The 72,089-nt window shown below is 42.4% G+C and overlaps 1 protein-coding gene across 2 annotated transcripts; it reads right to left on the bottom strand.

Annotated features, from left to right (window-relative positions):
* Positions 1-31,133: 31,133 nt before the first annotated feature.
* On the bottom strand, positions 31,134-56,635 carry p2ry1 (purinergic receptor P2Y1). 2 transcript variants are annotated; one of them, XM_072572082.1, is made up of 3 exons: positions 56,371-56,635; positions 46,518-46,706; positions 31,134-35,561 (listed from the first exon to the last, which is right to left on the bottom strand). In XM_072572082.1, exon 3 carries the CDS (start codon positions 35,514-35,516, stop codon positions 34,431-34,433), a length of 1,086 nt encoding a protein of 361 aa, XP_072428183.1. In that variant the 5' UTR covers positions 35,517-35,561; positions 46,518-46,706; positions 56,371-56,635; the 3' UTR covers positions 31,134-34,430. The 2 variants fall into 2 exon arrangements, with proteins under 2 accessions (XP_072428183.1, XP_072428182.1); XM_072572081.1 differs by lacking the exon at positions 46,518-46,706.
* Between the last annotated feature and the right edge of the window lie 15,454 nt (positions 56,636-72,089).

Here is a 72,089-nt window from a genome sequence, read left to right as displayed (position 1 = left end):
ACAAAATTATGAGGGACATGGATAGGATAAATAGACAAAGTCTTTTCCCTGGGGTTGGGGAGTCCAGAACTAGAGGGCATAGGTTTAGGGTGAGAGATGAAAGATATAAAAGACACCTACGAGGCAACTTTTTCACACAGAGGGTGGTACGGGTATGGAATGAGCTGCCAGAGGATGTGGTAGAGGCTGGTACAATTGCGACATTTAAGAGGCATTTGGATGGGAAGGGTTTGGAGGGATATGGGCTGGGTGCTGGCAGGTGGGACTAGAATGGCTTGGGATATGTGGTCGGCATGGATGGGTTGGACCGAAGGGTCTGTTTCCATGCTGTACATCTCTATGACTCTATGACTATGACATGCCTGGGGAGTCTGGTGTTGGTCATTCAGATAACAGGCCCAACCCATCATAGCCAATCAGGCAGAGGGTCAGTGCCTTGATGTTGGCCTGGTTGAGGATATTAGTGAATTCACAGGATCTTGCACAGACAGCATTGGTGGTACTGCTCCAGTACCTTGAGGTATCTACTGTAAATTGTCCACGTCTCAGAGCCATATGTAAAGGTGGGAACCACCACAGCTCTGTAAACCATGAGATTGGTGTCAGGTCTGAAGTTATTGTCATCAAACATGCTTTTCCCCAGGCGGTCGAAGGCTGCTGTAGATATTGATGTGTTTTGCTGACCAGCTTCTCAATTTTCATTCAGGTAGAAAGACTCTCCATCATTATGCTCAAAGGCAGGAAAGGCATAAGCTCAGAAGTTGCAGCCCCCAAAACACAACTCAATATTTTTATTGTTAACTGGGGAGATCAAATGAAGGGCAGGTTCTAGGATGGCACGGTGGCTCAGTGGTTAGCACTGCTGCCTCACAGCACCAGGATCCCAGGTTCAATTCCAGCCTGAGGCGACTGCCAGTGTGGAGTTTGCACATTCTCCCCGTGTCTGCGTGGGTTTCCTCCGGGTGCTCTGGTTTCCTCCCACAGTCCAAAGATGTGCAGGTCAGGTGAATTGGTCATGCTAAAATTGCCTATAGTGTTAGGTGTATTATTCAGAGGGAAATGGGTCTGGGTGGGTTCCTGTTTGGAGGGCTGGCAGTGGACTGGTTGGGCTGAAGGGCCTGCTTCCACACTGTAGGGAATCTAATCTAATTTGCATATCCATGGCTCACTGAGGCAACTGTATATGTTAAAGGGTAACTTACAAGCAGAGAGAGTGGTGCTGGAAAAGCAGTCGGTCAGTAGTATCTGAGGAGCAGGAGAATCGATGTTTTGGGCATAAGCCGTTCATCAGGCCTCCAGCATTGCAGTCCTCACTTTCTCCTAAAGGGTAGCTGACCTCAAACTGTTTTGATTTTCACATGTGGCACATCCAGAACATGAGGTGTGTACATTAAGCCTGGCACAAAAAGTTCTACAGTGTGTAAAGTAGGTCATGCTTTTGGATATGATCCTGGGAACCTTCAACAGAAGTGAGTTGCCCTTTCCAACTCGCTACACTTTGGGAAAGGTAATTTGACATTGTTAAACATAGTCATGAACATGCATAAGTAGTGCAAAAACTGATGGAAACTGTCAAGCTCATTGGGACTGTCAAGAAAGCTGATGATCAAACTGTCAAAAAAACTGTCAAAATAGCTCTCCGACCTGCGAAAAGAACTGTGAGATGACAAGCAGTTGCCATCTCCTGCCCTTTAGATACTTGAAATAAACTGTCTGCAGCACTTGAAACAAAATAACTTGCTTTCCCACTCTGTTGGAGTATACCATTATAGGGTTAGAGCTACATGACTGGTTTCGCAACCTTATATTATGACAGTGGGGTGCTTGTCAATCCACAGTTTGATTGTCAGCTCTAAGTGGTTATAAACTCTTTGAAGTGGGAAAAAGGATTTAACACATAATTTCTTTGAAATGGCAAATCCCAAAAATATTAAGCAGTAGATTATCTGCTGTTCACTGGGAAAACAATATTTTGGGCAATGTACCTGATGAGTTTTTAAGAAAGATAAGACCTGAATTTCTTCTGAGATTGAGAAAAAAAAATCTTTGGGTTGAAGTTGCTATGTTTTCTCACAGACTGAAATGTGGTCAGGTTAGTTGAAGAAGCTTTTGGTAAAAACACATAAAATAAACCTAACTGAAAAATCTCTCAGTGAAGTGCTTGAAAAATGTGATACAATTTCAAAAATCAGAATACTTAATTGTTTCCTCCCTGTGCATGCTACATTATCTGAAGAGCTTACATCATTCTGTGAATGTCAGTTTTTGGATCTCTTTAGAAAGAACTGTCAGAAGTAAACCGATCTTTTCTTCTGAATTCAAACATTTGACCCACAAGAATGTGTTCCTTTTTGCTTAGAGTCATAGAGTCATAGAGATATACAGCATGGAAACAGACCCTTCGGTCCAACCCGTCCACGCCGACCAGATATCCCAACCCAATCTAGTCCCACCTGCCAGCACCTGGCCCATATCCCTCCAAACCCTTCCTATTCATATACCCATCCAAATGCCTCTTAAATGTTGCAATTGTACCAGCCTCCACCACATCCTCTGGCAGCTCATTCCACACACGTCTCACCCTCTGTGTGAAAAAGTTGCCCCTTAGGTCTCTTTTCTATCGTTCCTCTCTCACCCTAAACCTATGCCCTCTTGTTTTGGACTCCCTGACCCCAGGAAAACACTTTGTCTATTTATCCTATCCATGCCCCTCATAATTTTGTAAACATCTATAAGGTCACCCCTCAGCCTCCGACGCTCAAGGGAAAACAGCCCCAGTCTGTTCAGCCTCTCCCTGTAGCTCAGATCATCCAACCCTGACAACATCCTTGTACATCTTTTCTGAACCCTTTCAAGCTTCACAACATCTTTCTGACAGGAAGGAGACCAGAATTGCACATAATATTCCAACAGTGGCCTAACCAATGTCCTGTACTGCCGCAACATGACCTCCCAATTCCTGTACTCAATACTCTGACCAATAAAGGAAAGCATACCAAACGCCTTCTACACTATCTTATCTACCTGCGACTCCACTTTCAAGGAGCTATGAACCTGCACTCCAAGGTCTCTTTGTTCAGCAACACTCGCTAGGACCTTACCATTAAGTGTATAAATCCTTCTAAGATTTGCTTTCCCAAAATGCAGCACCTTGCATTTATCTGAATTAAACTCCATCTGCCACTTCTCAGCCCATTGGCCCATCTGGGCCAGATCCTGTAGTAATCTGAGGTAACCCTCTTCGTTGTCTACTACACCTCCAATTTTGGTGTCATCTGCAAACTTACTAACTGTACCTCTTATGCTCATATCCAAATCATTTATGTAAATAATAAAAAGTAGAGGACCCAGCACCAATCCTTGTGGCACTCCACTGGTCACAGGCCTCCAGTCTGAAAAACAACCCTCCACCACCATCCTCTGTCTTCTACCTTTGAGCCAGGTCTCTATCCAAATGGCTAGTTCTCCCTGTATTCAATGAGATCTAACCTTGCTAATCAGTGTCCCATGGGGAAACTTGTCGAACGCCTTACTGAAATCCATACAAATCACATCTATTGCTCTGCCCTCATCAATCTTCTTTGTTACTTCTTCAAAAAACTCAATCAAGTTTGTGAGACATGATTTCCCATGCACAAAGCCATGTTGACGATCCCTAATCAGTCCTTGCCTTTCCAAATACATGTACATCCTGTCCCACAGGATTCCCTCCAACAACTTGCCCACCACTAAAAACCCATTGTATCTCTGCAAAACTGTTATTGTGTCTTGTCTGTCTATAGATGTGTGTGTGTTTGGCCTGAAGGGGATATGGGCTTATCAAAGTAAGTTAGTTGTTAACCATTTTAGGTAAAAACAAGCTCTATTCCTGATGAAGGGCTTTTGCCCGAAACGTCGATTTTCCTGCTCCTCGGATGCTGCCTGAACTGCTGTGCTTTTCCAGCACCATTCTAATCTAGAATCTGTTAACCATTTTATGCAACCTGTTGAAAGGATAACTTATAACTTATTTGCTTAAAGTAAATTAGTTATTTTTGAGTTCATTAAAGACGACTGATGGAAATTTCTTTCACTCTGGATAGTAGTACAAAAGAGACACTGATCGATCATTTTGGTGATTTATTCAAATATTTACACTTTAGTGAGGCTTGAATACCTGTGCATTCCTTCAGTTACACTCATAACAAGACCCTTACAAACTTTATTTAATCTCAGCATCTGTTCTGAGATCTGCCTATGATGGGTCCTGGGTGAGCTGGCATGGTAGGTGCATTGGGGGATGGATTGGCACCAAGTTGGCATAAGGGTTAGAAAAGGCCTTGGATATGGGTCGTGGGGCATTGGTGGGGAGAGAGGATATACAGAATCCCCAAGGTATAGGTAGATTGCATGAGGTGGAATGAGCTGGCATGGATATGGCAGGGAGAGTGTCAGCAGGGCATGAGACGTGAGGACTGCAGGGCTGTCCTTGGTTGATTCCTGTTTTCATTGCGTCAATGAAACGCCAGTGCACTAAGGCCTTCCTCTTCACCAACCAGCCTCTGAATTCACTCAGGAGCTGGCTGAAATGACTCCAATTAAATTCTAACCGGTCGATCAACGCCACTTTGAAAGGAAAATCAGAGCTTTCTCTTTCCCAGTAAGAATTCGCCAAGCCAGGAATATCCTGACTCTCTATGTTTCTGACCCAGGAGCACAAAACTCAAGACAATATGGCTTGCCAACTTCAAAGATCTCTGGATATGAATCCCCAAACCCTTTGTGTCTACATCTAGTTCTTTAGAACTGTGCTGAAATGTTTATTTTGTTATGCCCTATCCCTGCTGTCAAAGCATTTTACCACACAAATCTTTTGGGTATTTGTGACAACTTCCTCTACAGTAATAATATTACATGAAAACTTTAGGCTATAGTTGGAAGAGTTCTCCATCGTCGTAGTCTCGATTTTACCCAACATTTTATTACAGTGAGTTCTAAAGTATGCTTTCCTGTTGTTTGTTGATGTGTTGAAATGGAATCCAGCTTCTATACTCATTTGTCGATGCTTAAGCCTTCATTTCTGATCTAAACATTTTCGGGGAGGACAAAATATGATGATCAAAATATAATCTTCAATGTTAGATTCTGACTCAAAATCACAAATATCTAGATAAGTGAGTGGCTGGAGAGAGCAGCCCCTAGCAAGTATACACAGTGGAATGGCAGAGTGTACTGAGACTAGATTAGAGTGGTGTTGGAAAAGCACAGCAGGTCAGGCAGCATCCAAGCAGCAGGAAAATTGATGTTTCAGGCAGGAATCCTTCATCAGGAATGAGGGCTCCTGCCTGGAACGTTGATTTTCCTGCTCCTCGGATGCTGCCTGACCTGCTGTGCATTTCCAGCACCACTCTAATTTTGACTCTTATCTCCAGCATCTGCAGTCCTCACTTTCGCCTACGGTACATAAAGAGTTCATTCGTCCTTCATGCCTGTGATGGATCCATGAAACACACATATATCTAGCCCCAGTCCTTGATTATTTTTGACAGAAAAATGTTACCTTTTCAAGTTTGTATCCACTCGCCTTTTGAAATTTCGCATCGAATCTGCTTCCACTATGCTTTCAAGCAGTGAATTGTAAATCACACCAGCTTGCCGTGTAAGAATGAAGTTCCTAAAACAAAAATAAGTTAAATCAAGCTCTTTGGATACATTGCATCATGCCACCAGGACAGATGAGATTTGGACCTAGAACTATGAGACCAGGTTAAGGATAGCCACAAGCACTCTGTAAGTTGCTTCCCCTGTCAACTCCAGTACTTCGAACAATTTGTGTCCTCTTGTTACTGACCTTCGTACCATCGGATAAAGCTTCTTCTGACATTACTGAACCATTCATGATTGTGAACAACTCTACCAAGTACTTTTCTAGCGACACCAGCTCTAGCTTTTTCAATGTTTCCTAATGGAAATCCTTCAGCTCTGAGTTGGGTTTGATCTATAGGAAGAGGCCGAATAGGCTGGGTCTAAATTCCCCGGAGCATTGGAGGCTGAGGGGTGACCGAATAGAGGAAGAGTTGGAAGAGTTCTAAAATCATTAGGGACACGGGTATGGTGAACAGTCAGGGTCTTGCTCCCAGGGTAGGAGAGTCCAAATCAGAGGCAATAGGTTTAAGGTGAGAGGAGAAAGAATTAAAAAAGACCTAAGGGGCAAATGTTTCACACTGAGGGTGATGTGTATATGGAATGAGCTGCCAGAGGAAGCGGTGGAGGCTAGTACAATTAAACATGATCTGAATGGGTATATGAATAGGGAGGATTTAGAGGGATATGGGCCAAATGCTGGCAATTGGGACTAGATTAAGTTTGGATATCTGGTCAGCATGGACCAAAGGGTCTGTTTCTGTGCTGTACATCCCTATGACTCTATGGATCCATTCTAGAAAGACTCAAAAATCATGAATTAAATTTTTTTTTTGATGTTTCAGAGCCAGGTAGTCCAGTCGATTAAGTGCCAGACTTTTAAGCTGAGAGTCCGGGACACAAGTTGCAACTGTGGTAAAATCAGCTCATTTTCTGCCTTCCAAAAAACATTGAAGTTATCCCTACCCTCTCCCATGGACTGCAACAGTTTAAGGAGGTGGATCACCAGCAACTTCACAAGAACAATGAAGGGTGGACAGCGTTACCCACATCCTATGAATGAACAAAGAAGCCAAGAGAGGAAGCAATAAGTGTGGGGATAATGTGTGCATATGACGCCAAAGAGGAAGGTCAATCATGGCCTTGCAGAACAACAACAAGTATTGAAATAACGTGATGGCCTCTTCCTGTTTCTTTTCAGCCCTCTACAGCCTTTATATGAACAGAAGAATTAGATCAAGACCAATCTGATCACTTCACATAGGGTAACGTTTCACTCTCTTGTTTATATAGAATCTGTCCACCTGTTTCAAAAATATTCAAAGGCTCTGCTTCTAAAGCCTTTAAAGGAAGAAACTTCCAAAGACTCACAACCTGCAGAGGGGAAAGCGATCTCCTAACACTGTCTCAGATAGTCATCCCTTATTTTTAAATTGTAACCCCTAGTTCTTCCACAAGAGAAAATATCTTTTCCATATGTACCCTGTAAAGACTCCTCAGGATCTCATGTTTCATGGGGGAATAGGGTTAAGCAGCAGGAATAGGCAACTCAGCACTTTGAGCCCACTCTGCATTTAACATGAACATGGTTGACCTTATCCCGGTCTCAACTCCACTTTCCCACCTGTTCTTCATCAGAAACACATCGCTTTCTTTCTTGAATCTATTGATTGATTCTGCCTTCTATGCACTCCGGGGCAGTGAGCCCCACAGAATCACAATCCTCGGAGACAAGCAGTTTCTTCTCATCTCAGCTTTGAACCTATCGCCTCTCACTATTGCTCGAGACTGTCCCAAAAGGGGGAGCATCTGATCAACGTCCACCTTATCAATCCCCTTTAGCATTTTATACATCTCAATCACTTTCAGCCAAGTCATCTCATGCTCTTGTAAACTCCAGGAGATATGAAATATCATCCTCGTATGATGGCCTGTCTGTTCCCGGTCCATTCTACTGAACATTCTCTGAACTGCTTCAAGTGCAGTTCCATCCTTCCTTAAATAAGGAAGCCATTATTATACAGTGTCATATACAGTCAAAGTTAAAAATCGCACAACAACAGGTTTTAGTCCAACAGGTTTATTTGGAAGCACTAGCTTTCTGAGGATTGCTCCTTCATCAGGCGGTTGTGGAGGATAAGATCGTAAGACACAAAATTTATACTGAAAGTTTACAGTGTGATGCATCTGAAATGGTAGATTGAAAAAGACCTGGATTGTTTATTAATTCACTCATCTTTTAGACTCAACAAACAATCCAGGTCCTTTTCAATATATAATTTTAGTTGCATCATACTAAACCTTTGCAATAAATTCTGTGTCTTACGATCTTATTCTCCACAACCACCTAATGAAGGAGCAGCGCTCCGAAAGCTAGTGCTTCCAAATAAATCTTATGCTGAAAATGTGTTGCTGGAAAAGCGCAGCAGGTCAGGCAGCATCCAAGGAACAGGAGAATTGACGATTCGGGCATCAGCCCTTCTTCAGGAATCTTCCTGAAGAAGGGCTGATGCCCGAAACGTCGATTCTCCTGTTCCTTGGATGCTGCCTGACCTGCTGCGCTTTTCCAGCAACACATTTTCAGCTCTGATCTCCAGCAACTGCAGTCCTCACTTTTTCCTCGAATAAATCTTATGGACTATAACATGCTGTTGTGTGATTTTTAATTTTGTACACCCCAATCCAATACCAGCACCTCCAAATCATGTACACTGTCAATTGTCTTAAGTGTGTGCCCTTTGATTACTGAGACTCCTGCAAGTGGATATAATTCCTTTCCATTAACTTCACAAAAATCTTCAGTATTAATGAGCACACAATTAAATTCGCTCTTAAACAATCCTGATCATGTTAGGAATCCAATACACACAGCTGGTATGCTTCCTTCAACAGATTCAGGGGATTCAATGAAGCTGTTTCCCATGGATCAAATTTGGGATCATGTCTTAGGGAAAAGAGTCAACTGTTTGGTATTGGGTTGAAAAGAAATTTGGTAATTTGGGGTTTGTGAATCAGTGGAATTCTCTCCCTAAAACAGCTGTGAATGATCAACAGTCAAAGATCAGTCACTCTTATGAACATATGGCCATGTTGTGGTAAGGTCCAGGACTATTAATCCAGGATCTTCTGGAGATAGTGGTTCCAATCACACCATGGCAGCTGGGTGGAATTAAACTCAAGCTAAAGGGGGAGGTGCTGGCACAGTGATGACATCACTGGATTAATAACCAATGTTCCCTCCAAACTGCACAGCTGCACTCTCACATAGTCACTCTGAAGTTCCGCACACGGAAATCACAGCATGATCTTCCACTTCCAGAAGTCACTGATGTGCACAGGCCCCAGAAGCCCATGTAGGCAGTGAGGAAATTCGAAGGCAAGCTGCTACAAATCCAGGTTGGTGTTCTGGATACTTGGTTCACACCCGACTGGTGAAATTTGAATTCAATAAAATCTCAGATTAAAAAGCTAGCCGAATGGCAACCATTAGATGGCATTACACTGTTGGTTGTCATAAAAACTAATTCACTAATGCCCTTTATGGAAGGAATTCTGCCATCCTGACTTGGTCTGGTTTACTTGTGACTCCAGACCCACAGCAATACGGCCGATTCCTAACTGCCCTCTGAAAGGCTGAACAAGCCACACATTTCATAGGAAATTAGGGATGGGCAATAAATGCTGGCCCAGCCAGAGATTCCTACATCCCATGAATAAATGAAAAAAAAGGAAAATCTGGTATAAGCTAGTCTCCCAGCAATAGTGACTGTGAAGTTATCATCAAAAATTATCAAAATTCATCAGACTAATGCCTTCTGGATGTAGGTTTGCTCACTGAGCTGGAAAATACATTTTCAGACATTTCATCACCATATGAGGTAACATCTTCAGTGAACCTCCGGATGAAGCATTGCTGATGTTTCTTGCTTTCTGTGGGTTGGTGATGTCATTTCCAGTGGTGATGTTATTTCCTGTCCCTTTTCTCCCCTACATCAAAGACATCTCGGAAATGACTGCCAGACTACTCAGACCCCTTGGCATCATGGTAGCCCACAAACCCACCAACACACTAAAACAGCAGCTAATGAACTTGAAAGACCCTATACAGACAACAAGCAAAACTAATGTCATTTACAAAATACCGTGCAAGGACTGTAACAAACACTACATTGGACAAACAGGCAGAAAACTAGCCATCAGGATGCATGAACATCAACTAGCCACAAAATGATATGACCTTCTCTCACTAGTATCCTTACATACAGATAAGGAAGAATATCACTTTGACTGCCAAAGAGAGAGACACGCACAAGAATTCCTAGAAACATAGCATTCCAACTGGAACTCTATCAACAAACACATTGACTTGGACCCCATTTACCAGCAGTGCTTCGCCTGGAGGCCCACTGAAGATGTTACCTAATATGGTGACGAAACGTCTGAAAATGTACCTTCCAGCTCAGTGAGCCAACCTGCATCCAGAACCCCAACCTGAGCTACAAATCTCAAAACTCGCTTACTCTTGCCTTTCAGGGAATAAATCTGCTGTTCTTGTTTGGCCCACCCTATGTGACATCTGATCCACAGTAACATTGTGAACTCATAAATACTTTTAATGGCAAAGTGAGCTGTAAGGCTGAAATGTCAAAGCAGGGAGGGGTGGTTTGGGGTGGATCCGGTGTCAGAACCCAGGATAAGAATGGTGTTGGAAAAGCACAGCAGTTCCGGCAGCATCCGAGGAGCAGGAAAATTGATGTTTCAGGAAAAAGCTCTTCATCAGGAATGCCTTTCAACAGGATATCATTCCTGATGAAGGTCTTTTGCCAGAAACGTCGATTTTCCTGCTCCTCGGATGCTGCCGGAACTGCTGTGCTTTTCCAGCACCACTCTAATCTTGACTCTAATCTCCAGCATCTGCAGTTCCTACCTCCGCCTAACTGTGGGAACCCACCCACTCTGGTTTACTTGACCATTTCCGGCCATCTCCCCCTGTCAACACATCTCTGGTCCTTAAGGGATTGCTTCCTAGAAATGTTTCCGATGCCTGAAATTTTTCAAAGGACAGAAGATTCTGCATATGAAGACTTTAATGGCATGAAGGATGTTCTTGATTTCCAAGCAGTCCAGAACCAAAGGTCACAGTCTAAGGATAGAGGGCATATCATTTAGGATTGAGGTGACAAGGAATGTCTTCACTGAGAGATAGGTGAGCTTGTGGAATTCTCTGCCACCCAAAGTAGTGAAGGATAAAATATTGAATGCTTTCCAAAGAGAGTCAGATATAGTTCTTAGGGATAAAGAGATCAAAAGAGTGTGGAGTGAAAGCAGGAACAGGTTACTGAGTTGGATGATCAGCCATGATCATATTGAATTGTGGAACTGGCTTAAAGAGCTGGATGGCTTACTCCTGCTCCCATGTTCAATGTTTCTCTGAAGGGATATGAGGGTAAGACAGGAAGGTGATGTTGAGGTTGTAAGATCAACCATTGTACTGAATAATGGAATGGGTTTGATAGGCCAAATAGCCTCTGTAATCCTTATGATCTTTTATATAGGACCATATGGGGTAAATTTTGCAATTTGTCAATTCAGGACAGAGTTTCACATGCACCAGGAAGCACCTTAGGGAAATTCTGGTATAGACATCAACATGTAGTTTAATCAAATGCTAAACAGGAAAGCTCCTTGTGGCTTCATGTTAAAACTGCTACCAAGCAGCAATGTCCTTCTCCTCCCTCCCCCCTACCATTATCTACCGTACCACCACCAAATTCCAGGTACACTGAGCACCTCTCTCCTGGCATCTCACTCAATCAAATTCATTCTCAGCCCTGATTGTCCACTCCCTACCATCCCTCTACTGAATGTAAACAGTCCAAAAACTAACCATTCTAATTAGGAAGCGGGCTTGCAATTCCAGGGGTCCCGTGAACAGCCTCATCTGGTCATCCAACTTCTAGTCTTACATCTGAAAGGAAAGAACAATAACAAATGTAGCCCTTCCTTTACTGAGGCCACTGTGGGTTAAACCCTGTGACTAATGTTTCCACAAGTGGGAGAGAGTCTCGAACCAGGGATACAATAATCTTATTGACACATATAAGATTCTGAAGGAGCCTAATAGGGCAGATGTTGAGAAGATGTTTCCTCTAATGTTGGGGGGGGGGGGGCATTCTCAAACTTGGCAAAATAGTTACAGAAAATGGGGTTATTCATTTAAATTGAGATAGAAAGGATTTTTTTCCCTCCCAGAGGGTAGAGAGTGAGCTGGGATTCTAAAGGAGGCTAGACCACTGAAAGTATTTAAAGAGGAAGTGATTTGATTTTTTAAAATAATGATGTGTTGAGGGTTATGAGGAGCTGGTGTGAAAAGGAAGTTGGAATCTTGGGTAGATCAGCCATAATCTTACAGAATAGCAGGGCGGGATTATGCGGCTAAATGTTCTAACGTTCCAATTTCTAATGTTCTTATATTCTTATGAATCCCACTCTCCCCAATGCACTACCCTCAATCCATTCTCCTTTTTACTAGCAGGTTCCCCATGCTGCAGAAGAATGTACCATAGGACAAATAATGATAGCAAATAAATGCTTGTCTCGGCAGTGATGCGCACAAATAACAAAACAAACAATCCCGCTTTCACAACTTGCAGAACTGGCCCATTGTGTAAAGAACTTGTTGCAAATCATCAATGTTGAAACTGGTTCCCATGACCTATCTTTGCAGGTTGTCATATACCACTATGGTGGAGGTTGCCTCCAAACCATTCCCTGTGTAGAGTTTCTTCTGAATGAGTTTGTTACTAACTATCTGAGGTTTACAGCGCTAAGTTTTGAATTTGGACAATGGAAGCATCTTCACTGTTTGTAACCCACTGACCTCACAAAACGTGAAAGATCTTCCATCAGGTCAGCCCCTGAGCCATCGCTGTTCTATAGAGAAGAGCCCAAGCCTGTTTGATGGTTCATAGTTGGTTTCTGTTTGACTGGTACTGTAGGTGACACAACGCCCGACTGTAACAATGAAGACCACATCAATGAACATTGGCAAATCTTACATTTCCCCGTTATAGGTCTACTATAGACTTAAATTCATATTGTAGCCTCTTGGCCTTTGATGGCATTGTGTGAATACATGTGCATCCTTACTTTTACAGGGTCGATATGGGCTAAAGTCATAGGATTATTACAGCTAGTGCCTAAACTTAAAAGATGGGCCGTCACAATTCTATTAAATTGCAAAATCCACAAAAAAGCAACAATTTGCATTTATATAATGCCTCTAACACTAAAAATATGGTCCCAAGGCATTTCAGTGTATAAAACAATAATGAAACACACAGAGAAAATGTTGGAAAAATTCAGCCTCTCTGGTGACAGACACAGAGTTATTGTTTCCATATGACCATAAGATGTAGGAGCAGAATTAGGCTATTTGGCCCACTGAATCTGCTCTGCCGTCCAAACATGGCTTATATGTTCCTCAACCTCTTTCTCCTGCCTTCTCCCCATAACTCTGGATCCTCTTACTAATCAAGAACCTATCTATTTCTGTCTTAAATACACTCAATGTCTTGACCTCCACAGTCTTCTGTAACAATGATATCGACAGACTAACCACCCCCTGGCTGAAGAAATTCCTCCTCATCTCAGTTCTGAAGGGTCATGCCTCCATTCTGAGGCTGTGTCCTCATCCTCTCCTATGATTGGAAACATCTTCTCCACATCCACTATATCCAGGTCTCTCAGTATTCTGTACATTTCAATTAGATTCCCCCTCATCCTTCAAAACTCCATTGAGTACAGACCCAGAGTCCTCAACCACTCCTCATGTGACAAGCCCTTCATCCCAGGATCATTTGTGTAAATCTCCTCTGGACCCTCTCAAGGTCAGCTTTGAGCATATTGGATCTGGTCTTCAGAACATAAGAGAACACAGAGTTTTGAAGAAGAGTCAATCTAGATGTGAAACATTAACTCTGTAAATGCTGGTGAAACTCAGTAGGTCTGGCACCATCTGTGGAGAGAGAAACAATGTTTGTTTCAGCTTTCCAGCACTCGCAGTACTTAGCTATTATAAAAATCATTACAAGTCTGGGATAAAGTGATCGCCCCTCTCTCAGAGAACATCGAACAGTACAGCACAGAACAGGCCCTTCAGCCCACGATGTTGTGCCGACCACCAATCCTCATGTATACACTCTCAAATTTCTCTCCTGTTTCTTAACATTAAAAATTAACCATGGAACAGAGCAGAATTTTGTGCAAGGTTTCGACCTTGGTCAATGTTCATACTGGGTGCCACTTGGACAAACCCAGGGGCTGTCAGTCTGTGTGCAGCAGATCTCGCGTCATAGGTTTTGAACTCCAAGTGTGAGACACTGCAAAACCACTGGCTAACTGCTGTGGAGGAAATGAACTGACTCAGGAACACCCTGGACTTTAAAATAGTACTTCTATTCATATCAAAGAAAGCTTGGAGGGCTCTTGGGATATTAGAGATAATCAACTCTGGCTAAATATAATGTCATGGTCAAACATAAAGGATTGTCAGCCCACTAATGCACTGGATAATGCATTTTTGACTTCTCGAATAATATAGAGGGCAGCATTATTCAGCAACAAGGTAAATAGGGAGGAGAATCATTCAAAGACATCATCTCAGAATGGGAAAACGACAAATCTCACAAAAGTTTCAACTCTGCAGAATAGACAACGGAGAGTTAATTGGAATTAAATCATTTAAATAAGGACAGGATGGTGGATTCATAAAGTATGACAGGCCTGTGTATGAGAATGAAATGTAGCTCTTCATGGTGAAATCTTTCCAGCAAGACTCAGCTCAGGATGTGGGATTTAATCATGTAAGCGGTTTCCCTGAAATTTTAAGGACTGCATGATTTTCAGGCTCATCTGTGAGTGCATGTTGACTTTCATGGGTCCAAATGAACCGGAAGAGGCCATTCACCCCATTCTTCCAATGCTGGCTCTCAACCGGACTGCTTAAAAACCCCCGACCTCAAATTTACCTGGACCGTCTCAGACTCCTCCCTCCCCTTCCTAGACCTCTCCATTTCTATCCCGGACGACCAACTCAACACGGATATTTACTATAAACCGACCGACTCCCACAGCTACCTAGATTACACCTCCTCCCACCCTGCCCCCTGTAAAAATGCCATCCCATATTCCCAATTCCTTCGCCTCCGCCGCATCTGCTCCCAGGAGGACCAATTCCAATACCGAACAACCCAGGTGGCCTCCTTCTTCAAAGACCACAATTTCCCCTCAGACGTGGTTGATGATGCCCTCCACTGCATATCCTCCACTTCCCGCTCCTCCGCCCTTGAACCCCGCCTCTCCAATTGCCACCAGGACAGAACCCCACTGGTCCTCACCTTCCACCCCACCAACCTCGTATCATCCTTCGTCATTTCCGCCACCTCCAAACAGACCCCACCACCAAGCATATATTTCCCTCCCCTCCCTATCAGCGTTCCGGAAAGACCACTCCATCCACAACTCCCTCGTCAGGTCCACACCCCCCACCAACCCAACCTCCACTCCTGGCACCTTCCCCTGCAACCACAAGAAATGCAAAACTTGTGCCCACACCTCCCCCCTCACTTCCCTCCAAGGCCTCAAGGCATCTTTCCATATCCATCACAAATTCACTTGCACCTCCACACTCATCATTTACTGCATCCGCTGCACTCGATGTAGCCTTCTCTACATCGGGGAGACAGGCCACCTAATTGCAGAACGTTTCAGATAACACCTCTGGGACACCCGGACCAACCCTGTGGCTGAACACTTTAACTCCCCCTCCCACTCCGCCAAGGACATGCAGGGCTTGGCCTCCTCCATCGTCAGACCATGGCAACATGACGGTTGGAGGAAGAGCGCCTCATCTTCAGCCTAGGAACCCTCCAACCACAAGGGATGAATGCATATTTCTCCAGCTTCCTCATTTCCCCTCCCCCCACCTTTTCTCAGTCCCAACCCTTGGACTCAGCACTGCCTTCTTGACCTGCAATCTTCTTCCCGACCTCTCCGCCCCCACCCCCTCTCCGGCCTATCAGCCTCACCTTAACCTCCTTCCACCTATCGCATACCCAACGCCCCTCCCCCAAGTCCCTCCTCCCTACCTTTTATCTTAGCCTGCTTGGCACACCCTCCTCATTCCTGAAGAAGGGCTCATGCCCAAAACGTTGATTCTCCTGTTCCTTGCCTGACCTGCTGCGATTTTCCAGCAACACATTTTTCAGCTCTGATCTCCAGCATCTGCAGTCCTCACTTTCTCCTGCTTAAAAAGCTGATACAAGCACGACAAGAAAATAATATCCTTCAGCTTTTGGGATTATTTTTTAACAAATTGGCAACAGGGAATGAGTGGGAAGATTTGTCCCACCCTGATCTGAATTCATGTGGAGGTGGGAAGGTGGTGGTGTTATGCTTCCATCGTGCCACATCAAGTTTTCTTCAAATCTCTAGTCTCAGCATCTCTGGGGCTGGGAGGTTCCACTCATTGCATCTAGCTCGATCATGAGGGAGCCAAGATATCGCAAAAGATGTAAAAGCAATTACAATTCACCAGAATGATAAGCCACGGTGAGAATTTTCATACACTAAAATGATGCCAAGTGATAAAGTGAACTGACTCATACCTTACCTTTCTGCAGCAAGAATAGTCAGCATGGTTCAGTTGCTGGGCTTCATGTCTTCCGGTAAATGGAGTCAGGGTCCAAATGAATGCACCCTGGGTGACACGGTGGCCCAGTGGTTAGCACTGCTGCCTCACAGCACCAGGGGCCCAGGTTCATTTCCAGTTTGGCACATTCTTCCTGTATCTGTGCGGGTTTCCTCCCACAGTCCAAAAGTGTGCAGGTTAGGGTGAATTGGCTATGCTAACTTGCCTATATATTCAGGAATATTCTGGTTTGGTGTATTGCTCAGGGGTAAATGTAGGGGAGTGGGTCTGGGTAGGTTACTCTTTAGAGGGTTGGTGTGGACTTGTTGGGCTGAAGGGCCTGTTTCCACACTGTAGAGATTCTAATTCTAATTGCTGTTTCTGATGTTGCATTGTTGAAAGTCCTGCCCATCCATTGAGATATTGTTCAGAAGTCTCACCTCGCGTTGCTGTTAAGGATTCCACAGCACTTCCCAAACAACAGCAGGGAGCTCCTTGGTGTCTTTGAACAAAGTTCTTTCCTTCACTGACTCCAGTGAAAATAAGTTGGTGGGTGGTTCACATTACTGGGATCTCATCTGTGGAATCTTGCTGCACATAAAAGTGGTTACCATGATCTAATGGATTTGTGCATGAAGCACAAGTTTATCTCCAGGTTACACAAATTTGAGCCAAAAATGATTTCCCTTCCCTTCAGGCTCACTGGGTTAAATTCTTGGAATGCCCTCCAAGATATTCATTCAATACATGGATGGCAGCAATTCGAGAAGATGGGGACATCACCTTCTTCAGGGCAACTTGGAATGGAAAACAGATTTTCTCCTTATTAGTGACACTTTCACCCATGATTGAATTTTCTTTGCTTGTTTTTAATGTGTTCATTTCTCAGGAAATGTGCATTGTTGGTAAGGCTAGCATTCATTACCCACTGCAAGTTGAGAGTCAACCATATCGTTGTGGGTTTGGAGTCATACCAGGTGTGCAGAGCAGGTTTCCTTTTCAAAACGCATGTTAGTGAACCAGATGGATTTACGACAATCAACAGAAGTAACCTGGTCACCATTACTATCTTTTTATTCCAGAACATTATTGAAATCTAATTTTGCCATCTGCCATGGTGGGATATGGACAAAGCTGAGAACACTGGCTTGGAGCTTCAAATTGCTAGTCCAATGACATTACCACTACACCATTGCCTCCCCTACTAGTGCAATTAGGGGCAGCACGGTGGTTAGCACTGCTGCCTCACAGACCAGAAACCTGGGTTCAATTCCAGCCTTGGGCAACTGGCTGTGTGGAGTTTGCACATTCTCCCCGTGTCTGCGTGGGGGTGCTCCAGTGTCCTCCCACAGTCCAAAGATGTGCAGGTCAGGTGAATTGACCATGCTAAATTGCCCATAGTGTTAGGTGTATTAGCCAGCAGGAAGTGGGTCTGGGTGGGTTGCTCTTCAGAGGATCAGTGTGGACTTGATGGGCCAAAGGGCCTGTTTCCACACTGTAGGGAATCTAATCTAAAATATTCATTTATTAGTTTTGCAGGATATTATGGAAAATATGCATATTATAACCTTAAGGCTGTACTGTACTGTCCAACAGCACCATAAGGAGAGATTAGAGCGTGCAGCACAGGATCTTGCTAGTGGAGTCATCTGATCTATGTCAATATTTGTACTCCACATCATCCTCACAGCCTCCCTCTCTCACCCCAATAGCACTTTTTAAATGTTACTTCTCCCCCCCACATGCATTTATCTAGCTTCCCTGTGCTATCCACCTCAACTACTCTAAGAGACATTGAGCAATGTTCTCTCTGAGGTCCATGATCATGCAGCAATTGGGTAACTTGCCTCATAAGCATCACTCCCTTCACCCTGAGCAGCTTCATCTTAAAGGCCCAGTCAATGGAAGACACACACCCAAAAAGAAATTAACGTGAGACAAACACAGAGAATGCTGGAGAAAATCAGCAGGCCTGGCAGCAAATGTGGAGAGAGAACGCACAGTTAACACTTTGAGTTCTGTTCGACCTTTCTTCTGTTTCACTCAGCATAGCTGCTGCCAGACTTGTTGTATTTCTCCAACAATTTGTGAGCTTGTTTCAAATTTCTAGTAGCTGCAATAGTTTACTTTTATTTGAGAAATTAATGTGAACATGGACAGTGATTTCCACATTCCAAACACTCACAGGGTTGGCTCCAATGTATGTTTTTCTGAATATCTTATGCATTTATTAGTGATTATCTTGTAGTGTCTCCCACCAGCGAAAACATCAGTCAGTAATAAACTATTCAGTAAAAATTGAGAAGTGTCCAGAAATGATATAAAACATACCACGAAAGATGGTCAATGCTTTCAGATTTTATTGTTGCAGTTCTGTTACTGGTCTCAGTGTTATACTGTCGAAGTCAATGAGCTGTGCTCTTTGATAACATGCTAAGTTTAACATGCTGTTTTATCCTGGCATGCTGCATAAGTATTGAAACTGCATGCGACAACACAATGCATCATATAAAATACAAGCTGAGTACATTGAGAGAAAGGGAGACTGTTAAAGAGAATGTGAAAAGGCAGGCTTTTGTCATGCTGACAGTTAATGGTCAATTGACAAGAAAACTTTGGATTATACGCAGGGAGGGTGGAAGAGTTGTTTTTGATGTAAAGGTTATGAGAATATGGAATGCTTTATCACAATTGACTATTCAATCTCAGTTGATCATGACATTTGAGAGGGATCCGGATAACGACTTGAAGAAAAGAAATGTTAAAGAGTATGGAATTAAAGTTGATGGAAGCTCCTGGTATGGAATAATGAGATGAATAATTTCCTTCTGTGCCAAAATTTGGCTCAAAGACTCCAGTCTCTTTAATATCAATACAACACTGTTTCCACATTGTATTGCAACGGTGGTGTCATCTAAGAAAGCATACAATATTCCCATTCCTTCATCTTAAAATCCTGCTTTACATTAGGCCTGTTAGCCCTCTTGATTCCCGTTGTTTGCCTGTCTCAGGCAGAGAGATTACTGTAGTTCAGAAACATTCACAGGCAAACACTTAAGGCATAACATCCATCTTTTTATTGGGGAGTGGGTGCTGATCTGTTTGTGGCAATGTGGTAATGCTTTCTGTAAAGTAGTAGACCAGAGACACAGCATTTGCCCACTGACTTCACGAGCAGGGATCACTTGGCAGATGATTTTAATGATCAACCTGCCATCGTACTGGTCACAATTCAGATTGGTCTTCCAGAAATACCAGAGTCCTGTTTTAAAAGCAAAAGGTCATTGACCTCCAACACTGGATTTATCCTTTCCACTCTGGTTTATTTTGATTGATGCTGCTTCAGAGGTACTGTTAGTGTGCTTGAGGTGGTAAGGTGGAGGTAGAGGGGGGCGGGGTGAAAGATGGTGGAGAGTGTGGACAAGCAGTGAGAGGTAGTCAATTAACTGTCCTGCAGTGCCAACTAAGGGCACTCCATACAAACAGCGCGGATTCCTCCAGACAGCTGCCACCTGACAGAAAGCACATTTTGTTGTCGAAGGATAGGGAACCAACAAAGCCTTATTTAAATCCATTTCCCACACCACCTCTCTTCACCTTAAGCTGGTGGTTGTAAACCTGTATCTTATGTGGGTTGGGGTTGAGTAGGTTTGGGCCTGGAATTTAGAAGAATGAAGAATCTTCAATTCCATGGCAATTTCCTCAGAGTCTGCCACATCAGGATTCCACAGCATCCTGACACCCAACTCCCAACCACATTGAAGAATTGACTACTTGGCCATCAGAAAATCTGGACAAATGTCTGTAACGTAGCACAACATTCCTCAGTAATGCACTAGTTGCAGAATTTCTGATGGGAAAGTTCAGCCAAATCTCTGTTTTTTTTTAAATTAATGGTCCAGCAATTTCTGGACTAGGAAATACATCACCATTACCTTCAGTGTCATCAGGTCAAAATCCTAGAACTTCCTCCCGATGGCATTGTATCTCTACCTGCAGCGGTTTAAGAAGGCAGCTCACCACCACCTTCTCAAGGCAATAAAAACTATTTCAGCCCAAATCCCGTGAGGGAATTTTAAAAATTAAATTTTGTTACATACCAGGTGAAATTCAACAACTGCGCAAAGTGGGCAAGATCAAATTGGTAAATACCCTATCTGTGATACACCATTCCTGCTAAATACTCTATGGTGTACACATTGAACATGTTCTTCCTTATACATTTACACTCTGGCAGTTAATTACATGTTTGTTAGGCTTCCTGTCCATCACAAATCCAGCCTGCTATATATCCAAACCTTGTGGATCCTTCTGTTCTGGAACAGACCATTATACACTTCACTAAAGGAAAATGTCACCATCACTGCCCTTGGACTTCATTTCCTCCCCCGTCTCTGTTCACACCCCGATCTTGTTGACAGCTGACTTCTGTTGTGATGCAGTCTGTGGTCAAACAGGCCGATATGCAGAATGGGAAGCCATTTAAACGAGCGATGTTAAAATGATACAGCAGCAAAATTGGGGAGGGGAAAGAGAGAAAAGTCAAAATAAGCAACAGTATAAAATCAGTAACAGTAAGCAGTTTATAAGAATCAGCCACTGCTTATGGGGTAGCTCAAATCCTCTAAATCTGATGGTTTTAGAATCAAATTCCAATATTTGCTAATTAGAGCCACAGTTCATGAAGTCTCTGAAAACTCTTTCTCGCTTTATCTCAAGTTTCTATTCACCCCTGCAGGATTATATTGGAAACTGCAGGGTTTGTTGTGCAATATTACCATACAAATAACTTGTCCATTCATATAAAATTTTTTCCATTATTTTCACCAAGCACCAAATCACTAGCTTTATATGGATACGTTCTCCAATAAAACAACAAAAATTTTGATTATAAAATACACAGTGTGCATGTGGATAATATCACAGACTGTGCACCAGGTTAGAAAACATGGTTAGAAATTCTATAATTTACTAATATCTCCTTCTCCTGATGACATTCAAAATTTTATTTTCAATGGGATTTCAGTCATCTTAAAAAAAAGTTGTTAGTCAGTACAGAGTATTGCTGAGAAAGGACACATTTGTTGAAGCTTGTGTCTTGATTCATCAGAATCATTTGCAAGAATACAAACATAAAAGGAAAATCAACCTTTATTCTGCATGATAGGAGAGTACTGATTGGTTGCCAAGAGGGTTCTGATTGGTACAGTGTTGCCACGTAGAATGCACTCATTAATGCTGATTGACAGCTAACAGCCAGGTTATGTTTAAATTTTAAACCAGGCAGCGTGACTCTAATGGATCAATTGATATCTAATGTTGGTGTGTCATCGAGTCATAGAGATGTACAGCATGGAAACAGATCCTTCAGTCCAACTCGTCCATGCTGACCAGATATCCCAACCCAATCTAGTCCCACCTGCCAGAACCTGGCGCACATCCCGTTCCTATTCATATATCCATCCAGATGCCTTTTAAAAATGTTGTAATTGTACCAGCCTCCACCACTTCCTCTGGCAACGCATTCCATACAAGTACCACCCTCTGTGTGAAAAAGTTGCCCCTTAGGTCTCTTTTATAACTTTTCCCTCCCCGACCCCAGGGAAAAGGCTGTGTCTGTTTATCCTATTCATGCCCCTCATAATTTTGTAAACCTCTATAAGGTCACCCCTCAGCCTCCGACACTCCAGGGAAAACAGCCCCAGCCTGTTCAGCCTCTCCCTATAGCTCAAATCCTCCAACCCTGGCAACATCCTTGTAAATCTTTTCCGGACCCTTTCAAGTTTCACAACATCTTTCCGATAGGAAGGAGACCAGAGCTGCATGCAATATTCCAACAGTGGTCTAACCAATGTTCTCTACAGCCGTAACATGACCTCCCAACTCCTGTACTCTATGATCACCTGCACTTACATCCCCATTACTCAAACTTTCTTGCCAGTGGCACTGCCACACAAGCACCTTTGGGTTCCCTGAGCCTTATAACATGTAACTTTAGACACACTAGGATAAGCTTTTTAACATGTGACCAAGTGTATAACCAAGACCACTGAGCATGTACATATTACTGAAGGCTCCAAACATTGTTTAAAGGCTCGTGGAGACAGTTCCTTTAACCAAGCTACTAGGATGTGGGTCAAATGAAAATTTCAAAACTGAGATTGCTAGGCTTTTGTTAGGCAAGGATTTTGAGGGATGTGAAAACCAGATCTGCAGGTAGAGTTAAGACATAGATCCAAAATCATCTAGTTGATTTTAGAACAGGAACTGAATAGCCTAATCTGGTTTCTTTATGTCGGTTTGCTGAGGTCAACTTGTTGACTTAATTGTATCTGCCTGTAACTCAATGGGTATTCTTACCTCGACCCTGTGATGTTAACTGCTACAATGCAGTTATGCAAAGTTGGGGGAGAGTATAAACAAATGTGGATTGAGGAGAAGTGTCCTGTTTGATGAAAGATCCCTTAGAATTCCTTCTACAACCAGAGCCATGTTTCCCTGATGTTCTGAAAGTCTTCAACTCTAGAGAGTAAAACAGCAGTGAGAGCATGTACAGCCACACAGTAACAAGCTGCATCTGACCTCAGGCCCACTGCCAGTGGAGCACTTCTGTGTTTGTTGCCTTCACCTCAATGCCCTCCTTACATCCCCATTACCTTCAACCTGTCAAAAACTCTGCAGGACCAGGGGTGATGCAAATGAGACACTTTCCAAAATCAATGTGCAATCCTTGGAACCAATTCCACATTTCAAGTGAAAATCTGCCCACACTTTCAACTTAATAATCACAAAATCCTTGCAGTGTGAAAGCAGGCCATTTGGCCCATCAAGTCCACACTGACCCTCCGAAGCATATCCCATAAGACTCACCCCATCTCTGTAATCCTACATTTCCCACGGCTAATCTACCTTGCCTGCACATCCCTAGACACTACAGGCAATTTAGCATGGCCAATCCACCTAACATGCACACTTTTGGACTGTGGGAGGAAACCAGAGCACCCAGAGGAAACCCATGCAGACACAGAGAAAACGTGCAAACTCCACACAGATAGTTGCCTGAGGCTGGAATTGAACATGGGTCCCCGACACTGTAAGGCAGCAGTGCTAATTTCTGAGCCAACGTGCTGCCCCTGTTTAGCATTTTAGTATAATCACGTCAATTGTCTCTTCACATGGTTGCACTACAGATTGAAACCCACTGCTGCCTTACTAATAAAAGTTACATCAGGTAAAAACTGAAACACCTGCGGCTGCTGTAAATCAGAAAGGAAAATAGAAATTGCTGGAAAAGCTATTTGGGCGGCACGGTGGCACAGTGGTTAGCACTGCTGCCTCACAGCGCCAGAGACCCGGGTTCAATTCCCGCCTCAGGCAACTGACTGTGTGGAGTTTGCACATTCTCCCTGTGTCTGCGTGGGTTTCCTCCGGATGCTCCGGTTTCCTCCCACAGTCCAAAGACGTGCAGGTCAGGTGAATTGGCCATGCTAAATTGCCCGTAGTATTAGGAAGGGGTAAATGTAGGGGTATGGGTGGGTTGCGCTTCGGCGGGGCGGTGTGGACTTGTTGGGCCGAAGGGCCTGTTTCCACGCTGTAAGTAATCTAATCTAAAAAAAAAAGCTCAGCAGATATGCCAGCATCTGTGGAGAGAAATCAGAATTAATATTTTGGGTTGTTTAGATTATTTACAGTGCGGAAACAGGCCCTTCAGCCCAAGAAGTCCACACCGACCCTCGGAAGAGCAACCCACCCAGACCCATTCCCCTGCATTTACCCCTTCACTTAACACTACAGGTAATTTAGCGTGGCCAATTCACCTAACCTGCACATTTTTGGACTGTGGGAGGAAACCAGAGCACCTGGAGGAAATCCACGTGCAAACTCCACACAGACAGTTGCCTGAGGCAGGAAATGAACCTGGGTCTCTGGCGCTGTGAGTGACCCTTCCTCAGAACTGACTTGTGGTGGTGATTATACTCCCTACAAACCTCCTCCTGCACTTCTGTACTGAATTTCATCAATATGAAGTTGCTTGAAGTATCCTATGCTCTCTGTAGTATTTACTTAGTTTCCCCTTATATGTATTAATGCTAATGCCCTCAACCAGTCTCCAGGGACATAAGTCTCCATTCTCACCACCTTCTGGATAAAGGAACTTCTCCTGAATTCTCAAGTCGATTCATTAACCACTGCCTTATATTTAAAACGCCTTGTTTGGAAGTCCTGCACAAGTGGAAACACCTTCTTTACACCACCTTATCAAATACATCGATAAAATTAAAGATCTATATCAAATCCCCGTGCCCTCCTCCCCCACCAACTCTCTTCTCCATTCCACAAAAATAAAAAACATCCTTAACATAACTTAGATTTTTGTGTTTAAAATTTTGGCTCATGTCAAGTAAATATGGTATATTACTAGGAGAAAGTGAGGTCTGCAGATGCTGGAGATCAGAGCTGAAAATGTGTTGCTGGAAAAGCGCAGCAGGTCAGGCAGCATGGTATAGTACTCCCCATTAACCTGGCGTAAAACAGTCCTTGAAAGAAAGCCAGTTATATCAGTCTCACACTTGCGTGACAGTAAAAGCTGGCCCATTATCGTGGTTTAAAATCAGTAATTTTTTGCATCCAACATGGAAGTGGACAGGCAAGTGAAGCCTGTTGCTCCCCCTGTCTCCGCCCCAATTCCTGCTTCCTGGTCACTTTCACTCGAACCTCATTACACAGCTAATGAGAAAAGGCCGATTTCGTCATCTTTATACAGTAGTTATGATGAGCAGTTTTATGATAATTTGTTACAGTCGTTCAGAGCTAATGAATGTACGTTTTTACACCATGAGAAGTCAAGGTAAGCAGTGCACGGAACACCGTCCAGGAAAGTCCTGATGTCGATTTGCTTGCTGGCCATCTGCACTGCAGGCAACCAAAGCCATAGTGTATGCCCATCCAACCCAACCAACCTCCCCTGGCACATCCCAGAGTGGACCAACTGCTAATCTCACTCTGCCACACTGAGGCTTGAGGAAGCCATGGTCCGGTGGTATTATCACTGAATTGTCAATCCAGAGACCCAGATAATGGTCTGGGGACCTGGGTTTGAATCCTGCCACGGCAGATGGTGGAATTTGCATTCAACAGGATAAAATAAAAACTGGAATTAAGAGTGTAATAATGATCAAGAATCCATTGAAAATTGTCCGAAAAACCCATCTGGTTCACTAACGTCCTCGACAAAAGGAACCTGCTGTCCTTACCTGGTCTCAACCACATGTGACGCCAGAACCACATCAATGTCATTGACTCTTACCTGCCCTCTGGGTAATTAGGGATAAATGCCAGTCTAGCCAGTAATGGGCACATCCTGTGAATGAATAAATTTTTAAAAAAATCAATGGAACCAGTCCAACTGTATTAGACCTGACCTAGCCAAGGGACATCCATCTGTGTCAAGATTAGAGTGGTGCTGGAAAAGTACAGCAGGTCAGGCAGCATCCGAGGAGCAGGAAAATCAATGTTTCGGGCAAAAGCCCTCCACCCATTGTCACAGCAACAGGCCAGAGGCAGCTACCTAATCACTGAAGCCATCTTGATAACCAATCTATGTTCAGGATGTTGTATGGGCCCAAACATAAACCCTCAGAAATATTGTTTATGAGAAACAAAATCAACACTTTTTGACTGAAAAGTCTGGCCTCATAAATTTGACTTTTACATTGGAATTTAGGTTGTCATTTTTGCTTTCCCTTGGTACATGTGTGACACTTTGATCTTTTACTATAAATTCTGTGCCCGATTATCCTGCCCCATTAGCTACCTGACGAAGGGTCAGTGCTCCAAAAGCTTGTATTTTCAAATAAACTTGTTGGGCCGAAGGGCCTGTTTCCACACTAAAGGAATTCTATGATAATAGTCCAGCATTGAGCAGGTGAAGAACTGAGGCCCAGGAATCAACAGGGTCATAAAACCTGGTGAGGGATACTCCATTCAATGGCAAAGGAGCCATAAAATGGCTCACAATGGGATGCATTGTGTTCATTCTGTCAAGAATGCCTCAGCTTCCACTTACAGGAGCTAGAGAGCAGAGATGGGAAAGAACAGCTGAGCGGGGGGGGGGAGGGGAGGGGTGGGGGGGATGCAAAGTGAGGATCTAAGCAGCATTCAAGATAGATGGGAATAACTGTTTCCCTTAGTAGAGGGTTCAGCAACCAGGGGGCATAGTTTTAAAGTGAGGAGCAGAGGGTTCAGAGCGGATTTGAGGAAAAAAGCCTTCACTCAGAGGACATGAATCTCTGGAACTCACTGCCTAAAAAGGTGGTTGAGGTGGAAACCCTCAAGACGTTTAATAACTGTTAAGATGAGCATTTGAAATATGTTTGCATACAAAGCTATGGGCCAAATGGTGGAAATTGGGATGAGAATAGATGGATGTTTGATGACCAGATACGATGGGTCTCATTCTAGGTTGTAAAAACTCTATGACTCTCTATGACTGTCCAGGTTAGAGTCTTTCAACTGCAGCGTATAAAGGTAGCTCAGTGAACTCCGAAATGTAGAATTTTATGCATGCTGGTCCAATCTGATAAAATTCCTCTGCTAATCTGCTCTACTGGGGGGTTGGGGCCTTGGTTTGAATAGTGGAAAGAGAATTTTACACACGTGGACAAAAACAGTTTAAGACAAATCAACATTCTGAGCTATCAAAACCAATTTCTTTAAACTCATGGCACTTATTAATGAGAAACTATGTAATTTTTTGAGGAACCATCCAGGCAATAGAAAATATGTATATATTTCCTCGACGTTTCCTCAGAATCAAGGATGAATTGTTTCTGTTTTGGCCATCAATGGTTCTAAGATGGCCGACAGATGTAAAGTACATACCTGCAGACTTTGCCAATGTGGGACAGCTGCTTGGTAGATGGGGTTTTTTTTGGAGGTTTTTGCATTCCCTTCAAAATCTTCAATTCACCACTCCATTTTCCCATTGAAGTTGTTCGGGTGTATTGGTACCTTACTGAATAAACCATCTCTGCTTTGGTACATTACAGGAGTTGGCATGTGATTTTATCTTCTTACCATGAAGGTAGATACAGATATTCATCTTTGCCACCAATGTGCCAGTCCAGCCTTCAGCCTTGAGGGGGAGGATATTTGAGGACCATGATCTCAAACCCAAGACAATGATCATTGTTTACTGGGCTGTGGTAGTCCCCATGCTCCTGAATATTTCATAGAAGTTAAAGGCATGCAACAAGCACTGCAGAAGTGCCAGCTCCCTGTCCAGTTGGCAAGTCAAGCAGTCCGCCAGGAGCGCCCTCTGCCATCCCAACAAGCATAGCATTAGGGTGCGAGTGCTCAAATTCAGCTCCACAGACTGGGACATGCCAATTGTAACATTACGTTGGACACCTAAAGCAACTACCCTGCTTGGATTACGGTCACAACAGGAGACCGCCAGGAAACACAGAAACACTTTTGAATTATCCTCACACTTCCTGAAGCAATCAGCTAGAGGAAATGTAGAACCCAGAAACAGGTTATTTGGCCCAAATGCACTATATGATTATTTATGCTTCACTTCTTGATAGAAACTCATATAAGGATTTTCACACAACTGCAGTATTCATTTTAGTAATTGGTGAGTTTGGGTTGCTAGTGTTAACATCAACATGAGGGGCTTTGAGCCTTGTTCCAACTGGAACAGACTCAGGTTCTGTTGTCCTATCTTGTCCTATCTGTCTTAAAGGAAATGACAGTACTTCTGCTGTAGGACCTGACATCAGACAGTGAACATATGAAAATAATAACAATGTCACACACTGTAACTCAAGTTTGGCAAACACAGTTTGAAGAAACAATATTCCATTGGAAATTCCATTGCAGCCCTATGTGACCTGTAGAAGTCATGAGGAGAATGATGGAAGTTTCCATTTTTCTAATGAATTCTATAGAGTGCAAAGATAGCACTGCACACCATACTGTTTCACTCTACTGGGAGTGGAAATAATTTTGAAATTTGATGCTGAGATTGTAAATTTTCCTCAACAGGTTCATCCTCAACAGTGATGCAGACATCACTGCAACAATCCCACTCCCCACTTCCTGAAGGCTGGTTCAAGTCCATCGGGCCAACGATCCCTTACATCATCTCAGCACACTTGCTTACAAGCCAAGACAGATGCTTGGAATTCATGTCTCCATCTGATTGGAGTGATGTGGCTTTTGAGTGAAGTTGTATGGTCAATGATCACGGTCAAGCAATAATTTCTGCAATATCTTGGCTTTATAAGTGACAGTCATGTATGTGATTACCCCATCTTGTTGTATTTTCTGCTGTATCATTTCATTTTCAACGTAACCTGTCTCACAGAAATGTAGTAAATCAGGGATATAGTCCAATCAGCTCTTTCAGCTTCTTCCACCATTCAATAAGATTATGGCTGATCATCCAACTCTGCACCTTGTTTTTGCTTTCTCCCTACACCATTTGATCCCTTTAGCTCTGAGAACTAAGCCTCCTAACTCCTTGAAAGCATTCAAGGTTTTGGCTTCAACCACTTTCTGTGGGAGAGAATTCCACAGGCTCCCCACTGTCTCAGTGAAGACGTTTCTTCCCATTTCAGTCCTAAATGGCACATCCCCCATGCTTAAACTGCAACCCCTGGCCCTGAACTCGACGGTGCTTGGAAACATCCTTTCTGCATTTATTCTGTAGTGCTGTTAGAAGTACTCCGGAGCCCTGTGAGAATTTTTTAGGTTTCTATAAGTTTCTCTCCAGTGAATATTGTCCTAACTGACCCGTCTCTCTTTATTACTCAGTAATCTCACTTACGTAATGTAGTGACAGGCCGAGAGCTGAGATTCTGAGACATATTAAACTCCATTTTGAAAACATGCATTATTTAACTAATTCTGACAAGTAAGTAACAGTAGTGATGCAAACAATAGGTTTCCATAAAACTGATCTGGATCACTGAGCTCCTTTAGGGAAAGAAATCTGCTATAGTCCTCTGATATGGCCTTCATGTGACTCCAGACTCACAATGTGGTTGACTCATAACTGCCTCTGTATTAGCCTAACAAACCTCACAGCTGGACAAAGTGATTACACTTGTAGTTATTCAAGGAAATCATCACAATCTTCTCAGTAGCAATTAGGAACAGGCAACAAATGCCAATTATACCTGTATTCTGAGAACAACTTTTTTTATAAAAACAGTGCAACTCCAGTCTGAGCTCTGAGGAAGGGTCACTGGACCTGAAATGCAAAATCTAATTTCTCTCCACAGATGCTGCCAGACCTGCAGAGCTTTTCCAGCAATGTCTGTTCTTTTTCTCCCTAACTCCAATCCAGTAAATCATTGTTATCCGATAAACTAAAAGGATAGATTCGGGTTTAAATTTGGCACCTTAGGTGAAGGGTTGCTAATAGTGTTGGGATGGAGGGGGGTGTGCTCAATAAATATAAATTATTAAAGTGTTAGAAATAATATCAACAGGTCAACTGGATACTGTGAGCATAAAGTGAAATTAATAAGGGGCAAATTAGGAACTGTATTTAAAACTGGTAAGCTGCTAGTTGAGGACACAAAGATAAATCTTGGCCCTTCAGGGTTGAGTATATGAACATAAGGAATATATTGAGTCTGCTTTCACCATTTAATGGCGTGCACAATTTAATGTCACCATTTAATGGGACCATAGGCTAATGTTTTAGATTAATTCCAGTTTCCCACCTTATTCCCATATTCCCTTAGTGTCAAACAAACTATCGATATAGACCCTGAATATACTCAATGACTGAGAACACACAGCTCTCCGAGGAGAGAAAATCTAAACAATTGACAACCCACAGAGTGACAGGAAGCCTCTCAGCCTGAGTGAAGTCACCACTGCAACCTGACATGAAGGCTAAAAAAAAAATTGAATGCTTCCCTGAAAGACTGTTAATACTCCAATAAGGTAAACAAATGGAAAATCGTACATGACTTTTCGTTACCACTGGAAATCTCTAAATACCCCCCAGCCATTGAAATGCTTTTGGATGCAGTCACTCTTTTAATGTAGGAGATGTAACGGCCAGCACGGCAAGCTTCCACAAACAGCAATGTGAACACGCAGACTGTTTTTAACATGCTGACTGAGGGAGGTCAGTACACTGGCCTCCCCTCTTTCTCTTGAACTTGGAACAATGGGCTCTTCAATGTCCATGTTGGAGAGCAGGAGGCGCCTCAATGTTACATCTCGTCTGAGTGGTTGCACATCTGACAGCGTAGCACTCCAGTAGCATTTACACTCCACATTGTTTCTTTCACCTGCCAGAATTCTTGCAGTTCGGACATCTACATTAACACTGGTCAAAAAAGCTAGTAACATTGGTCAAAAAATGCACACAGTCTCCTTAAAAATGTCAATAGTCCAACCACTGCCTGAGAGAAGATTGGTTGCTCTCCTTCCTCATCTCCAATACAAGCAGATTTGGGCAGGATCAATGGTAACGGTAGTGTTCGAAATTTTAAGTAGTTTTGCTTATTGCCCAAATGCAATCCCCACTTGGTTTCTGAAGATTAAAAGCCCCTTATAAGGGCAAGGCAATTGGATTACACATCAATGAACCGGATTAACAGAATCTGGAGTTATTGGATTAATTTTAGATACGTACACCTGATTATCAGCTCTATGTGGTTTCCACGCAGACATGGACTTCAAATCCAATGCAGCAATACTGAAAAGCATACAGAGAATGTTAACCCACCACAATTTAAAACAAATGCATGAATCAGTGGGCTAAAGATAATGCACAACAATATTACACAATGACTTGAAGTGTCACCAGACTGACATGAGTGTTTAATAGTAGTTTGGGAAACATTGTCACAATATTAAATCACATTTGGAACCTGATTTCCATATTAGCTAGTTTCATACAGCACCAAACAGTGTGCAGATTCTGAAGGCAGTGATGAAATCAGATTGTAATCAAACCCTGCTATGCGAAGGTTGTTCCCGTCACTGGAATACCTCCAAAAAATAACATGGATTAATGGCTTGCTGGTCTTGGAAGGGGAATAACACAAGAATGATGATAATAAAAATTGGAAATATATTAAATATAATGGAGTAAATGTTCCTTTGCTCTTATCAAAGATGTGTCATATTCATTGCAACAAATAAAATATTCCAACATGATTTGTCCAATAGAATTTAGGATTATAGAGAACAAAACACACATTTCTTTTTGTGAAAGTGATAATGCAGAACATAGAACAGTACAGCACAGTGTTGGCCCTTTGGCCCTTCAATGTTAAAAGGCCCTTCAATGTTGTGCTGGCTTTTTACCCTACTACTTGTCGTATCAATAAATGGTTCATTCTCACTTGTTCAGCTGTAACAATGTCAACAGAATTGATGTAACACATTGTTTTATGTGGTGTTAGGACCAAAAGTAATTGGGAATGATCTTGACTTAGTGGGAGAGTGTAAAACAGCTTTAAATTTGAACACCTCTACCAAATCTCCTCCTAACCATGTCTCCCCCAAGCGGAATTCTCCAAACCATATTGGAAGTGAAACTCCTCGTCCCAGGAATCATTGTCCGAAACCTTTTCTGCAGAATGTCAGATCTTGACTCATAGACTCAGAGATGCGCAGCACAGATCTTCTGGTCCAGCTCATTCATACCAACCAGATATCCTACATTAATTTGGCCCCATTTGCCAGCATTTGGCCCAAATCCCTCTAAACCCTTCCTATTCATATACCCATCCAGATGCCTTTTAAATGATGTTACTGTACCAGCCTCCACTACTTCTTCTGGCAGCTTGTTCCACACACGCACCACCCTCTGAGTGAGACAGCTGCCCCTTAGGTCCCTTTTAAATGTTTCTCCTCTCACCCAAAACCTATGCTCTCTAGTTTCATTAGCCATTTTTGTTAAAACATTTTAAGTGATTATTAATATAATTGGCAAAAAAACATGAGAGATGTAAAATGGGCTACCAATGTGTTGTTGACAATTTGACACCAAGCCAAAATGATCCAAATGGACACCCAGATATCTAAACATAGCTTCAGGGAATGGTTACAGAGTTGAGAAGGACCATTCAGCCCTTTTGAGCTGATTGTCAGCTCCCTGCAAGAGCAATTTCGCTGATCTCAATCACCCTGAAAACTACTTTTCTTGAGGTGCTTGTTCAATTCCATGTGAATGCATGAGTTGAATTTGCCTCCTGCACAGCTGTCCACTCCAGATCATAGCCACTGGATGCTTAAAAGTTCGACTTTTAGTTCTTTTGCTGAGTGCCATAAATTGATATCATCTGGATCTCAACCTATCCCCAGTAAAAACTGGCTGCACGACCCTCAATCCATATCTCTCATGATCTTAAGCACCTTTATCAGATCTCTTTTCCACTCCTTCTCCAAGGAGAACAGCACATGTCCTGCAGTTTATCCTTATAGTTGGTCTCCCTGATCCCCAAAGCCATTCTCGTTAATCTTTTCTCTAAGCGGTCTTCATATTCTTCTTAAATTGCGGTGTTCAGAATTGGACACACGTACTCCGTATAATTCAATATTAGTGATACGGTGAGCAAAGCAGGAAATGAGCCAATGAATGTTAGTAGCACTGTGAAAGACTGTGTTAGGATATATGTTACACATAATGACCAGACAAATTGCTAGTCCCATGGACAGTAAAGCTTTCTCTGCATTGTTTGGACTACAGAAGCATTATTGCTATAAGGGACAGCTCATGGATTTCAACATGCATTGTGACGTTTTACTGCAAACAAGCTACATCTCTTTGCAACTACATTCACAATTATTGTGATGCCTTGCATCATTTCAACAATTTCCACTTTCCTGGTCCTAACCACTTCTTCTTTGCTATGGACGTCCAATCCCTTTATATCTCCATCCCTCACGAGGATGCTCTAATGGCTCTCGGTTTCTTCCTCAATCAGAAGCCCGAACAGCCCCTTTCCATCATGACCCTCCACGCTTGGCTGAGTTGTTCACTGTTTGGACAATTTCTCCCTGAAATTTCGTACATATAAATGGGCCTGACTTAAACTTGTCTTTTTGCGGGGTATGTAAGACAAAAAGATAGAAGAGATGTAGGCCATTCAGCCCATCGAATACTCTACCATTCAATGTGATCATGGCTGATCTGACCACCGTCAACTCCACTTTCCTGCCTTCTCCTCATAACTCACGATTCCCTTACAGATGAAAAATCTTCTTCCCTTCTGTGTTCCAGCCTTACTCAGGCCCTATCCCATCACTGTTTATCTGATACATTGATGACTAATGGTGCCATTTTCTGAGCAGAGTGGGCAGCCATGATTCATCTTAAACCACCCCCTGATAATCTGATCCTGCTAAAACCGTAAATCTTTTGTGTAAACAGAAAGGCATGGCCTCCATGAAGACCTTAAACTTAGATTAACTTTCAAGAGGCTCTGTTGAAGAACAATTAATTGGTGAGTGGGTGCAGAGTCACTTGCCCCACTTGCTTGCCAGTCTCGGGGTAGTGGAACAGTCAGGGTAATCATAAGTAGAAATATCTGAAAGCTCTCAAGCTTGAGGCACACTCACTTGGACAGCTTGCATTCGAATCTCTGCCAAGTCATCACTGGGAGGCGCTGCAAGCAGTACTGAGCAACTACTGCATTAGGACGCTCCATGTAGGGCTACTCTTGTATGCTTCCTCTGTGTTGAAGTCAGAACAATATGAGGATGCTCAACTTCCTATGTGGGCATAGGAAAGGGATTGAGGGACAAAACTAATCTCTTTTTCAACCAATGAAAGAAAACTTACTTTTCTGAAATTAAACACTTCATATTCAACTGTAATAGATTTAGTGCTGCTGAGCGCACGATGGAAAACGTCAACAAAACATGTCTTTGGACAGCAATACTCAAACTGTGACGAGAGTCAGAAGATAAACAGTTAGGTACACACAGTATGCTCAAACTTATAAATGCTGGATGCCTTACTCTCCATTGTTTCCTATACTAGATCAGAGCTTTAAATCGAGACCGATCTCATGAACACAATTCTTACTGTACCTCCAAAACCTACAAGGAAACGTTGTAAAATTTGCCAACACAAAGTTCAGAGAGAAGTGTCACCGTTTTGTGAAATGTTTGACACAGCATGAAGTGGACTGTCTTCACTCCGAAACTGTAGGTTGGTTTCTCCCCGCTTAGACATGAACCTACTGGCCGCAGTAGTGAATCTCCTCCTGAAAGTGTCTCCTGCCAGGAAGTACAAGATAGGGTCCACACAGCTATTGAGGCTGGCAAGCCCGCGGGTCACCTGATAAGTGGCGTAGACCCTCTTGTTCCACTCGCATGTCTCTAGCCCTTGGTAATAGAGTCTGGACTGTAGATTAAGATTCTTCATCACATGGAAGGGGAGGTAGGAGATGGCAAAAACGGCCAACACGATGATGACGAGACGCACAGACTTGCCCCGGAGAGGTGTCCTCATGTCGTTAGATATTAAGGCCTTCACAATAAATCCATAGCAGACCAAGATGGTGGCAAAGGGGACGCAGAAACCAAAGAATGTAGTCAGCATGCTGTAAATGAAATAAGTGCCCAGGAGCTCTTTCGACGTTGTATCGTAACATGTAATTGTTTTATTTTTCCTTGGCCCAGTTCGGGAGAAGTACAGTATTGGGGAGATGCCAGCCATGACCACAACCCACACGCACATGCACACAATGGTGGCTGATTTTTTCTTCAACCTGCCCAGTGATCTCATGGGGTGCACCACCCCCGTGTACCTGTGGACGCTGATGCAGGTCAGAAACAAGATGCTCCCGTAGAGGTTAACGTGGAAAATGAACCTCTGCAGTTTGCACAGGGCCTCCCCGAAGATCCAATCTGTCTTGTTGAAATAGTAAAATATTAAAACCGGCAGAGAGAAGACGTAGAAGAGGTCAGCCAGGACGAGGTTAAACATGTAAACGGTGATGCTACTCCAAGGCCTCATGTGAAAGATGAACATCCAGAGAGCAACACTGTTTCCGATGAATCCAGTGACAAATACGATAATGTACATGATGGGCAGATAGTAAAACTGGAAACCCTTGTTCAAGGAGCAGGTTTTGTTGATGCTAGCAGTCAGGTCACTGGACAAATCTGAAAAATTTGATAATGTTTCCTGCATTGTATCCAAGTCAAGGTCTTCCATTTGGCATCAACAGGGTGGTGTGCCTCCCTTTAAGTAACAGAACATCTGAAACAGCAAATAATCCAGTTTAAATTTGCATGATCTTTTGGGAAACAATTATGACTCATTAATGATCCTTTTGAAATTAATGATATTAACGATACATCAGCAAATTGTTCTCATTCGACAGAAAACTTTACCAAAAAGTAAATAAATAATCGATGTAATGGTGCAAAGAAAGAGCAAACTTGCACTGACCCAGAATAACGTAAAATAGAGGAGCAGATAAAGGCCTTTTGGTCCATGGCTGATCCGATAAAACTTAAATTCACGTTCCTAACTTTTCCCCATAACCTTTAATTCCCTTTCTAATTAAAAATCTGTCTATTTCAGCCTTAAATATAGTTAAGAACCTAACCTTGACAGTTCTCTATAGTTTAAAAAAATCCACAGGGTTTACTGTCCTCTGATTCAAGAAATTCCTCCTCTTTAATGTAACTAGGTGACCACTTACTCTGAGACTTTGCCCTCTGATCCTAGGCTCTCCCACAAGGGTGAACTAAACTTTCTGTACCTATCTTGTTAAGTCCCTCAAAAATCTCACATTTCACTATGGTCATCTCCCATTCTTCTAAATTTAAATGATTAATCTAGAACGTAGAACATAGAAAAGTACAGCACAGAACAGGCCCTTTGGCCCATGATGTTGTGCTGAGACTAATGTAAAATATAGTAACAACCTATGCACCCCTCAACTCACTGCTATCCATGTGCATGTCCAGCAGTCACTTAAATGTCCTCAATGACTCTGCTTCCACCACCTCATCTGGCAATGCATTCCATGTATTCACAATTATCTGCATAAAGAACCTACCTCTGATATCTCCTTTATACCTTCCTCCTAAGATCTTCAAACTATAACTTCTCGTACCAGTCAATCCTGCCCTGGGGAAAAGTCTCTGGCTATTGACTCTATCTATTCCACTCATTACTTTGTATACCTCGATCAGGTCTCCTCTCTTCTTCCTTCTCTCCAGAGAGAAATGTCCGAGCTTATTCAAGCTTTCTTCATAAGGCAAGCCCTCCAGTCCAGGCAGCATCCTGGTAAACCTTCTTTACACCCTCTCCAAAGCCTCTGTATCTTTCCTATAGTAGGGCGACCAGAACTGGACACAATATTCCAAGTGTGGTCTCACCAGGGACTTATAGAGCTGCAGCAAAACCTCGCGGCTCTTAAACTCGATCCCCCTGTTAATGAAAGCCAGAACACCTTATGCTTTCTTAACAACCCTATCCACTTGGGTGGCAACTTTGAGGGATCTATGTACTTGCACACCTAGATCCCTCTGTTGCTCCACACTGCCAAGAATCCTGTTTTTAATCTTACATTCAGCATTCAAGTTTGACCTTCCAAAATGCATCACTTTGCATTTACCCAGGTTGAATTCCACCTGACATTTCTCAGCCCAGTTCTACATCCTGTCTATGTCACGCTGCAGCCTGCAGTAGCCCTCTATACTATCGACAACATCTCCAACCTTTGTGTCATCTGCAAATTTACTAACCCACCCCTTAACCTCCTCATCCAAGTCATTTATAAAAACTACAAAGAGCAGAGGCCCAAGAACATGGCAGCACGGTGGCTCAGTGGTTAGCACTGCTGCCTCACAGCGCCAGGGACCCAGGTTCAATTCCCGCCTCGGCCAACTGTCTGTTTGGAATTTGCACATTCTCCCCATGTCTGCGTGGGTTTCCTCCCACAGTCCAAAGATGTGTAGGTTAGGTGAATTGGCCATGCTAAATTGCCCGTAGTGTTAGGTGCATTAGTCAGGGGTGAAGGTAGGGGAATGGGTCTGGGTGGGTTGCTCTTTGGAGAGTTGGTGTGGACTTGTTGGGCTGGAGGGCCTGTTTCCACACCTTAGTGAATCTAAAAAAAACAGACCCCTGTGGGATCCCACTCAACACTGACCTCCAGGCAGAATATTTTCCATCTACAACCACTCTCTGCCTTCTGTCAGCCAGCCAATTTTGAATCCAGATAGCCAAATCTCCCTGTATCCAATACTTCCTGACTTTATGAATGAGCCTACCATGGGGAACCTTATTAAATGCCTTGAATATGGTGAAATCCATATACACCACATCCACTGCTCTACTGTCGTCAACCTGTCTTGACACCTCCTCAAAGAACTACTCAAACTCTCTGCATAAGGCAATCTCTCCGTATCCAAGTTAAATGTCGTTTGGCTGTCTCCAGTGACAGTATATCTTTCCTTAGATAAAGAGACCAAAACTGTTTTCAGTATACCAGGTGTGGTCTGACTATTCGACCTCTTTTGTAAGAAAGGTCTATATTCTACTTGCCATTCCTAATACTTGTTGAACTAATGTGTTCCCATTTTGTGATTTCAAATCCCTCTCTGCTGGCTTTCTGCAGTTTTGCACAATTAAATAATATTCAAATCCCGTTTTCTTCCTGCCAAAGTGCATAATCTCACATTTCCCACATGATATTACATGTCCATAGATATTGTTGTTATAACAGTTACAGGATGCTCCAAAATCTCTTTTATACTCAATGAACTACTACTTGAACCGTTCTGATGTAGTTAAACATAACTTCAAGTATGCAAATAGCAAGGGCCCTGCAGCTCCTGTGGGTCAGAGGCAGTATGTCTCTCATGGCTGCAAAACCTCGTTCAAGTTGCTCTTGTCACATTATGGTATGATGTCAAGTTTGAGTAGGTTAAGAATAATTAACAGGGATGGTAGGCCAACAAAAGCATTCATGCAACCCTTTTAACTTCCTAAGATGCTTCACAGAAACAAGTTAAACAGAAGCTTTATTTAATGCCTGATCTGAAAGAGGGTATGAAATGTAATCTTACTTCAACTTTTCTCCTTTATCAATTATTCTAACTCAAGATGTAATCTAAAGCTTCAGGCATGCTATAGCAGGAATGTTGTTACTGTGGTACTGCAGTTCCTGTATGCAGTTGGCTTGAAACCAGAGACATGGAGGTCAGTGGCATTAAAGTGGAGAGAGTTTCCCTGAAGGGACGGACTCTTTCTTGTGGTTGACTACCCCACCCACTTCAATGAAACAGCCACAATTATATAACATCTTGAAAACAGGAAGTTCCAGGCTCAAATCCCATTCAGAAACTTGAGGACATAATCAAGGCTGAAAATTTCAGTAATGTGCTGAGGGAGTTGCTGCATTGTTGGAGGTTCCACTTCTCACACAATACCCCATATTCCCTCTCAGGTCTAACTTTAAGTTTCCAGAGAGTTTTAAGAAGAGCAGGATAGTTTCTTCTGTGGCCTGGCTAACACACACTCCCCAATCAGCAGGACACACATACATAATCCAGTTGTTAATGCACTATTTTCTGGGGATTTGCTGAGTACAAATTGGCTGCATTTCAACAAATACTGCATTTCAAGAAGATGTCACCAGCAGTGAAAGTATTAGGATTCCCTGTCGTTAAGAAAGACATTATATAATTTCGGGTCTTTCTTTTAAACATCCCAGGGCTGTTCACTGGAGAATTATCAGAGAAACATTGGCACCAAGTTTCATGAAGAGCTATGACAAGAGAAGAGGAAAAAGAACACTGGCTATACAAAGAGCTGTAGGTAGTACAATCACCGATTTGTAAATGTTGTGCCATGGTTTGGGAAGAGGAAGGGACCACAAAATAACTCAAAAGGTACTTGCCTTGATTCGATGAATTGAAACCTATGCCTCACTCTTCCAGATTGGCTCATCTTTCGGAACAATTTCAGAATTGAAGTAATTGTCCTGTGTGGTATTCAAATTCTGTAATGTTCTGGATTAGTGGTGCTGGAAGAGCACAGCAGTTCAGGCAGCATCCAAGGAGCTTCGAAATCGGGCAAAAGCATCAGCTTTATTCCTGATGAAGGGCTTTTGCCCGAAACGTCGATTTCGAAGCTCCTTGGATGCTGCCTGAACTGCTGTGCTTTTCCAGCACCACTAATCCAGAATCTGGTTTCCAGCATCTGCAGTCATTGTTTTTACCAAATTCTGTAATGTGACTAATAAGCAGTATTGTCAGCAACTTCTTTTTAAAAAAATGCTTCGTTAAAGAAGCTGCAAGCAGTGACGTATGAGTGAGAAACTGAGATTGGGAGATAAAGAGAGTTATGACAGGAATTCATCAGCTTAGGATCAAGGCAGTGGAAGGTACGACCGCTTAGGAAACAAGGAAATTGGGAATGCACCAAGTGTTCCGAATTGGATCAATGTGAAGAGCTATAGAACTACTCTTGCTGGACATCAGGAGGGAAAATGTAAACATGAGAATGAAAATCATGCCATTACCAGAGTGTGAATGCATCAACAAGTAAAGGCAATGGGGTGAAAGAGAATTTGATACAAGTTATAACATGGGCAGCAGAGGTTTGAATGTGCTCAGGTTTACAGTGGGTGGTAATTGGGAGGCTGGCCAAAAAAGCATTGGAATAGTCAAATCTATTGGTAACAGAGCATTATACAGGTTTAGTATTGTTAAGAAACTATATCTGATTCATATAAATGTGTAATGCAGGAGGGAAGCTTGCATTTAAACTGAACATAATTTCTCTCTATCTGCCAATGAACTTACATATAGTGTACGATTAAAAAAAAGTACTGATCTTTGCAATGCCAAAAAGTCATCTACAAACCGTGTAGTTGATGAGGTTAATGAATGTATAGTGCTGCTTAAGAGAGCATTATTGGATGTTGCAGTGCATCGTGTAGATGGTACATATTGCTGCAACTGCACTAACGGCAGAGGGACTGAAGGTTTGAGGTGGATAGGGTGCTGACCAATTGGGCTTTGGCTCCTTTGGTGTGAAGCTTTTTGAGTGTTGTTGGAGCTGTATTCATCGAGACAACATCCCATCACACCCAAGTTGTGCTTTGGAGATGTTGAGCAGGCTTTAGGAGATGAATTATCTTGAAACTCAGAGCTTCTGACCAGCCCTTGTAGCCAGAATATTTATATGGAGGCCCTGACAACTGTATAATCAACAGTACCTCTCATGACTTTGATGGTTCTTGGCTTAAATCAACTGTGTTTCTAAGCGCAGCTCATTAGCTAGTATAGTGGTATCAAAAGACACTCAAGATACTTGACATCATCCAGGACAAGCAGCCCGCTTGACAGGAACCAGATCCACAAACATTCAGATACTCCACCACTGGCGCTGAGTTGCAGCAGTGTGTATTGTAAGTGAAAGCACTGAAGAAATTCACCAAAGATCCCTAGACAGCATCTTCCAACCCACAATCACTTGCAACTAGAAGGACAAGGGCAGCAGGTACATGGGAACACTACCACCAGCAAATCCCCATCCAAGTCACTCACCATCCTGACTTGAAAATACATCACTGTTCCTTCACTGGGTCAAAATCCTGGAATTCCCTCCCAACTGCATTGTGGGTCTACTTACAACACATGGACTGCAGCAGTTCAAGAAGACAGTTCACCACCTTCTCAAGGGCAACTAGGAATGTGCAATAAATGCTGGCCCAGCCAGCAATGCCCATGTCCCATGAGTGTAGAAAAAGACCATGATGACTCATAGACATGCCTCACTGACCTCGAGTTACAAACCATGGTCACACATGCAGCTGGATTTTCACTTCAGCTTAAGCCCTTGCAGTTGTTGCAATCATTATACACTCAACATCTTATACTTAGGCAGCACCTTTAGCATTATAAAATGTCCCCAGATGCTTCATAAAAATGTCCTTGCGATGTAGTGTTTTTTGTATTGTAGTTCCCATGTAATAACGCCTTTAGGCCAGTTCAATCTAATACATGTCAATGTACTGAGGTTGTGCCTCTACCCATTGGATTTTAGAACAATTCATTCAGATACTGAGGGGATTTGACAGGGTGGGTGCAGAGAGGATGTTTTACCCTGTGGGTGAGCCTAGAACCAGGGCAGACTGGTTAAAAATTATGCATCTCCCACTGAAGACAGAGATGAGGTAAAATATTTTCTCTGAGGATTGTGACTCTGGAATTCTCTTCCTCAGCAAACAGTGGATGCTGGGTCATTGATACATTCAAGTCTGGGTGTGACTTTTGATAGATGAGGGAAGTTAAAGGTTATGAGGGGCCAGTTGCCACATTCGTATCACCCATGATCTTACTGAATGTCAGAGCAGGCCCGAGGGCTGAATGGCCTTCCACCGTTCCATGTTCAATAACCCTCATTGTTCAAATCTTTGAACCGCACAGCATTGAATTGGATCATTCAGGACACTGTGCCTTGAAAGAGTAGTCCAACTGGTCTTATAAATTGAGCAGCTTTAATCTTTTTAACAGATTTTAAACTGTTTGGCAAAGGAGCTTGAAACATCAGCCACAGCTCAATTTTTTGTTTACTTCTGAGTCAGAAAGTTATGGGTTCAATTCTGACTCCAGAGATTTCAGTGCATAAATTATGGATAAGTCTAGTGCTCCTGCTCTGTTGCTCAAATGAAGCATTGCAGGTAGATGGAAAAGAACTGATGGCAAGATTTCAGATCAGGCTTTCTTCCCCTAAACTAATCCGCACAAAACATAAACTGCTTTCTGGTGAAGCATCCTCTCCTGATGACATTAACTCTTGCTTCCTCTCCTGCCTGAGCTGCTGAATATTTTCTGCTTTTATTTGCGATTTCCAGCCAGGACAGTATTTTGCTTAATTGAGTTGAAATGCACGTTTCTTCCCCATGTTCTTTGTGGCCTTTTGGTCCCGGTGCTTGTTAAACTTTGTAAGAGTGACTGCACTTGAAAAAATTTATGATTTTGTTGGCTGTGAGTCATTTCGGAATGTCCTGAGGAAATGATTGATATTGTATAAATCCAAGTTTTTTATTTCTCAATGAAAGTTCTTGTATTTGAAACAAAGGCCACTCTGACAATCAGGTTCCTTCCAAGATTAAATAAGCAGTGGACCGATGGAAACGTCCAACATATACGGCACCTTTTCATCACATCCTTGGAGTAGAGTCCTCACTGTTCTAATATGCCTGAATGTTCTCATTGTCTTCTGTGGTTTCTCTCCTGATTGAAGAGTCTGATGTAGGATCAGCACAGTCCATCAGCGCTGATACCTTATGTTGCTATTGTTGACGCTTTGTGGGGGGCGGAGCAGCACAGTTGTATTATCTTTTTACAGGCATATCGAACTTTGCAAGCTTGACGCTGATGGTCCTCAAAAGGATGGTGAACCAAATTTTAGCATGTGCCTTCAACTGCACAGTTTTTAACAGGAATGAAGGGGCATCTTAGAGAAATCTATAAACGTTCTAACAGATGTAGACAGGATAAACATAGGAAGGATGTTTCCTCTGACCGAGGAGTCCAGAATCAGGGATCAACATTTAAGGCTACAGAGAAAGTCATTTAGGACTGAGATAAGGACAAACTTCTTCACCAGAGAGTGGTCAGTCTGTGGAATTCTCCGCTACAGAAAGTGATGGATGCAAAATATTGAATGTTTTCAGGAAGGAGATAGATATAGTTCTTAGGGCTAAAGGTATGGGCAGAAAGCAGGAACAGGGGACTGAGTTGGACAATCAGGTGAATGGCATACTTCAGCTTCTATGTTTCTGTTTTTGCATCATTTTCCCAGGAGACATAGTCCACAATGCTCAAATTTATTAGACTCTAAATTAGGATGCCCCTCATTTTTTTCCTATCAATCACCTTGATGTGACTTCCCCTAAGACCATTCCCCAAGATGACATACAAGATAAAATTAGGGGTCGCTTTTAACTCCAGAGGTGAGAAGATTTTTTTTGTAAACTAATGTTGAATAACTTTGGACACCTCCACCTCAGAGTTTGTTGACAATGGGGGCAATGAATATTTTTATGCCAGAAGTGGACAGAATCTTGTTCTGCAGAGGACTCGAAGGTTATCTGGGATAAATGGGAATGAAAAACTCAAAACACAAACATATTTACCACAATCTTATTGAATGGCAAAGCATGCTAGGAGCAAAAGTATACCATCAGCTTCTCAATCTTGCCCTATCATTTAATAAAATAAGGGCAGTTATAATTGGAACCTCAAATAATGTTTCCCTGAATAACCTTTCACTGACTGGCTTAAAAGAATCTAACTCTGCCTTAATAATATTTTGAGGGATCTGCTTTCCCTGTGTCTTCAGGTTCCAAAAGACCCACGACCCTGTAAGTTAAAGATTTCATCTTATCTCTATTTTAAAGGAGATTAGCACTGGGTAATGATTCTTCATTTAGAATTATAGAACCATGCAGCATGGAAATAGACCCTTCAGTCTAACTAGTCCATGCTGACCATAACTAAACTAAACTGAACTAGTCCCACCTGCCTGCATTTGGTCCATATTCCTCCAAACATTTCATATCCATGTACCTATCCAAATGTCTTTTAAATGTTGTAACTGTACCTGCATCCACCACTTCCTCTGGAAGTTCATCCACATATTCTATGTAAAAAACCTTTCTCCTCTTACCTTAAAAATAAGCCTCTTAGTCTTGAAATCCTCCACTTTAGGCAAAAGACATCTGCCTTTTCTATGCCCCTCATGATTTTATAAACCTCTTTTAGGTCAGGTTTCAACCTCCTACCCTCCAGAGAAACAAAATTGGCTATTGAGGGAGTACAGCTTAGGTTCACGAGGTCAATTCCTGGAATGGCAGGACTATCTTATGTTCAAAGATTGGAGCAACTGGGCTTGTACACCCTTGAGTTTAGAAGACTGAGAGGGGATCTGATTGAGACGTATAAGATTATTAAAGGATTGGACACTCTGGAGGCAGGAAACATGTTTCCGCTGATGGGTGAGTCCCGAACCAGAGGACACAGCTTAAAAATATGGGGTAGGCCATTTAGGACAGAGATGAGGAGAAACTTCTTCACCCAGAGAGCGGTGGGTGTGTGGAATGCTCTGCCCCAGAAGGCAGTGGAGGCCCAGTCTCTGGATTCTTTTAAGAAAGAGTTGGATAGAGCTCTCAAGGATTGTGGAATCAAGGGTTATGGAGATAAGGCAGGAACAGGATACTGATTAAGGATGATCAACCATGATCATAATGAATGGTGGTGCAGGCTCGAAGGGCAGAATGGCCTACTCCTGCGCCTATTGTCTATAAAATCCCAGCCTCTCCTTATAACTCAAACCCTCCATCCCTGGCAACATCCTGGCAAATTTCTTCTGAACCCTCTCCAGCTTAATATCTTTCCTTTAACAGGGTGACCAGAACTGGATTCCAGAAAATGTCTCACTAATATCCTGTACAATCTCAACATGATGTTCAGATCAACCAAACAAGGCAATACCCCTTGCCCAGTCAGCCTTCCAGCAGAGATTTTGAAATCTGACCATACAAGGCTTCTGAACAAACTTACGACTATCTTCAAGAATATCCAAGATTAGGCAAATACTCCTTAATGATGCTAACTATGTAGTCAGCATCTAGAAGCAGAAAGGATTAAAAACTGGGTTCAACGAATGAACCTTCTCTCAATCACATTACGATCCTCAAAAGGATCCTACTAGATCTCTTACCAAGCAACCTTGTAGCTGACATCCTCCCAGAATTATTATGAAGTTTTGGGTGAACTGTTGTCATGCCGATGGGTTAGACCCCCAAGTATAATAGACAGTCTTGGAGCTCTATCTACCCCAACAGCAAACAACTTCAAGAAAAAGTGCATTACACCCTGGTAACGATCTCCTCCAACCTCTTCTGTCAGGCAGAAGATACAGAAACTTGAACACACACACACACACCAGCAGGTTCAAGAACAGCTTCTTCCCAGCTGTTATTAGACTGATGAACAAACTCTCTAGCCACAAATAATGCTGATCTTGCCAAGGTTGATCTAGCCTAGTGCACGTCCTATGTAATGTAACCCTGTGTGCCTCTAAGTCTCTTTGATCTGTACATCCTTGTTTACTATGATATGCCTGTACTGCTCGTAAACATAGCTTTTCACTGTACTTCGGTACACGTGACAATAAATCAATTAATCAATCAAAGGATCCAAATCTTATCCATACCTCTTGGTTATAGTCTGAACCAAAGTTTTGACGGTTAAGTGAACCTGGTCTTTGGTATTCGTTCTCCAAGCTAGGATGTCTGAACAAACTTGTGCTAACTGCTTGATGGATATGTTTGTGATGTAAGATGTCTGTTGGCTTTCTAGTAACAACCTTGTTAAACAAGGATGTGTCGTTGTCTCCTCACTCTTCAATTCCTCCCTTGACGCACAGCTGAAAGAATTCAGTGGTGACACGCCTGCAGGTATCAGTATTAAATTGCATTTGAGGGAGCTCTCCAGTTTGTCTCAACTATGTCTCCACCGAAGTCACAGAGGCAGTAATCAGAGAGTTTCTGTATACAGGTGACTGTGTCCTTGCTGCCCACAACAAGAAACATGCACAGACAATGGCAGACAAATTCCTGCTGTGAAAAGTATTGGTCTCCAAAGTAGTCTCTCAAGAAAGAAGTTATATTTCAGCCAGTAGCAGCCGCAAAATACAAAGCTGCAGATATTTTCAGGTAAAGGTCAGCATTAACATGGCTCAGTGGTAGCCCTGTCCATATCTGACAGTCAGGATTTGGAGATGCTGGTGTTGGACTGGCGTATGCAAAGTTAAAAATCACACAACACCAGGTTATAGTTCAACAGGTTTAATTGGAAGGACTGGCTTTCGAAGCACTGCTCCTTCATCAGGTGATTGTGGAGAATAAGATTTTCAGACACAGAATTTATACTAAACTTTTGCTATAAATTCTGTGTCTTAAAATCTTATTCTCTACAATCACCTGATGAAAGAGCAATGGTCCAAAAGCTAGAGCTTCTAAATAAACTTGTTGGATTATAACCTGGTGTTGTGTGATTTTTAACTTTGTACATATATGACAGGAGCATCTCCACTTGATTGGTACATGCGTACAGTGCTGAGGGAGCACTGCAGTGTTGGAGTAACTACCATTGTGAGGAATCACTTAAAATGAAGACCTACCTGCCTGCCTCCTCGGCTAGAACGCAATAGATCTCATATCACTTTCCTGAAGAACAACACATTTTCTTTGTAGCCCTTCTTAATATTCCACCCTCAAACAGCAGTGCATTAAACCTCATTCAATAGACTTTTTCTTGTTGGACCTTACAGCGGACATATTGGTTATCATGTTTGCATCTGCAAAAGTGGCTGAAAAACAAAAATATTTTATGGGCTTTGTAGGTGGACTCAAAGGTGTGAGAAACACTATACAAAATCTTTTTTTTAAAAGATTATAAGCTTGGTAATCTTCAGTCATTTCTAATGTCATAGTTGTTGCTGATGATACATGGCTAAGATGGGTGTTGGCTATCAATAAAGTAGGCAGTCCACATACTTAACATTTGTATAAGAGAAAGGTCAAATTAACATGTTGGAATAATGGGAATTGAGAGTGAGGATATACTATTACAATCCATCTAATGTGAAGTAATCTTCCGAAAACATCCACCTTGTTTCCTGCACATACGCCATCTGACTTGTTCAGCATCACAGAATATTTACAACGCAGGAGTCCATTCAGCCCATCGTGTTACAGTATATGAATGAATGGTGCACTAATTGCTAATATTCCACCTTGTTCTCATAGCCCTGTACATTTCTCCTTTTCAGATGGTACCCAATTCCCTTGAATGCCTTGATTGAACCCGCGCCCAATGTACTCGCAAAGGGCATTTTGCTAACCGTAGCCACTTGGTAAATGAAAAGTTCATTTGGAACTTGTCAAGTTTCCACTGTTTCTTTTGCCAATTACCTTAAACCTACAACCTGTTCACTCTCCATCTTTCAATGTATACAAAATGCTTTTACCAATTTACTCTGCCTAGACCCCCTACTGAACATTTGAGTGTTTCTAGTGCTTGCTTGTCTTTGTTTCAGATTTCCAGTACCTGCAGTGTTTTCCTTTTATATTCAAGTTACAAGCCAACAGATGCCTAATACAATAATTACGTTACTGACTAATCATTCCATCAATCTCCAATAGTCAGCAAGAGACCCATAAATCAGGACAAAGAAACAATCCAGTGATGAAACAGCTTTGGAACTATAAGCCCAAAGTCAACCACTTCTCCCAAAGACCATCATACCACATCTACATCCTGTCCAACATGACTCAGAAACTGAATCACAATGTGTTCTTTTCTGATATACATTTGTAACTGAAATGTAGATGTTCATCAGAATGAGCAGCTGAGAAACAGAATGGCAAATCATAAATGTGTTTTTACTGTCGAATGGAAAGGGACTTGTGTTCACTATTTCCAACATTTCCACCTGTTTCTTCATCTGGAGTTCATTGTAGAATTGATAAATCACTGTTATTCACAACTACAGGAACAATAGATTTTATTTAAAAGATAAAAAAAAACAAATACTTCCATAGCCTTTCATGACCCAAAATGCTTTACAGCCAATGACACACTTTTGAATTCAAAGTTAAAAATCACACAACACCAGGTTATAGTCCAACAGGTTTAATTGGAAGCACTAGCTTTTGGAGCGACACTCCTTCATCAGCTATGCTCCTTCATCAGGTGGTAGCTGATGAAGGAGGGACGCTCCGAAAGCTAGTGTGCTTCCAATTAAACTGTTGGACTATAACCTGGTGTTGTGTGATTTTTAACTTTGTACACCCCAGTCTAACACCGGCATCTCCAAATTTTGAATTCAATGTTGTAATGTAGAAAATGCAGCATCTAATTTGAGCACAGCAGACTCGTCAAATGGCAATGTTATGGTGACCAGGTATCTGTTTTTTTTAAATGATGTTCAGCAAGTGCTAAATATTATCCAATAATCAGGAAAAGCATTTCTGCTCTCCTGCAACATAGCATCTTGGGATAGAGTCATACAACATGAAGACTGTCATTCCGAATGAAGGGCTGACACCCGAAACGTTGATTCACCTGCTCCTCGGATACTGCCTGACCTGCTGTGCTTTTCTAGCACTACACTCTCGACCATGAAGACTGTCCAACCAGTCCATGCCGTGTTCCCAAACTAAACCAGTCCCACCTGTCTGTGCTTGGCCCATATTCCTCAAAACCTTTCCTAGTTATGAACTTATCCAACTGTCTCTTAAATGTTGTAACTGCCACTTCTTCTGGCAGTTCATTCCACACACGACCCATTCTCTGTGTAAGGAAATTGCCCCTCATGTTGTTTTAAAATCTTTCTCCTGTCACCTGAAAAATATGCCCCCTAGTTTAAAACTACCCCATTCTAGGGAAAAAGACCTTTGTCATTCACCTTATCCATGCCCCTCCTGATTTTATAAACCTCTCTAAGGTCACCCCTCAACCAGCTATGCTCCAGTGAAAATTATCTTTTGCATCTATCCCTTCACTTCAATATGAAACTGAGTCACAGCGTGAGCTTGACTTATAGTTAGATTATTACCACATCGGAAAGTCACAGGCTCGGGCCAGAGTGTGGAGTCAAACACATAATCCAGACTTCTAAACGCAGAACACTGTGGATGCTGGAAATCTGAAACGAAAACAAAGTGCACAAAAAAAAAAATGCACAGTGGTGCTTGTGAGAAATTGCTGTGTGCAAGTTGGCATTCCATATTACAATGGTGACAAAACAGCCATAAAGGCCTTTCCTTGTTGGTAAAGTACTTTTGGGTATCTTGAAGTCAAGACAAGTGCTACAGAAATGGAAATTTCTCTTCCTTCGTTTTATTGGTAGAATGCTGTGTGATTGTCCTGACATAATCATGCCAAGTTACAAATAACCATTGTGCACATGTGCAAATTTAATCTGATTCAATAGAGAGAAATAAAACTGGCTTTTCTTCTCAACAAAGACACTTGGAATCACACAAATCCCCAGTAAGAGCTCTCGTTGATTAATGGTTTGCTTTCAATACAGGCTGCATTTGGACTTCTAAAATCTTCTCATTTCCTGCCAGGAGGTAGCAGGGACTGGAAGAAAACAGACATTCAAAAAAAATTTTTGTTCATAGTGAAGTGTTGCAATGAATGTAGCAATCGACATCTCAGACCTTGTAATGCTGTTGCTTCTGTCGTCCAAACAATACAGCAATAGATCACAGACTGTGGTGGGAACAATTACTCTGGTCATGATGTGTAACAATATCATAACTTAAAGTGTAGGCCTTGTTGCTTACAATGCACACAGTGACCAGAGATTATCTCTCCACTTTGTTTTTCAAGTCATTACTGTTCCCATTGTTGGAATGATTAAGCACCAGAGAGTGTAGATTTAAGTTAATTGGCCAAAGAAACAAATATGAAATAAGGATTTTTTTTGTTCACAGCACTTGGTTGTATTTGGGGAATTCACTACATGGGAGTATGGTGGAGGCAGACAAACTGTTCATAAGGAAATTGGATTATTATCTGAAAAAGAAATATTTGCAAGATTAAAGCCAAAAGGTCTAAGATTGACATCAGGTGAGTTGAATTTGCAGAGTACTTGCAGAATTGGGGGTGGCTCAGTGGTTAACACAGCTGCCTCACAGCAGCAGGGGATGGGTTTAATTCCAACCTCAGGTGACTGTCTGAGTGGAGTTTGCACACTCTCTCCATGTCTGTGTCGGTTTCCTCCAGGTGCTCCATTTTCTCCCACAGCTGTGTAGGATGGGTAGGTTGGCCATGCTAAATATTGCTCCATAGTGTTTAGGGGTGGGTTAGCCATGGTGATGGGGTGGGAGAGGGCATTTGGGTGGGAATGCTCTTTGGAAGGTCAGTGCAGACTCGATGGGCTCAATGGCCTCTTTCTGCACTGTAGAGACTCTATGAGAAGCAGAAAATTGGACCAAATCTTATTAGAAAGTCTAATAATACATTTTGGACTAGATGATTTAAAAAGAAAACTCAATCCAATAAACTGATGCAAATATAACTAATTTCTATTCAACTTGCTTTAACTGTGGGGTCAAACTTGCTTACAATGTGGAGCACCTTAAATATGTCTTGTGTCTGAAAATCAGGACAGTGGATCTAATACAAAGTCCCTCCCAACAACACTGATAGTCAGCAATTTCTGCACAGTACAGAAAGTTGGAACAATAAGTACATAATTTGTAAAATCTTTCAGAACCAAGTATTAATATTGTACAATCTACCTCTAACTCTAGTTCCTTTAAAACCGTAAGTAGCTAGAACACTGACCAAATTTCAAAAAGAATGATAAAGTATTGTGGAAATGCAAGTTCTTTTTCCTTTGTTCATTCCCAATTCCACAAAGTCCCAACACAAAAGTACAACTGCTGGTCTTCAAAGTAGGAAACGGACTGGAGCCAGTGCTAAGTGCTGCCTTTCTGATTAAATGATGAAGTGAGACTCAGTCTGCACATTGGCAGAGCTTTAAAGAAAGTCCCATGACGCTGTTTGAGAGCAGGGAATCTGTTTGGCCAACACTTCTCCCATAACAGAAAACAAATGATCATGTTTTTATTGACATTCTCTCTGAGGCATGTCCCCATGTTGCAAATTGTTGGTACAATATCCTAAAACATCAACAGCGATTGTGTTTCAAAAGTGAATCACTGTGGCTTTTTCTGGCTTTTTGGGACTTCTTAAAGAAATGATGTGATGCTTCATAAATACTTATTATTTCTCTGGTCAATGTGTTTTATTTGTATATTTAAAATTAAAAAGGGAGGGGAAAGTGCTAACATGCAAGCACTTGCAGGGAGGAAGCTGGAGAAAGGGATAAGAAATTGGAGTGATTCAGTTCGAGACTCCTGCCATTCAATGAGATCAAGACTCCTCTCTACATGAACGCCACATTCCTGCACTATCAATGTATCCCATTGTGCCTTTAATTGATAGAAATGCCTTCATTTTTGCCTTGGACATGGTTAATGAGCAAGTCTTCATAATCCCTTCACACAAAGATTACCAAAAGATTCACCATCCTCTTATTGAAGAAATTCCTCCTCACTTACCACTTATCACTTATTCTGAGATTATGTGCCCATTTCAGATTTAGAATCCTGATGGTGTGGAAGAAGGCCATCTGGTGCATTGAGCCTCTGAGGAGCATCCCACCCAGATCCAGCCCTGTCTCTGTTGCCCTGCATTCCCCATGGCTAATCCACCTAACCTGCACATTCCTGAACACTGTGGGCAATTTAGCATGTCCAATCCATCTAAACTGCGCATTTTTGGACTGTGGGAGGAAACCAGAGCATACCCACGTAGACACAGGGAAAACGTGCAAACTCCACACAGACAGTCACCTGAGGGTGGAATCGAACCCAGATTCCTGGCACTGTGAGGCAGCATTGCTAACTACTGAGCCACCATGCCATACATAAACTTATCAGCCAAGTGAAGCATTTTAACTACATTACCCGTGACTCACCCCATGAGAATTTCGTAAGTTTCAACTAGACCACCCCCTAGTTCTTTGAAGCTCTACACGATAAAGATCTAGTCTCCTAAATCTCCCTTCTGCCACCCCAGGGATGAACCACGTGAAACAAAATGAAAAACAGAATGTGCTGGAGAAACTCAGTTCTTGAGTTCTTACACAGGGTCACTGGACTTGAAACATTAACTCTGTTTTTCTTTCTACAGATGCTGAGTTTCTCCAGCACTTTGTTTTCATTTTTGATTTCCAACATCCATAATTCTGTGTTAAATTTAATCTGAACCACTGTTGCACTATTGCTGTGGCACATATATCCTTCCTTAGATAAGGGTGTCAATATTGTACAAAATACTCCAGGTGCCTTACCACTACGGTTCTACACAACTGCAGCAAGCTATCTTTCTCCTGTGGTCACATTTCCTTGTAATGAAGGCCAATAGACTATTTGCCTTGCTAATTGCTTGCTGCACCTGCACGCTCGCTCACAAACAAGACCACTCAGATCCTTTTAGACACTCACACTTCTCAACCTCTCTCCCTTTCAGAAATAGTCTCCCTTTCCATTTTGTTTCTACCAAAGTGAATAACTTAAAACTTATTCAATTTATATTACATTTGTCATGTTCAAGTCCATTCACTTTTTCTGTCCAAGTTCACTTGAAGTGTCCTTGTACCCTCCTTCCAACTTAAGTTCCCACCCAATTTGGTGTCGTTGGCAAACATGGAAATATTACAACTGGTCCCCACAACCAAATTATTTGTACAGATTGTGAACCAAAGGTCCTTCAGCACGGACTCTTATGGTATCTCACTAATTGCAATGTGCCACATTAATTGTCTTAGTTTTTGCACAAGTCTAACTTTAAAATGCCCAACAACTGAGTATCCACAGTTTTGTGCAGTAGGGAATTCCAAAAGTTTGTAACTCTTCAAGTGAAGACATTTCTTCTCATCTCATTCAGAAATGGGTTACTTCCTACTGCGATCTCTAGTATGTATATCTCTAGTATACCTTCACAGTATGTGAAACATCCTTCTAGAATCTATCCTGTTGGACTTTTAAGGATTTTATATGTTTTAACTCTCATTTGTTTAAACTCTAGGAAAAATATACTTCATTTTCATTGCTATCTCCTCATAAACCATTTTTCTTTAATCACAGGAACCAGTCTACTGAACCTTCACTGCACTTTCTCGATGGCACATTCCTTGAGGTACAGAGACCAGAAATCTGCACAGTATTTCAGGTGGCCATGATGTGGAGGTGCCAGTGCTGGACTGGGACAGACAAAGTTAAAAACCACACAACACCAGCTTATAGTCCAACAGGTTTATTTGAAAGTAAAGCTTTCAGAGCTCTGCTCCTTCATCAGGTAGCTAGCTGATGTGTGATTTTTAACTATTTCAGGTGGGGTGCACTAACTCCTTGTGCAAATTGAATGAGACTTTTACTTTTATACTCCAATTACATTGCAATGAATGTCGACTTGTCTTTAGTTGGGTGGGGTAGGGTTAAGTGGCAGTAGGTAAAAACAATGACTGCAGATGCTGGAAACCAGATTCTGGATTAGTGGGGCTGGAAGAGCACAGCAGTTCAGGCAGCATCCAAGGAGCAGTAAAATCAACGTTTCGGGCAAAAGCCCTTCATCAGGAATAAAGGCAGAGAGCCTGAAGGGTGGAGAAATAAGTGAGAGGAGGGTGGGGGTGGGGAGAACGTAGCATAGAGTACAATAGGTGAGTGAAGGAAGGGATGAAGGTGATAGGTCGGGGGGGGGGGCGAGGGTGGAGTGGATAGGTGGAAAAGAAGATAAGCAGATAGGACAAGTCATTGGGACAGTGCTGAAGATTGGAACTGGGGTGAGGTGGGGGGAGGGGAAATGAGGAAACTGTTGAAGTCCACATTGATGCCCTGGGGTTGAAGTGTTCCGAGGCGGAAGATGAGGCGTTCTTCCTCCAGGCGTCTGGTGGTGAGGGAGCGGCGGTGAAGGAGACCCAGGACCTCCATGTCCTCGGCAGAGTGGGAGGGGGAGTTGAAATGTTGGGCCACAGGGCGGTGTGGTTGATTGGTGCGGGTGTCCGTAGAATAAATCTGCTTCAAATATGAACTACTGAGAGTTAAACCCTTAGAGATCAGTTGATGTGACCTGAGATTGTGAATTCCTGAGATTCCTTCAATTCTAGGAAAGCTTCAGAATGGTAAAAATACTGAGTTAGCAGGAGGGTCAACATCTGTACTCATGAAGCACCAGCATTATTAATTAAGAACATGAGGAGCTTGCTCCATAGTTTAAAACATGACACAGAGCCTATGTAGGAGGTTAGAACAGGAAATTTACAACATAGGAAGAGGTCATTCAACTCATCATGTCAGCAAATTTATAGGGGATATTAGGTATATTAGGTCAAAGGTATGGATTTTGATGAAAATTTGAAACGAAGATAGAGAGGGATAGAAAGTTGGAGAGCTGTAATCAGTGCAAAGGCAGTGGAAGACAATTGCAATTAAACATCAGTAAGGCTAGACCTGGAGATCACAGAAGATAGTAGCAGGACTGTAGCAGGCTACAGAGACAAAGGATTTGCAAACAAGGATGAGAATTTAAAATCAAGGCATTAACATGTCAGGAGTCAATGTAGGCAGTGGTTACAGCAGAGGTGGCTGAATGGGATTTAGTGTGAGTCAGAGTACAGACAGCAGAGTTTTGAACAAACACAAGTTTACAGAGAGTAGATTGGAGGAAGCTGGCCAATTTCAGGAACAGATGATCTGAGGGAGGGGCAGGGACGAGTGATGTTTGACAGGCACAAATAGGTTCAGGAACTCAGTTCAAGGTGAAATAGAATGAGAGATTTGCAGACAGCATGGTTCAGCCTGAGGCAGTGGTCAGTGGGTGTGATCAGGTTGGTGCTCAGAAACCACTGTTCATACGCTGAATGCACTTCATTAAATTTAGAAGTCGTTTACTGAACTGAGGAAATTCCTTTACTTATCTTCATCTGTTGCAATTCATGCAATGGAATTCATCCACATCTATAATTAGACTGCGTTTGAAAGAACTTAAATTACAAGTCAACCATTCTAAGTGTATGCTAAATATGAAAAGACATCTATGGACCAGTTTTGTATCTTCTAATGATAACCCGAACCCTTCAATTTAAGTTTATTTCCTCGCACAAGGTTCTATTATCCTGTATTTTATTCCACGAGCATATGACTGATAATCTCAACTCTTGCTCACTGATGTTCTCGAGTGCAAAGCGACAATGGCAAGATTTTAAAGAAATCATCACCGCATTAGGGAGACCATGGAAAAACACATTAGGATGCTGGGCTGATGATGGAAATCTAGGGTCAAAGTTGTTGAAATGAAAATTGGTAAAGTCTTCCAACTCATATCAAACAAGTCTTAGTGATCCTACCAATAGAATAAGCTTCCATCTCAATAGAGGATTGCTAATAAGCTCCTGAAATGCTGGTCTACCCAAAATATCAGAGAAGCAGACAGCACTGAAGGAGGTTGCTCAGCCTATCAGAAGAACAGAAAAAAACAGAAGCCGGGTGATGTGATTTTCCCCTTCAGAGTTTCTCTGCTATTCAATGTGCACTGGCAGTATCCCTTAAATCTCTCCTTACCCAACCTCACATTGAAAATACTTGACTGACTGCCCATGACCCTCTGGAGCAGAGAATCCCAAAACTTCACTATCCTACAAGCGAAGAAATTTCTCCTGATCTCAGTCCTGAACAGTTTCACCCCTTTACCCTCTCACAGAAGCATTAAGTACAGGAGGAGGCCAATCAGCCCATCGCGGCTACACATTTTATCATCTCCAATCCCGAGATTGTGACTCCCCGCTTTCTCATCGTGCCCAGACTGATTCTATGAGGGAATCTGTCCCACTCCTCTTCTCCCAATTAACATGCGAAGTATTTATCACATTGTCCTTTCCAACATTATTTGTTTCTCTTACCCCGTCAGGCAGTATACTGCACATCACAAATCGCGGAGTTAAACAAAAAAAATTAAGTCTTTTCTAATTCTTATACCAACTGATCTTAAAGCTGGTTACACATACTTCATTCAGTCTGAACATTTCTGTTCAATCTCCTCTGCTCTTAAGAGCTGCACTGACCCTCTCTGGACGCTGGTCTATCTACACATGCACCCCACACACAGACTAACTCAGATCTTTTTGTCCACAAACCACACGCACTTATTACGCGAAACATGTTCACCACCCACCCTTCGCTCAAGACACAGATCAAAAACAAAACAATAACCTTTACCGAGTTTGCTCAGGAGAAGTTTCTTTTTAAAGTGGACTTTCCCCCCCCCCCCCCAAAAAAATTGTTTTTTGCTCCTTCGCGGTGAAAGACCTCACGCAGGATCAAGTTCTGTTGCTCAGCTTAAACCACGCGCATTTTTTTACAACATGTTGACAAACAGCCTTAAAAATTTCCTACCACATATTGCCGAACACTTAACACCTAACAGCAGCTCCAGATCACAGTCCCATGCTTTGAGATCCTCCAGGAGCGCGTGTGTGTGAGGGGCTAATAGGTAGATTTATTTTTCCTCTTCATTTTGTGTCTTTTAACCCCTTTCATTGACAGCCCGGCTCTTCCGCACAGATCTCACGCTTTTTTTAAAAAGGGGATTTGACTGAAACAGTCGCACACTCAAAACTCAGTTCTCCCTGCTCAGCTCTCTCGGTGTTGGAGCGTCATAGACAGGCGTGGCATTAGACCCGTTTCCTATTCTTTCCTAATCAATGTGACAGGTTCTGCAACAAATTACATTTTACCCTCTCCCTGCTTCCACCTCCCCGGAAATTGTGAAAACTGGAATTCGCCCTGGGCTAATGAGTTTCACTTTATCGGTCAGTTTTTTTTTAATTAAATGACTCCAAGTGTTCTTCTCTTTCACTGACCTTCCCTGACAAACCCGATGTCCCCAAATGTTATTCTGACATTCTTTTTTTTAATTCCCCCAGTGTTTCATTGGAAAGAACGCCACCCTCCCCCGCAAACTTTGCAATTCGTTGGAGTGTTCTCGTTTGAACGCAGAGCGAATGACACATGTCTTATAAGTTCCATTCTTGCGGAAGTGAAGGAATTTGTCCATCTTCGCCTCTACTGTGACGAGTTTGGAGCTGAATTCTTCCTCCAGAACCCATCGGGGATGGTGTATCTTTTGTAGAATTTCATACAAGCGTGAATTATATTTTTAGATCGTTCAGCACATTACATTTCAACACATAAAATTGTGTAAAACAGCTATTTTATAGAAATAGATACAATTCATATGATACCCTCGTTCAACATCACTGAATCTGGCTGGAATAGGCTGGAAATGTGTAGCTGGAAAGGTGCAGCAGGTCAGGCAGCATCCAAGGAACAGGAGAATCGACGTTTCGGGCATAAGCCCTTCTTCAGGAAGGGCTTATTCCCGAAACGTCGATTCTCCTGTTCCTTGAATGCTGCCTTGACCTGCTGCACTTTTCCAGCTACACACTTTCAGCTCTGATCTCCAGCATCTGCAGTCCTCACTTTCTCCTGGAATAGGCTGGGGCTGTTTTCCCTGGAGCATCGGAGGCTGGGGGATAACCTGATAGAGATTTATAAAATCATGAGGGGCATGGTTAGGGTAAATAGATAAGGTCTTTTCCCTGGGGTGGGGGCGTTCAGAACTAAAGGGCATGGCTTTAGAGTCAAAGTGGAAAGATATAAAAGGAACCTTAGGGGCAATTTTTTCACACAAAGGGTGGTACATGTATGTAATGAGCTGCCAGAGGAAATGGTGGAGGCTGGCACAGTTACAGCATTTATATGAATAGGAGGGGTTTAGAGGAATATTGGCCAAGTGCTGGTAAATGGGACTAGATTAGGTTAGGATATCTGGTAGGCATGGACAAGTTGGACCAAAGGGTCTGTTTCCATGCTGTACATCTCTATGACTATGTGGTTATTAACATGTGGGAGCTTATTCTGTGCACAAGTTGCCCAATGCATGCATGACCACAGTGACTCAGTTTAAATAATACTTCATCCAAATGGGGCTAGATGGGCGAGTTGGACCAAAGGACCTATTTCAATGCTGTTCAATCCTATGACTCTATGACTTTGTATTAGCATATTCTGCTGTCTTCAAAGAGGCTACACAAATGCAAACCTTTCTTTCTCTAAGCCACATGTAATTTCAGTCTGGAATTCATGGTTTTCTGGTGGTGTGTGGCAGTTTACGGAGGATGCTGTGGCAATGGACACCTTTACACAGGACCTGTGTTTGTCCCCAGCCTAGGGAGGCACGGTGGCACAGTGGTTAGCACTGATGCCTCACAGCACCAGGGACCTGGGTTCGATTCCTGCCTCAGGCAACTGTCTGTGTGAAGTTTGCACATTCTTCCCATGTCTGCATGGGCTTGCTCTGGTTTCCTCCTACAATCCAAAGATTTGGCTATGCCCCTAGTGTTAGGGGTCTGGGTGGGTTACTCTTTGGAGGATTGGTGTGTGTGTGGACTTGAAGGGCCCGTTTCCAAACTGTGGGGGATCAAATCTAAAAGAGTGATGGCTGAGGGGCCAACAGTTTCTCCATCACAAGGCTGACCAATCAGGAGTCTCCCCTGTTCTTGCTGCCTGCCATCGACATGTGCTGGAAGGACTGACAAGTTGATAATTAACCTGTTTGGTTAGATGTGGTCACGCCTTCCTCAGCCATCAAGTCTTCGAGTGGGATTTGAACCTAGAGCATCTGGCTTAGTGGCAGGGGCACTATCACTGTGCCACAAGATGTCTCAAGTTTTAGCTTGATGCATCATCCCTATTGTTGATCGACTTCCATTACTTTGACAGGGGTGAAGTTGACAATGTAGTGGACGATAGCGCAGTATTAAAATTATGCTGCACTGCCACAGGTCTACGTTTTAGAAAAGATGTCAAAGCTTGGCTCCATTTGACCTCTTAAATGGATGTAAAAATTCCATGATCCCAGCCCATCCCAATTTGAAATCTGGCTTGATAAATAATATTTTGTTTTGGTTTTAACCGAGGTGGTCTCTAACTGAAACATAAGCATGCAATGTTTGCAAATTTGTTTTTAACAATAAAACCTAAAATTATTAAGTGTGGGAAATTCTGTTAAAATAGAGGAAACCAATCTATTTATGTATAACACAATCTTAAACATTTTAAACACACAATAAAGTACAATCCCATTAATCTCAAAACTTTCGTTTACAGATACTCAAAATACTTAAGTACAGTACCAAAGAACTGATGTACTTCTATAGTACTCACACCAGAAAACTCTTACACCTCAATGGGTTCAATTTGACTTCAACTTCTTGTCTAAAAATCTGATTGCTTCTTCCTAGAGCTATCACAAACCTGAACTTAAACAGACCCAGCGTCAAATAACCTCTTCAAGTATTTACAAGTACTTTTGGTCTGGAACTATTCCTAGTTTCTTTTTCTAATGTTATCTAATGGTAACAAATACAACTACTTTATCCCTTCTCAGAAGTAACTTTACATATGGAATTTTTGCAGAACTTCCCCAAAAGTGAAACTGAAACTGAATACTTCTTTCTTTCTCTCTCCCCCTCACCCTCTCTCCCTCTTTCTCTCTCTTTCTTTTTTAACCTTTCTTCCTCCCTAAACTATAGATGTTACCACGAAACGGAGAAAAAAAGAAATCCTGTAATTTCTCGCCTTAACCGTGAAGTTTACATTACTAGGTCATAATACCCCTGAAGATAAATAAAAATCCATTAGTTCTGACAACTGGCACTCACAAATTCTATTTAAAAATCACCATGGCTACAGAAACACTCACAACTTCTGAAGAAGATTCACTGGATTTGAGACATTAACTCTGTCTTCCCTCCATAGATGCTGCCAGACCTGATGGATTTCTCCCAGCTATTTCTGCCGTTGTTTCTTCAAACACAGAGAAAAATCCATAGTCTAAAAATCCAAGTTTAACACAAATGAAATGAAAAATACATTCAAATTTAAGGACGGCATAGTGGCTCAGTGGTTAGCACTGCTGCCTCAAAGTGATACGGAATCAGGTCCGATTCCAGCCTTGGGCGACTGTGTAGAGTTTGCACGTTTCCCCCTTGTCTGTGTCGGTTTCCTCTGGGTGCTCTGGTTTCCTCCCACAATCCAAAGATGTGCAAGTTAGGAAAATAGGCCATGCTAAATTGCCCATAGTGTTCAGGGATGTGTAGTCTAGGTACATTAGTCAGGGGTAAATGTAGAGTAATAGGATAGGGGATTGGATCTGGGTGGGTTACACTTCAGAGGGTTGGACTTGTTGGGCCAAATGGCCTGTTTCCACTTTATAGGGATTCTATGATAAATGACACTGGCCCTATGTCCAAAATGGACAGAGTGTCTTTGCAAATATTTATTAATCATCAACATGTAGAAAAGAAATAGGTGATCTTGCATTTGACCTCTTGCGATGTGTGGGAACTCATGGACAAATTGAATGCAGATATTGCTACATTAGAGTTGTGACTAAAATTCAAAAATGCCTCATTGGCTATAAAATCACTGCAACGTCCTTGACCATTCAATGGAAGACCTTTTTTTCAATAGAAGGTGTCTTGCCTCAGATATTCCAAAGAATATCATGTTGCAGTTGTATAAGACTCTGGTGCGGCCGCATCTGGAGTATTGTGTGCAGTTTTGGTCGCCATACTATAGGAAGGATGTGGAGGCACTGGAACGGGTGCAGAGGAGGTTTACCAGGATGTTGCCTGGTATGGTAGGAAGATTGTATGAGGAAAGGCTGAGGCACTTGGGGCTGTTTTCATTGGAGAAAAGAAGGTTTAGGGGTGACTTGATAGAGGTGTACAAGATGATTAGGGGTTTAGATAGGGTTGACCATGAGAGCCTTTTTCCACGTATGGAGTCAGCTATTACGAGGGGGCATAGCTTTAACTTAAGGGGTGGTAGGTATAGGACAGATGTTAGGGGTAGATTCTTTACTCAGCGAGTCGTGACTTCATGGAATGCTCTGCCAGTAACAGTGGTGGATTCTCCCTCTTTATGGGCATTCAAACGGGCATTGGATAGGCATATAGAGGATAGTTGGCTAGTGTAGGTTAGGTGAGCTTGGATCGGCGCAACATCGAGGGCCAAAGGGCCTGTACTGCGCTGTATTGTTCTATGTTCTATAATAAGCTGATAATGTGCAAAGTGTTGCATTTTTGAAGGTGAGATGTAAAAAAGAGACAATACTGTAGTCAAATTCAATTTGACTGCCCATTGGTTACCTAAATGGTATTCCTTTGGTGATGCAAAAATACTGACATCGAGATGATAACTGAATGGGTTCATCTCTGCTTATTTCTGTTCACGCTGCACAACATTCCTTTGTAGACCGACTACTGACACTTGCGTGTCCCATCAAAGTTTCAACCTTACACTTCATCTGTTGTCTCAGATGGATCTATAAGACCATAAGACACAGGAGCAGCTGTTGGCTGTGCTGCTTCATTGATTACTGTACATGGCTGATCTGATAATCCTCCACTTCCCTTTCTTGCTTTTTCCCCATAACTCTTAATTGCCTTACTGATTAAAAATCTGTCTATCTTAGACTTGAATATTCGGCCTTGACAACCCTTTGTGGTAAAGAATTCCACACATTCACTACCCTCAGAGATAAATAAATCCTCCATATCCTTGTCTTAAATGGATGACATTTTACTCTGAGATGATACCCTTTGATCCTGGAATCTCCCATGAGAAGATGATTTGTTCAGCGACGTTACCACTACTCCAGAGCCTTCCTTATGCTAACAGCCATTCTATAATAGCACTTTGTCTGCTGTTGTCAAGGAGATGTTGAAACCGATCGATTAGCCCACCAACTAAAATGTTGGCAAAGTCCAATTCCTATTTGTAAAGGTCATTGTGTTTCAAAAGTATTTCACTATCTGTGGGGTACCTAGATGTTCTGAAATTTGCTACATTAGCTGCTTTAATTGTTTCATTCAAACACAGTTTAGAAACGTTAATTTTATGCAACCTTGACAAACAGGTCAACCATTATATGCTTCATCCTATTTTCTTTTCCATAGATTCCAATTGAATGCAAAGTGGGTGTGTCGTATAATGTGTAAATCCATTAGTGCCCATTTATTCCTGTTCACAAAATTCTGTGCAAGTGAACCTCAGTAAATTTGTCAAGAACTGTATTTCAAAGTTGTTGAATTTTTTTCAACTGAAATCAGCTGGCAGTCTCTAGTATTTAACCAACTGATTAGTGATGAAAAGAAGAGTTTATTCTGTCTTTAACATTTTTCTGGAAAGCCATTTGCTGATCTGTGCTATCAATTTGTAATACAAGAAGTAAGTTAGTGTAAGCATTTTTCTTCACTGTTCCTCCCCACCCAACTAATAACTGGTCTTGCAGATGTTTAGGCATTCCCTGGTGCCTTAAAGCTTTTTTATTCTAATTGCTCCACTGACATAATGTCAACTGTTGGAAAAATGAACTAGGGAGCAAAAAGCTAATGTTTTACTTATGGGAATACTTTTTGCGCAGATCAAGGTGAGAGTTTATCACTTGATAAATGTTAGACTTAATAGAGAGGAATGTGCCCTTTTCTGAAATCCGTTTTCATAAGATCAGGGGAAATGTTAGATGAATAAGTACCATAAATCTCCCTCGAACAATGTGACAGGAACCTTAATGATAAAGTCATCATTGCCTAATCTCAGAAATCAATTGTCATCAATTAGTCCATGGTGTCAACTTTGGCTGAACTCTCACATCTTAATGGAGAGGTTGCAGTTTTAATACTCAGACCGTACATTACAATGCTGCCCTGTTGGATATTTCAGCTTTCAGTTGAGACATGTTGATTTTGATTTTATTGTAGCGTACTGAAGTACAGCAGTGCAGTGAAAAGTGTGTAACGTCACCACACAAGGTACTACCTTAGGTACAAGTACCTAGGGACAGAATCTTAAGAACAAGGTAGAAAGAAAGAACAAAGTTAAAAGTTAAACGTTGCAGCAATTATACAAAACATAAAATATCTGAAATATCTTCTTAGTTTTAAGTAGAAAATAAGGGAATAAATTTGAAAGTTCAAACATTACAGTCTTTCCCATTAAACTATTCAGCCCTCTCAGGTAGACGTAAAGTTCCTGTCATTCTTTGTTTTTCTGGCTTGATGGCTTTCCAGAAAAATGTTAAAGACAGAATAAACCCTTCATTTCATCACCGATCAGTTGGTTAAATACCAGGGACCACCAGCTGATCTCAGTTGGAGAAAATGTGATAACTTTGAAATACATTACTTGACAAATTTACTGAGGTTCACTTGCACAGAATTTTCTGATTAGAAATGGGCACTAATGGATTCTCACATTTTTCGTCACACCTACTTTGCATTCAATTGAAGTCAATGGAAAAGAAAATAGGATGAGGCATATAATGGTTGACCTGTTTGTCAAGATTGCATAAAATTAATGTTTCTACACTGTGTTTGAATGAAACAATTAAAGCAGCTAATGTAGCAAATTTCAGAATATCTAGGTTAGATGCTGACCCAGCCAATGACAACCATGCCCAAGAGTGCAAAAACCAATCTGCACTTCAGTCGGAACGTATATCCAAACTTTATCTGATTCAGAGTATGAATGCCACCAGCTAACCAATGCTGACACTGCTTAATCTATCTGTAAAAATTACTTTACTATCATCATTGCCTTGATATTGGCCACTTTTTATCTGATTCATGTTACCATCATCCTCCTTTACGTGAATTTTGATTTTGCTTGCTGGATGTGGAAGAGGATAACAAAGAAAGAAAGAGGAATTGAAACACTTTTTTATTTGTAGGGCTGTAAACCGCCACTGTCTTCAGCTAAAGACCTTTGTAGTCAAAGATGAATACTGGCCTCGTGCTTGAAGTTTGAGGAAGAGTTGGAGATGAACTTGCAAATTAGCCTTACCATTAGCCTTGACTGCACAGAGAGACTGGCTAATCATTGATTGTGTGCAAGAGAAATGCAAGTGTCATTGATAGTTTTGTGGATGAGAAATTGAAGTGAAATTCGCAAAGCAGTAACCTACTAACAATTTCCAAGCAAGCCAACATCACTACAGTAATGGAAATATGCTGAATTTTCAAGACAGCCCTGAGTAGACAATGTTGCTTTAGTGCTAGAACCTGTAAACATCATCTACCCTGTAGATTATGCCAGGATTGGAGAGTGCAAGATCTCTGTCTAGTCCCACTATTCCACTAGTCACAACATGAATTTAAAATGCTTTACCCAGTTCCTGATATGACCAATTGTATAGTCTATCTGTAACAAGTTTAGAATGAAAGAAAAATCAAAGAGGTTTTGCTAACAGACACTAACATTATTAATTTATTAAGAAAACAAGGCTTACTCAGCAGAGATGTCAAACTGATTAATACATAATTGGACATAGGAAAGCCATGGTATTTCCTTTCTACTATAATGAAACATATGTTCTGAGGAAGGGTCACTGGACCTGAAATGTTAACTCTGATCTCTCTTCACAGAATGCTGCCACACCTGCTGAGCTTTTCCAGCAGTTTCTGATTTACAGCGTTCACAGTTCTTTTGGTTTTTATTATATATTAATACCAGTTTTGGAGTTTGGATTTCAAAATAATGGCATATGGATATTGACTACTTTAGTGGAGTCTTTTTATGAAAGAAAAGGTCAAAGGGTCCTTCCAGAACAGTGACCTAATCCAGCATTGCTCTGAAAACAAATGGCTGTAGCCACCTGTGGTGTTAATGGCAAATTATTTCTCCTGTAGTTTATGACAGGTGGAGAAACACTGAAGGCTAATTGCTTATTTTCACTTTCAAATGCTTTAGAGTGACGATACATTGAAGAGTTTTACAGCAGTTTGGAGGAACCATGACTGATGTCAGAAGCAAGTATAGCTTCCCTTCTAGAAAATAACTTTTCATACAAGTTCAGTGAAAACACAGCCAACCCCTTAGTAGAAAAGTTCAGTTTGTGAAACTTCCAGATCAGATGTTTGTTAGAAATCTGCAGGTTAGTGGAAGCTGAAAAATTCTTAAGATTTTAGCTTCTATGAGTATTCATGTGAAAAGACTTTACACTTCACAGCAAAGAAAAGGGGTAATCAATTTGTAGATTGGATTTGATAAATCATAGAATCCCTACCGAGCGGAACTGAGTCATTTGGCCCTTTGAGTCCACACCGGCCATCTGAAGAGCAGCCTATCCAGATCCACCACGCTCTACCCTATCCCTTTAACCCTGGATTTCCTATGACTAATCCACCTAGTCTGCAAATCTTTAGACACTGGGAGGAAACTGGAGCACCCAAAGAAAACCCACGCAGACACTGGGAGAAGGTGCTAGCTAACTCCACCCAGGGGTGCAATCAAACCCAGGTCCCCAGGTATTGTGAGGCAGCAGTGCTAACCACTGAGCCACCATGCTTCTGAAAACAGGAGTAATTGTTCGGGATTTTAATTTCTCTAAATGAATAGTGTTGGAAATTTGGCTTTTCTCTGTGCTTTAAGGTTTTCTTTTCTAAATTATTTTTGTACCTTGCTCTAATTTTTATTTGTTTGCATCCTATTGTACAACCAATTGCTCAAAACTGCCCACACAGTCCAAATGCAGTCTGATCAGAGCCTTATATGGCCTCAGCAGTACATCTCTGCTCTCATATTCTAGCCCTCTTTGAAATGAATGCTAACATTGCACTTTCTTTCCTAACTGCAAACTGAATCTGCATGTTAACCTTAAGAGAATCCTGAACTTCAACTCCCAAGTCCCTTTATACTTCAGATTTCTGAAGTCTTTCCCCATTAAGAACATATTCTACACTTCTATTCTTCCAACCAAACTGTATAACCTCACACTTTTCCACATTATATCCCATCTGCCACTTCTTTGGCCACTACCTAGTCCAAGTCCTTCTGCAGCCTCCCAGCTTCCTCAACACTATCTGTCCCTCCATCTGTCTTTGTATTTTCTGCAAACATGACAACAGTGTACTCAATTCCTTTGTCCAGATCATCAATGCATAACGTGAATATTAAGGTCCCAACATCGACCTCTGCAAAACTCCATTAGTCACCAGATGCCAACCTCAAAAAGGTCCCTTTATCCCTATCTTTTGCAAGTCAGCCAATTGTCTATCCATGTCAGTGGTTTGCCCTAACACCATGGACTCTTATCTTACTTGCAATATCCTACATTCCACTTTGCCTAAGGCCTTCTGTAAATCCAAATACATCATGTCCACTGACTGTCCTTTGTCTCACGTGCTTGTTACCTCTTCAAAGAATTCTAACAGATTTGTCAGGCATAGCCTCCCCTTGATAAAACTATGCTGGCTCAGCTCTATTTTACCACACACTTCCAAGTACTCTGCTATCTCATCTTAGGTAATGAATTCTAAAATCTTACCTGTGACTGAGGTCAGGCTAACTGGCCTATAATTTCCAGTCTTCTGCCTTCCTCCCTTCTTAAACAGTGGTATTACATTAGCCATTTTCCACTCCTGTGAGTCCTGAAAGATCAACACCAATGCCTCGACAATCTCGTCAGCTATCTCCTTCAGAACTCTGGGGTTTAGTCCATCTGGACTAGGTGATTATCCACCTTCACACCTTTCAGCTTCCCCAGATTCTTCTCTTTCGTGAAAACTACTATACTGACCTCTGCGCTTGAAGTTTCAGTATGCTGCTGGTATATTGATCAGAGTGGTGCTGGAAAAGCACAACAGGTCAGGCATCATCCGAGGAGCAGGAAAATAGATGTTTCGGGCAAAAGCCCTTCATCAGGAATCGCTGGTGTATTATACCATGAAGATTGATGCAAAGTACCCATTTACTTCCTCAACCATTTCTTTGTTCCCCATCACTCCTTCTCTAGCCTCATTTTCCAGTGATCCAATGTCAATTCCTGCCTCTCTCTTATCTTTTAGATACTGAAAAAAACTTGCAATCTCTTTTTATTTTACTAGCTAGCTTATTCTCAGATGTCATCCTCTCCTCCCTTATTGCTATTTTAGTTATTCTCTGCTAGTTTTAAAGGCTTCCCAATCCTCTTGCTTCCCACTAATCTTTACCATTTTGTATATTTCCATTTTGTTTTTATGCTGTCCCTGACTTTCCTTATCAGTCACAGTTGCCTCATCCTCCCCTTGTGTGTTTCCTCTTCCTTGGGATGAATTTCAGCCATACCTCCCAAGTTACCCCCAGAAACCCCTACCTTTGCTGCTCCACCATCTTCCCTGCTACACTGCCCTTCCGATCAACTCTGGCCAACTCCTCCATCATATCTTTGCAGTGCCCTTTACTCCATTGTAATACCATTCCATCTGATTTCAGCTTCTCCATCTCAAACTGAAGGGTGAATTGTATCACATTACAGTCACTGCCCCCTAGGGGTTTCTTTACCTTAAGCTCCCTCACCTCTGTAGGCATTGATGTTGAATGTCAGGCAAATCAAAATTGGTACAGTATTATGATCAAAAAGCCCAGAAACTGCTGCCTCACAGCACCAGGGTCCCAGATTTGATTCCAGCCTCGGGTGATTGTCTGTGTGTTGTTTGCACGTTCTCCCCATGTCTACGTGGGTTTCCTCCAGGTGCTCCGGTTTCCTCCCACAGTCCAAAGATGTGCAGGTTAGGTGAATTGGCCATGTTAAATTTCCCAAAGTGTTAGGTGCATTAGATTAGATTACCCAAAGTGTGGAAACAAGCCCCTCAGCCCAACAAGTCCACACCGACTCTCCGAAGAGCAACCCACCCAGACCCATTCCCCTAAACCTAACACTACAAGCAATTTAGCATAGCCAATTCACCTAACCTGCACATCCTTGGACCATGGGAGGAAACCAGAGCACCCAGAGGAAACCCACGCAGACACAGGGAGAATGTGCAAACTCCACACAGACAGTTGCCTGAGATGGGAATTGAACCCAGGCCCCTGCCACTGTGAGGCAGCAGTGCTAACCACTGGGCCACCAAGCCACATTAGTGAGAGGGAAATGGGGCTGGGTGGTTTACTCTTCGGAGGGTCGGTGTGGACTTGTTGGGCTGATGAGTCTTTTTCCACACTGTAGGGAATCTAATCTAATCAAACAGAAACGGCTAAACCCCAGAGACATAATGCATAATCTGACCCTTAACACTAAACTAATTCTAGTGTACTCACTGTTGTAATGTTGTTATCATATTCATGTTAATGGGATTGTGTTGTGCATAAATTGGCCGGTGTACGTGCTCCCTACATTAAAACAGTGACTACAGTTCAGAAGTGTCTTAATGCTTGTAAAGTGCTTTGGGACTTCCTGAGAAGTGCTGTATTAATGCAAGCCTTTTTTTTACAGTGGGAATGTGTGGCTCAATAACTGCACCACTAACACGATACTAATGGATGGATCATCCATTTCAGTGATTTTGGTTCAGGATTGAAAATTGGTTAGGACAACAGTAAAACTTCTCTGTGGAGGGGTCTTACACACCCACAGCAGGTGACTGATGGGAGCTTGGTGTAATGTCTTAAATCAAAAAACACTTCATGGTACCCCGGTTCATCTTTGTGAGTCTGCGGCAGCCATTTTGTGGTATTGAGGGAGTGGAGGGCAGATCTCATAGGTTAATCCAAGCAAGATCAAAAAAGGTTAAATCTGGTGAACCTCTGCCTGTCAGTATATGGCTGCACATACAGCCAGCGCATGGTCGAAAATTGTTGTGGTACTGTCTGGGATTTTAGATTCATTGAAATGGATGAAAAATTGGAAAGGCAGCATCTTTAGTTCCAGTCAGTGGAGTGGAGCCTCACAAATTCACCCTTTACACATAAAGCACTCATAGAGTCATACAGCATGGAAACAGACCCTTCGGTCCAACCAGTCTATGCTGACCATAATCCAAACTAAACTAATCCTACCTACCTGCGCTTGGCCCATAGCATTCCAAACCTTTCTAAATTCTTGAACATATCAGTGTCTTGTTAACATTGTGACTGTACCCATGTCCATCACTTTCTCTGGAAGTTCATTCCATACATGAATTGCTCTCTCTATATAAAAATAAAAAAATGTGACAACATATTGATACAGGCTGAATTTATGGAATTTTCAAAGGGTTAGTGGACCTTTATATCTCCGCTCATTTCAACAGCAACTTGCATTTATAATTCTGTTTATATTATTTTCTAATGATTACATGCATTCAACTCAGTAAAAACAACCCATATTACTTCAACTGAGCATTATCAACCAAAAATTGACACCAAGGTCAAATAAGGAGATGGTGAAGCAGGTGACCAAAAATTTAGTCAACGGATAGATATTAAGGAGCTACTCAAATAAGGAAAAATAAGTTCTTGTATTTCTTTAAAGAGCTTCTTCAAATTTCAAGATGTGCCAAAGTGCTCTGTAGCCAACAAAGTGCTTTAGAGTTATAATCAATGTTGTAGTATAGAAAATACAGGAATCCATATATGCAAAACAGAGTATAGAGGCAAAGGGAATTAAAGATAGCATTCCAAAGATTAGGATCTCAGCGATTAGGCATGTCTGCTGATGATGCAAAAAAGGAAATTAAGGATATACAAGCGGCTATAATTTGAGGTGTGCAGATTACTACTTCTCCAGGAGGCTAAGCAGATTTGGCATGTCCACAAAAACGTTTACAAGTTTTTACAGATGCACCATAGAAAGCGCTTTATCTATACATCACAGCGTGGTATGGCAACTGCTTTTCCCAAGGGCGCAGGGAATTACAGAGAATCGTGAACACAGCCCAGTCCATCACACAAACCAGCCTCCCATCCAATGACTCTATTTATACCTCTTGCAGCCTCAGGAAAGCAACCCAACATTCTCTCTCACCCTCTTCCATCAGGCAGAAGATAAGAAAATTTAAATACACTTAAGAATAGTTTCAAAAACAACCACTTCCCTGCTGTTATCAGATTTTTGTAGATAGTCTGGAGGCTGGAAGAACATAGCACGCCAGGCAGTATCAGGAAGTGGAGAAGTCGGTGTTTCGAGTGTAACCCTTCTTCAGGGCCGGGGGTGGGTGTGCAGGGAGCTGTAGATAAAGGGAGAGGAGGGGGCAGGGTGGGGAAGTAGGGATAGGTGAAGACAGGCAGAGAGTATGATCTGGTTCATCAATGGGAGGAATGAATCCAGCTGGTGGTGGAAGGGAGGGTAAGGGAGTTGGGGGATGGGGAGGGAGGTTATTTGAAATTGGAGAACTCAGTGTTGAGTCTTCTGGGTTCTAAGGTGCCCAGATGGAAGATAAGGTGTTGTTCCTCCAATAGGAGCTGTGGTTTGTTTTGGCAATGGAAGAGGCCAAGGATGGTCACGTCAGAAAGGGAGCGATTGGGGGAATTGAAATGGGTGGTGACTGGGAAGTCCGTTCAGCCCCTGTGGGCCTGGCTGAGATGCTCGGCAATCTGTTCCCTAAGTTTACGTTTGGTCTCCTTGATGTACAGAAGACCACATCAGGAACATCTGATGCAGTAAACTAGGTTGGAAGAGAGGCAGGCGGACCTCTGTCTCACCTGGAAGGACTGTTTGGGGCCCTGGATGGAGGTGAGGTGTGTGGTGTACCAGCAGAATTTGCATCTTTTCTGGTTGCAGGGGAGGTACCTGGGAGTTCAGTGGTGGGGGTGATGTGAACCAAGGATTGTTGAAGGGAACAGTCCTTGCAGGAAGCTCAGAGGGGTGGGGAGGGGAAGATGTTCTCGGTGGTGGGGTCTAGTTGGAGTTAGTGGAAGTGTTTGAGGATGAAGTGTTGGATGCGGAGAGTGGTGGGGTGGTGGGTAAGGACAAGGGGGGTCTCTGTCTTTATAGCATGTAGAGGGGAGGGCTTAGAGCGGTGGAATGGGGAATGGAGGTGGTGGGCCGAGGGCTGCCTGGATGACGGAGGAAGGAAAAACATGTTCTTCAAAATAGGCGGACACCTGGGATGCTCGTGAGTGGAATGTCTCCTCATCCAAGCAGATGCAGCGGAGGCAGAGGAATTGGGAGAATGGTATGGAGTTCTTGCAGGATATTGGGTGGGAGGAGGTGTAGTCCAGGTAGTTGTGGGACTCTACAGCTTTGTAGGAGATGTCCGTCTGGAGACTGTCACCAGAGCTGGAAATGGTGAGGTCAAGAAAGGAGAGGGAGGTGTCCGAGATGGACCAAGTGAATTTAAGGGCAGGATGGAAGTTGTGGGTGAAGTTGATTAAGTGCATTTCAATTCTCCCAACCACTCCCTTTCCGACATGACCATCTTTGGCCTCCTCCACTGCCAAAAAGAAATTGCAGCTCCTATTGGTGGAATAATACTTTATCTTCCGCCTGGACAGCCCAGAAGATTCAACATTGAGTTCTCCAATTTCAAATAACCTTCCTCCCCATCCCCCAACTCTGTTCCCAGCCCCTCTCCCTCCCTTCCGCTCCTCCTAGCCACCTACCAGGTTCATTCCTCCCATTGACCAACCAGGTCGTACCCTCTACCTACCTTCACATATCCCCACTTCACCACCCTGCACCCCCCCCCCCCCACACACTTTATCTACAGCTCCCCTTATACCCATCCCCAGTCCTGAAGAAAGGTAACACCTGAAACATTGACTTCTCCCCCTCCTGATGCTGCCTGGTTTGCTGTGTTCTTCCAGCCTCCTGCCTGTCTACTTTGGGTTCCAGCATCTACAGTTTTTCTGTCTCTAACCATTATCAGACCTTTGAACAGACCTCAGAGATGTTAATGTTGATCTCTCTCTCTCTCTGCATCTTCTCTGCAGCTGGAACACTGTATCCTGCACTCTGTTTGTGACCTGATGTGAATTTCTGTAATGCATCTTGTAGATAGTACACACTGTTGCTTCTAGACGTTGGTGGTGGAAGAATTGGATGTTTTTGCATGTGGTGCCAATCAAACAAGCTGTTTTGTCCTGGATTGTGTCAAGTTTCTTGAGTTTATTTTGGAGCTGCGTCCATCCAGGCAAGTGGAGAGTATTCTGTCACACTCCTGAGTTGTACCTTGTAGATGGTAGAAAGGTTTTGTGGAGTCACGAAGTGAGTTACCTGCTGCAGTATTCCTAGCCTCTGACCTGCCCTTGTAACTTATAGTTTCAACAAAATATGTTGTTTCACAGCAGTACTCAAAACAGATAATCCA

This window comes from Chiloscyllium punctatum, chromosome 6 (genome assembly GCF_047496795.1).
Source record: "Chiloscyllium punctatum isolate Juve2018m chromosome 6, sChiPun1.3, whole genome shotgun sequence".
In the NCBI taxonomy this organism is placed as follows: Eukaryota; Metazoa; Chordata; class Chondrichthyes; order Orectolobiformes; family Hemiscylliidae; genus Chiloscyllium; species Chiloscyllium punctatum.
Note: the sequence above shows the minus strand (reverse complement) of the source record. Positions and strands in the feature narration are given on the sequence as shown.

Bases quoted from the DNA above. Each gene is read 5' to 3' on its own strand.
- p2ry1 (XM_072572082.1), bottom strand. From the start codon at position 35,516: ATGGAAGACCTTGACTTGGATACAATGCAGGAAACATTATCAAATTTT.